General features: G+C 41.9%; 2 protein-coding genes and 2 long non-coding RNA genes across 6 annotated transcripts; 1 reads left to right on the top strand and 3 right to left on the bottom strand.

Annotated features, from left to right (window-relative positions):
- Positions 1–222: 222 nt before the first annotated feature.
- Positions 223–11384, bottom strand: LOC107396781 (tetraspanin-13). Its single transcript, XM_015976623.3, has 6 exons — positions 11134–11384; positions 9404–9571; positions 9252–9332; positions 731–844; positions 539–652; positions 223–464 (listed from the first exon to the last, which is right to left on the bottom strand). Exons 1-6 carry the CDS (start codon positions 11194–11196, stop codon positions 390–392), a joined length of 615 nt encoding a protein of 204 aa, XP_015832109.1. The 5' UTR covers positions 11197–11384; the 3' UTR covers positions 223–389.
- Positions 11385–11470: 86 nt separating this feature from the next.
- Positions 11471–20572, bottom strand: LOC107396782 (C-type lectin domain family 17, member A). The gene is made up of 7 exons (XM_015976624.3): positions 20451–20572; positions 17071–17136; positions 16868–16957; positions 14410–14604; positions 13000–13154; positions 12810–12925; positions 11471–12634 (listed from the first exon to the last, which is right to left on the bottom strand). The coding sequence occupies exons 1-7, from the start codon at positions 20509–20511 to the stop codon at positions 12487–12489; spliced, it is 831 nt and encodes a 276-aa protein (XP_015832110.1). The 5' UTR covers positions 20512–20572; the 3' UTR covers positions 11471–12486.
- Positions 20573–41859: 21287 nt separating this feature from the next.
- Positions 41860–42802, top strand: LOC139069854 (uncharacterized). 3 transcript variants are annotated; one of them, XR_011520519.1, is made up of 5 exons: positions 41860–41889; positions 42026–42189; positions 42264–42335; positions 42410–42480; positions 42576–42802. It is a non-coding gene; the product is annotated as an uncharacterized lncRNA (long non-coding RNA). The 3 variants fall into 3 exon arrangements; XR_011520518.1 differs by having other exon boundaries at positions 42264–42480; XR_011520517.1 differs by having other exon boundaries at positions 42026–42480.
- A 202-nt stretch (positions 42803–43004) lies between these two features.
- Positions 43005–44078, bottom strand: LOC139069856 (uncharacterized). The gene is made up of 2 exons (XR_011520522.1): positions 43479–44078; positions 43005–43133 (listed from the first exon to the last, which is right to left on the bottom strand). It is a non-coding gene; the product is annotated as an uncharacterized lncRNA (long non-coding RNA).
- Positions 44079–65841: the final 21763 nt, after the last annotated feature.

Consider the following 65841-nt stretch of genomic DNA (forward strand, 5'->3'; position numbering starts at 1 on the left):
GTCCAGGTGAAACCCGATCCCACAGCAGAGTCTCCAGCTCTGTCCAAGGGAACAAGCAGAGCCATTGGTGTCTGTCACCATGGCAACCAGAGTGAAAAGTAATCTTATCACTCTGACCAGGTTCTTGGTTTCTGTTCTGCTGAGCTCCATCCCCCCCCCCCCCCCCCCCCCACACACACACACCTGCTCATCATGTTTAATAAATCACAACATTCACATAAGTTACTTGAATGCAGAAATTAGTTTAATGTCAGGGTGAAACAAAAAGTTTTATATCAAAAAGATGTTTTATTAGAATAAACCGACTTAAATAAATAAAACTGAAAAATGTTTTAAATGTTTGGACTCAGACTGAAACAGGAAGAAAAAAAAAAGATTTTAAGTTTGATTCAGAGAAAGGCTCCGGGGTTCGATCGAGGATCCTTCAGGTTCCGGTACTTGTGAGTGAGCCAAACTCCCAGGATCTGCAAACAAAATTCCTGATTAGGATTTTCTGACAGGAGCTCAAAAGGATAAATGCTCAGATGTGACCTCTGACCTCTGTGAAGCTGAAGAAGAGTCCGATGCCTCCGACGAAGCGCAGCACCTCCCCGGCGTAGGTCTGCAGGATGGTGGAGCAGGTGATGCAGGAGGCCGGATTTCTGAAGCATTCCTGAGCAGGTGAGAGCAAACCTGGTTAGAATGGGGTCAGGGGTCAGAGTTCCGATCCAAACCCAGAAGTTTGACTCACAGCAGCACAGGAGCTGTTGAAGTCCACTGAAGAATATCCGCAGCAGTTCAGCGTTTTCTCCACGTCTCTCTGAGTCGACTCCGACTTGTTCCACCCGACCTCCAGTAGCTGGTTCTGGAGGTTAGAGACAGAAATCAGTGAGATCGGGTTTTGGCACCAGCAGAACACCACCAACCGCAGAACCCTGATCCAAGCCTGTAACATCACAGAACTGGGCATTGGGATCTGGTTCACTTCTTCCAATAGAGGTCTGGGATTCTGATCCATGTTTTCCTTGTTCTGGTCCAGCCCAGAGCAGTCAGCATCTCGCCTGGACAGAGTCAACACCAGGGTTCTAGATGTGGTTCTGAGGTATTGGACCTGCTCCTTGGTCCTCTAATGCTCCAGATTCCCTGAATGATTACTGATGCTCCATAAATCCCAGAAATCTGTCATTTTGATTATTTCCTATCAAACCTTTATTTTCAAATCTAATTTTCAATTGAACAAGTTTTACTCTTCTCTATGAGCTGCCATCTTACCGTTGTGGAGAGGTTTGAGTGTCCCAATGATCCTGCGAGCTAAGTTGCCTGAGGCTTTATGCCTCTTGTAGGGTCACCCATGGCAAACAGGTCCTAGGTGAGGGATCAGGAAGTGCAGCCCACAAACACCTTTTGATGAAAACAAATGGAAACCATGTTCCCTCACCCAGACGCAGGTTACCGGGCCCCCCTCTGGAGCCAGGCCTGGAGGTTGGGCCCGTCAGCAAATCCCTGGTGGCTGGGCTTTCACCCAAGGAGCCCAGCCGGTCACAGCCCGAAGAAGAATCGTGGGTCCCCCTTCCCATGGGCTCACCACTTGTGGGAGGGGCCAAAGGGATTGTGATGGGTAGTATCCAAAGGCGGGGACCTCGGCAGTCTGATCTTCAACTACAGAAGCTGGCTCTTGGTAGGTGGAATGTCATTTCTCTGGTGTGAGGTTGAGAGGTTCAGATTAGATATAGTCTGACTGACTTTGATGCATGGCTCTGGCTCCGGAACCAGTTTCCTTGAGAGAGGCTGGACATGGTGGAGGTGGCCCAACTGAGAGGAACCGATCAGGGGTGGGCATACTAGTTGCCCCCCATCTTAGTACCTGTATGTTGGGGTTTACCCCGGTTAACGAGAAGGTAGCCTCCCTCCACCTACGTGTGAGGGAATGGGTTCTGACTGTGGTCTGTGCATATGTGCCAAACTACAGTTCAGACTACCCACCCTTTTTGGAGTCCTTGGAAGAGGTGCTGGAGAGCGCTCCTTCTGGTGACTCATTCTGCTGGGGGACTTTAACACTCACATGGGCAATGACAGTGAGACCTGGAGAGGTGTGGTGGGAAGGAACTGCCCCCCGATCTGAATCTGAGTGATTGTCCATAATAAACACCATGTGTCCATGTGTACTCTTGGCACCAGGATACCTTAGGCTACAGCTCAATGATCGACTTTGTTGACGTCTCATCTGATCTGCAGCCACATGTTTTGGACACTCGGCTCAAGAGAGGGGCAGAGTTGTCAACGGACCACTACCTGCTGGTGAGTTGACTACCATGGTGGGGGAGGATGTCGGTCAGACCTGGCAGGCCCAAACGTATTGTGAGGGTCTGCTGGGAACGTCTGGCGGCGTCTCCTGTCAGAAGAAATATCAATTACCACCTCTGACAGAACTTCCAAAAGGTTCCAGGGAACGCAGAGTCTGAGTGGGCCATGTTCCATGTTTTCATTGTCAAGATGGCCAACCGGAGCTGCAGTAGCAGGGTTGCTGGTGCCCGTCATGGCAGCAAACCTCAAACCCGTTGGTGGACACTGGCGGTTAGGGATGCCGTCAAGCTGAAGGAGGAGTCCTATCAGGTCTTTTTGACCTGTGAAACTCCAGAGGCAGCTGATGGGTACTGGCAGGCCAAGCGGAATGTGGCCTAGGTGGTCAGAGGTAAAACACTGTGCGTGGGAGGAGTTTGGTAAAACCAAAGAGCATGACTTTCGTATGGCTTCAAGGAGATTCTGGTCCATCATCTGACTTCTCAAGAGGGGAAAGCAGTGTGTTACCAACACTGTTTACAGAGGGGATGGTGTGCTGCTGACCTCGACTCGGGACGTTGTGGATTGGGGGGCAGAGTACTTTGAAGACCTCCACCATTCCACTGGCACGTCTTGCACGGAGGAAGCAGAATCCAGGTTCTTTGGGTTGGGCTCTCCAATCTCTGGTACTGAGGTGATCAAAAAGCTTGGTTGCAAGGCTCCGGGGGTGGATGAAATCGTCCCAGAATTCCTTAAGGCTCTGGATGTTGTAGGGTTGTGTTGGCTGACTCGGCTCTGCAATATCGTTTGGACATCGGGAGAAGTTCCACTGGTTTGGCAGACCAGGGCGGTGGTCCCTCTTTTTAGGAAGGTGGACGGCAGGATGTGTTCCACAGCTGGACCACACTCCTGAGCCTTCCTGTTAAAGTCTATTCAGGGTTTCAGGAGAGGAGGGTCAGATGGATGTCAAACCTAGGATTAAGGAGGAACAATGTGGTTTTCGTCCTGGCCGTGGAACACTGGACCAGCTCTTTACCCTTAAGGGGGTCCTGGAAGGTGCATGGGAGTTCGCCCAACCAATCTACATGTGTTTTGTGGATTTGGAGAAGACGTTCGACTGTGTCCCTAGGGAGGCCCTTAAAAAGGGGTACTCCAGAAGTATGGGGTGCCCCCATTGTCAAGGTGTTTTTGGATCCGTTTTGGTGGTCTGAGGATCAGGTCTCTGCTTTTAGCAGATGATGTGGTCCTGTTGGCTTCATCAGACCGTGAAATCTGGCTCTCACTGGAGCGATTCACAGCAAAGTGTGAAGCAGCTGGAATATGAATCAGCTCCTCTAAACCCAAGACCATGGGCTTGAGTCGGAAAAGGGTAGAATGCCTTCTCTAGGTCAGGGACGAGGTCCTGTCCCAAGTGGAGGAGATAAAGTATCTCAGGGTCTTGTTCATGAGTGAGGGAAAGATGAAGCTTGAGATTGACAGGCGGAATGGTGTTGTGTCTGCAGGGATATGGGTGTTGTTGGCAAAGCTCTTGATTTACCAAAAGAATCCGATCATGGATACAAGCTGTCTTAATGAGTTTTCTCCACAGGGTGGCTGGGCTCTCCCTTAGAGATAGAGTGAGAAGCTTGGTCATCCGGGAGGGGCTCGGAGTAATCCCGCTGCTCCTCCACATCGAAAGGAGTCAGTGCTTGGCTTAGCTGCAGTCACCGGCCACTTTTTCAAACTTTTCTCCACTAACCTCCTCTTTTCCACCTTGCTCCTGTCTGTGATCCTCTTCAATATTGTCCTTGCTACCATCTCTTATGATCGCCAGACTCTTATCCTTCCGTTCGTTCACGATCGCCCAAGATGCACCGAGGACGTACCTCCCTGCCTCTCCTGACTCCAACCAGGCCCATCATCCTAGATAGCTTTACTCCTATTTCTTTGCCTGAGTTAACCAAACTAGTTAACTCTCTGAAGACCTCTGCATGCCCCCTCGACATCTTACCCTCATCTTTGTTTTAAAGTGCTTTTCAGGCCATCGGTCCCAGCGTGCTCTCTATAATTAATGCTTCTCTGGTTTCTGGTCATGTCCCTGCTTACTTTAAGAATGCTGTAATCCACCCGCTTCTTAAAAAACCAAGTCTCGACGCCTCTCTCCATAGCAGCTTCAGACCCATCTCTGAACTAGGGTTGTCACGGTATGAAAATTTAACCTCATGGTTATTGTGACCAAAATTATCACGGTTTTCGGTATTATCGCGGTATTTTTTAAACGGTGTTGCATATGTTCAGAAAGCATTGATAGTCCTGTTCTACACAAACTGAAATAGTTCTGAAAAGGTTTAACAGTGTTTATTAAACCTAAAATAACACAAAGCCTTAGCAAAAGTGCAACTTTTCACAAGTAAAGGAACAAATAGCTTATTTTTCTGGAACATGTTACAGTAGTCAGTGCAGGTTTAAATTATACAAATCCAAACATTCGAAACATAAACAATATGTAAACAAATCAAAGAAACACCACTTGTTTTCTCATATACTTGTTTTCTTCATTATCAAAATGAAAATCTAAAACTCCAGTCCACACTTGACTTGAGCACTGTACAAGTCAACCTTAAAAAATATGTATTTAAAATAAATAGCCACTTTAAACAAATTACTAAAATAACTACCACACTATGTAATCAAATCCAAATGTTCAAGTATAAATGGCATTGAATAAGTAAACAAATCAATGACAAGGAACTAATTGTATATTTCTCTTCATCATCAACAAATAAGATGCTTCATCCAGCAACAGGGTGTCCGTGACACGGTTTAAATGCTGGCAGAGGACGCTGCGGCTGCAGTATATAGTGACTCGTTGCGTTCTCCCTCAGCCAAAAGTCCTCACGTCATGCATTTAAGCTAAAATGCTAATGTTAACTTACCTTGCACTGGCTGTGGAGACGTGGGTGATGGTCACGCAGATGTGCCATTCGATTCGAAGTGTTGCTGCCTTTTGCAGACACTTGTTTCCTGCACGTTCTGCAAACGGGATAGCCGTCTTCTATTAACTGTCCCTCAGCATTTTTCAGAAATCCAAAATATGCCCATACTTCCGATTTAGTCTTCTTTGAGGGCTGATGGATGTCCTGGGCGCTGCCGTCTCCTCCTTCGGCCATTATTTCAGCTTCAAAGTTTTGGTGCCGTTGCAAATTAAAAAGTGCGTGTGCGCGCCGCGGGAACTTCAGCTGAAGCGACGGTGGCTGGTAAGGGTCATCGCGCCGAAACCGCGGCCACGGTAAACCCACCGAGATAATATAGTTTTTTTAAAAACTGGACGGTTATTTTTATTGTCAACTTTTTTACCGGGGTTTACCGCTATACCGGTTACCGTGACAACCCTACTCTGAACTTCCGTTCATCTCCAAGATCCTGGAAAAGGTTGTGGCTAAACAACTCACAGCTGCTCTTGATGAACGTAACATCTATGATTGCTTACAGTCAGGTTTTCGTAGAGCTCATTCTACTGAAACAGCTCTTCTTAGGGTCTATAATGACCTTCTGACTCACAGTGATGCAGGGGACTGTTCTGTTCTGGTCCTGCTGGACCTGACTGCAGCCTTTGACACTGTTGATCATCACCTGCTACTGGAGAGGCTGAGAGACTGGGTAGACCTATCAGGATCTGTTCTGGAGTGGTCCTCCTCTTTTCTCTCCGAGCGCTGCTTTTCTGTGGCCGTCTCCAAGTTTAGGTCCTCCACCACCTCTCTTACCCATGGTGTCCCACAACAGGGTATATACAGCAATCCTTAAGTAAAATTTACTACTTTTTAATACTTTTTTTTACTACCTTCAGAATTTTTTTAAAACCATCACAACACTAAATTGCAAGTGTTAATCAGCGACCTATTTACACATATTTTAACATATATAACATACAAAAAACATAGACTTAGAGACTCACTGATGTTGACAACGTATTGCGCATATTTATTTTACTTAGGAAATAAGCCAGGCACTTCTGTTCAGCGGTTCAGACAGTTGACCACGGGGCCTGAAATGATGCACAACGACCACTGAATATGACGTCATCATTATGTGACCGGATAAGCTAAAGTAGGGCTGCTCGATGATGGCAAAAACAATAATCACGATTATTGTGACTGAAATTGAGATCTCGATTATTTAAGACGATTTTTCAATTTATGTAGATTTTTTTAATTTATTTTTATTCAGTCATAAAACTGCTCAGGGCACAATCAGGGCAAAAATAAATAAACAAGATGATCACTAAAAGAACTCCTGATTCCCAGTATAAAGAGACCAATATACTTATAGCTCATAGTTTATGACCCAAGGGCTATAGACCTTGGTTTAACTCATTTAAGTCTAACCAGTACAGACCCAAATACCAATATCTTGCAAATACTGACAGCAAGAATTATACAGTGGCATTTATAACAAATACATGCAAATTGCTGTTCACTAAATGTTGCATAGCATTTATTTAGTCATGTCAAGGTGCTGTAGGAGAGTGCGCTAGCACCGTGTCCTCAGAGAGATTAGTTATTATTTATCAGCGTGAGGAACTTATTTCTACCTTATTTATAAACTATTTATTTACAAGTCCATCAGTTAATGTAATAATTGTCCCAACCACAGCTGCACCCCCCACCCCCCAACCCGGTCTCACAGCAATTGGGGCAAGCTGCACGTGTGTTTAGCACGCCGCACGCGCACATTTAGCCGTTTTTAGTGGCTCAGGAGTCCGCAGGTACGGTGTGTGTCACTCACTCTGATTACTCCAACAGGGAGCCGGCTCCGAGAGCCGTTTCTTTAGCGACTGACACATCACTACATCATTCCCTTTCCTAATGTCCTGAAGAACGGTCCGGAGCGCAGGCGGAGTGTTTAGCTAACCTGCAGCAGGAAATGTCGACGATAGTTATCCAGAAAGTAGCTAAGGGTTACCAGAGATGTTTCTGAGGTGTTCGCTAGGTACTTTTAAGATTTAAAAAGTCAAGAAGGGGGTCTGAGAAGCTGTTGGAAATAGCATCAAAGTCGCTAAGTTGGCAACGGAGCGCTTCATTTGTAACTCAGGGCAGCGCAAGTGGGAGGAGCAAATAATCGGCTTGTTTTATTTTTATAATCGTTCAAAACATTTCATTCGGAATATATTTCTATGTCGATGTTCAGAATACGACATCTGATAGTCTGAAAAAAATAATACCTAACTTGGAAAAAATAATACCTCTGAGACCAAATTTAACACTTTTAATGGCCTTAAATTTGACTATTTTTATTTATCACTTTTTAATACTTTTTAAAACCCCGCGGACACCCTGCACAATGTTCTGTGCTGGGGCCTCTGCTCTTCCTCCTCTGCTTCCTCTTCAGCACTTCCTGAGCTCCTTCAAAGGAATCTCCTACCATCTTTATGCAGATGACATCCAACTGTACATCTCCTTTAAGCGCCATGAGATGTCTAAGCTGCAGCAATCAAAACCTGGATGGCTGGGAGCTTTCTTCAGCTGAATGAAGATAAGACTGAGATCCTCATCTGTGCCCCAGACAAGCTGGTTCCCAAGGTTCTCACACCAAACCTTCTGTCAGGAATCTTGGCGTGACCTTTGACCCAGCTCTCACCCTGGATTCTCATGTCAGTTCTCTTGTTCGCTCTTCCTTCTTCCATCTCAGGAACATTGCTAAGCTGAGTCCCATTCTGCCCCGCTCTGAACTTGACTTATCCACACCTTCATCTCCTCACGCTTAGACTACTATAACTCTCTTTTCATGTGTCTGAGCAGAACCTCCCTGAACTGTCTGCAGGTGGTTCAGAATGTCTCTGCTCGGTTTCTGACTAAGTCCTCCAAACACACCCACATCTCCCCGCTTCTCCTCCAGCTTCATTGGCTGCTAGTCAACTTCGGGATTCATTTCAAGATCCTGGTTCTGGTCTATAGGACCTTACATGGACAAGCACCATCTTACATTGGTGATCTTCGTAGTCCCTACACCCCCAGCAGGTCCCTGAGGTCCAGTGATCAAAGCCTACTGGTTGTGCAGCACCAGACTAAAGACCAAAGGTGACAGATCATTTGCTGCTGTGGCCCCCAGACTCTGGAACTCTCTCCCCCTGAGCCTGAGATCAGTGGACTCAGTGGTCTCCTTTAAAAAGCAGCTGAAGACTCACCTGTTCAAAGTGGCTTTTGTATGACCTTCTTCACCACTCTCTTTATTCTGCTCTCCCCACCTATTCTACCTTCCTCAGGATCCACTGATTTCCCTCTTTCCTATTCACTCACTCTTAACATTTTTTAATCACAATTGTCTATTTTGTGCTCATTTGAAATATATTTTTAATCATTTTCTAAATTCTTTTTTAGATTTTTACATTTGTATTTGTGAAGCGCCTCGTGATTTTTATCTTGAGAGGCGCTATAGAAATGATATTTTCTTCTTCCTTTTCTTGAGGTGGCTCTGGCATTTGGTAAGGATGCCTCCTGGACGACTCCCTGGTGAGGTTTTCCGGGCACGCCCAACTGGGAGAAGACCTAAAGGAAGACCCAGGAGACGTCGGAGACACTATGTCTCTAGGCTGGCCAGAGAAGGCCTGCTTCCCCCGGAGGAGCTGGCCCAAGTGGCTGAGGGAAGTCTGGGCCTCTCTGCTTAGGCTGTCGCCCCCGCGACCCGACTCCGGATAAGCGGCCAAAAATGGATGGATGTTTTTTTATTTTTCAAACATTTAAATCTTAATTTGCTGCATTTTTAATAACTTTAAATCATAAACATAAACTTATGAAAATGTTGCAAATCAACCAACTAGAAGCTGATTCGCCGCCAGAAAGAAAATCTAAAACTTGCTAAGAAAATAATCTCACAGTTTGAAATAATATACAATGGAAAAGGGGATATTTTCCTAATATTTAGGAGCCTAATATTTCATTTAGGCTCCTATTGTCTTAAGAGATGATGGATGTTTAAACCTGGTTCTGAGTGAGGAGAAGCAGAAGTGAGCCCACCTGCTGGTCTTTGTTCAGAGCCAAACAGGCACAGGAGATGGAAAACTGCAGCACGAACACCAGGAACAGGATGATCATGTACTGACTCACGTTAAGGAACTTCACCACCCTGGAACTGATGATGATAATGATGTAACAGATCAGAAGGATACGAAGAATAGCAGGATCTGCTGGTGTTTCAGGGCCCCACAGAGACCCACAAAGGCCACGAGCAGCAGAAAGGCCCCCACACTAATGACTCCTGCCACCACACTGATGCTTGAGACCAGACCAAACCACTTCCCCCAGGCTGCCACACCGATCAGCAGCAGGCTCACCATCTGGGGGTGGGGAATTAAAAAAAAAACAACTAATTAAAGATATTTTCTTCATCTGTAATCTAATGAAAACTAATGAAAGAAGCTGCTAATCCAGCATCCATCCGCTGTGAGGTCATGTTGCCATGATGAAGATCCACTAAAACTTCAGTGATTTTCTGAAATCCTGCAAATGATATTAAATCCTGGTTTTGCTGTCCTGACGTGAATCTGATCCTGGCTGCAGGTCAAAATCCGATCAATTCATTTTTCAGGGATTTTTTAGCTTCTGTCTCCAGATTTTTAAACTTTGACCTTTTATTTTAACACTTAAAATCTAATTTGTTACAGAAACAAGATATCACATCGAATGTAGTTTAGAAATATTTTATTAAGCTGTTTTTTTCTTAAACCCGTTTTTATCTATGTGCTTCTTCAAGTTTATTATTTCCTTTGAAGGTTTGTGTGGCCTGCTGTTCTCTGAGGATCTGAGACCATGCTGCAGCTTTCAGATGCTCCTCTGCACCAGCAGATGGCTGATCTGAGGAGGTTCATTCATCCATTCATCTGAGCAAAGACACTTGAACAGGACCTCAGTTTAACTCTTTCATGCCCAAATAAGAGAAGAAAAGCTATTAAGTTTATTTTCAGCATTTTTCTTCATGGAGTGTGATATAAAAATACTAAAGTTAATATTTGAGGTTTTTTCCCCCAAGTTGACATGTTTTAACTCTAAAATATGGACCGAATCTGTTATTCTGGCCTAAAAACAGATTTTATTTTCATTCTGAGCTCTTGTTTTATTTTCTTTCATTTTCTGAACGAAGATTTAACCGAGGAATGTTTTACATCCTTCTGACGTCAAAAAGCCCTTTATAGGATGAGATTAGACTCCGATGAAGGCAAAACAAAACACCCAGGAGGAAACCGGAAGTGGTGAAACATCCTAGGGAAGCTCCTGGATGTTTCTGATAAAAAAAAGGTATTCTGCTTTTTAAATGTAAAGAGACTAAAAACAACATTTCACGAGTTTATTTTGCAGATGAACAATAATACAAGTTTAATTAAAAGGTTTAATTAATAATCCTTATTAAACAAGTTTCAGCTGATGAAGCAAAAGGTCAGACATATTTATTCACGCTAAAATCAGTTTAAAATGTTTTCTCCTGATTTTACCAACCTTTTTGTTCCTGTTCTAAGACAGAACGTTCACTCGCCTGAATCCTAATTGTTACATTAATTAGAGCCTTTAGGACCAAGTTCAGATTAAATTTACAATATTTAACATTCGTAGAAAATCTGAAGTTCTGGTTATTTAAAGTTGGTGAATTTAGTAAAAGCTGAAAAAGTCCTGAACTGCTTTAAAGTTAAACAATCCCAGAAAACCGGAAAAGACCTCGTGGAAGCAGCAGCTAATCAGTTAATCAAAGTCACCGGTTCTTTACAACAGTTTTTATAATTTATATAATAATAATAATAATATAAAATAAAACAGACAACTCAAACAGATCTGAAGTCAGGTTTCTGTTCTCCATGTGATATTCTCACTCCTTTCAGATAGATAAAATCTGGATTATTTGACTTACAACATAAATGATGTTGAGCGCAGAAAGTGCGTTCTTGGTGCAAATGAATCCTCCGCAAACCATCGCTGCTGTGCGGGAAGTTTTCTCTCAGAAAGGCTGAAAAACCGAGTTCGAGTTCCGCAGCAGTTCGGGTTCCTTCTGAATCCTGGAGGAGACCCGGACCGCATTTCCTGGAGCTCAAACTGCGCGCTGATTGGTCGGTTGAGTATCAGGATGACTCACCTGTTGGTCACGTTGGTAATTAGCTGCTGCAGCCAGCGTCACATGAACTCTGATCAGTTAATGGTTAAACCAACAGAGAGCGGAACCAGACTCAAAGATTGAAAGAATCAATAAGATTTTCAAATTAAAAATGTTTTTATCGGGAGCATAGTACTACTACTACTACTACTACTACTACTACTACTACTACTACTAATAATAATAATAATAATAATAATTTGAATGAGAATAAACATTTATTCAAGTTGCAGGTTTGATAAGTTTGAATGATCTTAATCTTTGTTTTGTTTAATGTTTTTATATTTTCTGTGTTGTTTTCATGAGTTAAATCATTAAAATTAGTTTTTGCTGCCAGTTTTGATTGCTGATCTAAAGGTAATTAAGCCTAAAATAAAACTGTCCTGCAGGGGACGCTGATCACAGTCTAGTCTAAGAGGGTAAGGAATGTGTTTGGCATCATCTGGTGGGCACAACTGGAATAGAAAAATGAGAAATGCAGAACCCAACACACAAATCTGAATTTATTCTTGTTTATAAGACAGAAATAAGGAAATAAAAACTTGTGATAATATAGCTGATAATATATGAATGTAAAGCAAAAAACAAATTATGAATTACATAATATATGATTCTATACTGCACAATATACTACTATTAAATACTATACATATAACTAAATTATTCAAAAATTATAGATAGATAGATAGATAGATAGATAGATAGATAGATAGATAGATAGATAGATAGATAGATAGATAGATAGATAGATAGATAGATAGATAGATAGATAGATAGATGGATAGGTTTAGGGGTTTAAAGTGACATGAGAGAAAAAAGAGCAGAAAATTGTGAGGAAACAAAAACACATATGGAGAAACTCTGGAGTTTTTAAAGGAAGGTCAGAGGTTCAGTTTGTTCATCACAGATGAGAGAGGATCATTATCGTAACGTTGTCGTTTTGAAATGACATCATGTCGCTTTTTAAGGTGGTTTTTAACCTCCTTTTGACTGAAAATGTTCAGTTTCATAAGGAGGAAACAGATAAAACGGAAGTAAAATCCAGAAAGAGATGAAATGCAAACATTATTTAGTCTCTTCTAACAGAGATCTGTTTTGATCACTGTTCTCTGCCTAACTGGAGCTGATCAGAACATCTCGCTCACAGATAAATTTGTTCAGAAACACAGGATCTGATGGTGTCCAGTTTTCTTTGGGGTCCCTGCCAGGGATCAGTAGAACATGTAGACCCATTGGATCAAAGTTCTCTTCCATCCAGAACCTTCAAAACATGAACATCAAGAGAACAAGTGAACTGCTGCTGAGATTTTATAATAATATAAATAATAAACTGATTTTGTACAGGAAATTAGTTCATATAAAAATAGATCTAAATGCATTCTGGGTAAAGAGGTGATTTAAAATGTCACAATATGTCACTAAACATGATCTTTTACCTGAGAGTATCGTTCCGCCCATCAACCCAGACCCAGTCGTTGTTGACTTTCTCTAATCCCAACCAGAATCCATGATAACTGTCAAAGTAGAACCTGGCTTTGTTACTGATGAATTCCTGTAAATCAGAGGTCTTCATGAACATGTTACATGTCGACTCTTCAAGGTTAAAGTTATAATCCCGGACTTTACCTGCTCCTGCAGATTATCAACAACCACCAGATCAGCAGCTTTATTCTGGCAGAACTTCCTGCTCTGATCCCAGCTCTTCCAGGGAGGATTTTCATCATAAAACAGGAAGCACTTTGTCTCAAACTGAACCCAGCCGGTTGGACACGGCTGACACTCTGAGTTCATCAGACAGACAAGAAAAGTCGGGATCTTTAGTTCTGTTGTAGTTTAGAGACCAGCTCCACCTATTAAAACTTTTAAAGCTAAGAAACTGTGTACCACAGGGATCCATCTCTGGTCCTCCTAAAACATTCCCCGTCATTTTCCATTATCAACTTTAAAGACCAAATTCACTCATTTCTTTCCCTACACATTTTAAGTGGCCTCTAGTATAAATGAATGCCTTTTCACTGAATCTTTGTGGGAATAACACTTAGCGGTTTAGTGAGAGAAAGCAGGCTTTGGAGTCTTATTTCCTGTTATTCTGATATCTTACCACTGATTGGCTGACATCAATTAATCTCTACCACTGACTCTGTTTACTTTGCAACATTGATTTTTTTATCTCCACAAATAACACAAGTCTGAAGTAGTTTTGCTGTGTGGTGGAGTTGCTAATGCTAAAAGTTAGCTTCTACAAGTCAAGATGTTCTCTGAGAAGTACAAATAGAGTACAGAGCAGTACATTGTTGAGTTAATGATACCATCAATGAAATGCAGCTTCCCAACAACAGCAGCATTCATGCAGTCCCACATAAGGACACCACCACCACCATGCTTCACTGTAGACATTTTGCATTTCTCTTAGAAAACCTTGAATCACTTTTGCTACAGTATTTAGACTGATGTGTAAAGCTTTGCTGGTCTTCTTGTAGCCCTCACCTTTTTCTGTAAACAAATGATTTCCTTTCTCAGAGTTAGTGACATTTCTCTTCCATGTGGAGCCATTGCTGACAGCATGAAATGGGAAGGGCTCTTCCTTGTTAAGTAATGCCTTTTGCTGACACCTCTTAAATGAACCATTAGACTCACCTGTGGTTGAATGCCTGTTAATTCAAAATTTGTAGTCTTAAGTGTGGTTTTTCTGCTAAGACTATAATTGGGGTGTACTCATTTTTGCAACATGGGCTTGAATGGATATTTTCGGAAAATCACTTTTTTGTGTACAAATGAACAAATCAATGACCCACATTTGTGGGAGTATTTTGTAGCATGGTATATCATAGAAAATGTTGATTCTGAAAGGAAACTAAAGGTTTTCTGACAAATGTAGCGGGGTGTACTCATTTCTGCAGAGCACTGTATATATTCAGCCTTGCCAGGCCTAGCTTTTGCCTGCGTCATCAGAGTGTAGTAACTGAGGATGCAGCATCTCTGTGACTAAACTTTGATGTTATGTTCTGTACTGGATCCAAAAGAAGCAGAGCTCACTCTTGTTGGGACAGAAGTCTTTCACTGGGAAGTTGTCGAAGGTCAGGATGACTCCCAGCATTCGATTCAGATTCTCTCTGGTTCTGTTCAGTTCCTGGGTCTGGTTCTGCAGGGTTCTCTTCTCCACCATCAGCTGCTGGTTCACTGCAGTGAGGGTTCTCAGGTCGGCCTGCTGTTTCTTCATCTCCACGCCAACTAGAAAAAGAACAGAGGAGTTTGTTATTCGCTCCGTCGTTAAGAACATTTAAAAATATTAGATCAGACAAGCCAAGATTCTTAATTTAGAAAACAAAGCTCAAGATTTTTATTTGTAAAAGGAATTCATGCCACAATTGATTATTTTCTAAAAGTTGTACATTTTTATTTTATTGTATTCAAACACAAATATACAGGTGCTGGCCAGTAAAGTAGAATATCATCAAAAGGTTGAAAATATTTCAGTAATTCCATTCAAAACGTGAAACTTGTACATTATATTCATGCAATGCACACAGACCAATGTATTTCCAATGTTCATTACATTTAAATTTGATATTCATAAGTGACAACTAATGAAAACTCCAAATTTGGTATCTCAAAAAATTAGAATATTCTGAAAAGGCTGAATATAGAAGACACCTGCTGCCACTCTAATCAGCTGATTTACTCAAAACACCTGCAAAGGCCTTTAAAAGGTCCCTCAGTCTTGTTTTGAAGGCACCACAATCATGGGGAAGACTTCTGACTTAACAGCTGTCCAAAAGACAATCATTGACACCTTGCACAAGGAGGGCAAGACACAAAAGGTGATTGCTAAAGAAGCTGGCTGTTCGCAGAGCTCTGTGTCCAAGCACATTAACAGACAGGCGAAGGGACGGAAAAAATGTGGTAGAAAAAAGTGTACAAGCTCTAGGGATAACCGCACCCTGCAGAGAATTGTGACGACAAACCCATTCAAAAATGTGGGGGAGATCCACAAAGAGTGGACTGCAGCTGGAGTCAGCGCTTCAAGAACCACCACGAGGAGACTCATGAAAGACATGGGATTCAGGTGTCGCATTCCGTGTGTCAAGCCACTCTTGAACATGAAACAGCGCAAGAAGCGTCTCGCCTGGGCCAAGGACAAAAAGGACTGGACTGATGCTGAGTGGTCCAAAGTTATGTTTTCTGATGAAAGCAAGTTCTGCATTTCCTTTGGAAATCAAGGACCCAGAGTCTGGAGGAAGAGCGGAGAAGCACAGAATCCACGTTGCACGAGGTCCAGTGTAAAGTTTCCACCGTCAGTGATGGTGTGGGGTGCCATGTCATCTGCCGGTGTTGGCCCACTCTGTTTCCTGAGGTCCAGGGTCAATGCAGCCGTCTACCAGGAAGTTTTAGAGCACTTCATGCTTCCTGCTGCTGACCAACTTTATGGGGATGCAGACTTCACCTTTCAACAGGACTTGGCACCTGCACACAGTGCCAAAACCACCAGCACCTGGTTCAAGGACCATGGTATCCCTGTCCTTGATTGGCCAGCAAACTCGCCTGACCTTAACCCCATAGAAAATCTATGGGGTATTGTGAAGCGGAGGATGCAATACGCTAGACCCAACAATGCAGAGGAGCTGAAGACGACTATCAGAGCAACCTGGGCTCTCATAACACCTGAGCAGTGCCACAGACTGATCGAGTCCATGCCACGCCGCATTACTGCAGTTATTGAGGCAAAAGGAGCCCCGACTAAGTATTGAGTGCTATACATGCACATTCTTTTCATGTTCATCCTTTTCAGTTGGCCAACATTAGAGAAACAAACATTTTTTCATTGGCCTTTAGAATATTCTAATTTTCTGAGATACCAGATTTGATGTTTTCATTGGTTGTCACCTATAAATATCAAAATTAAACGTAATAAACATCGGAAATACATTGGTCTGTGTGCATTGCATGAATATAATGTACAAGTTTCACGTTTTGAATGGAATTACTGAAATATTTTCAACCTTTTGATGATATTCTAATTTACTGGCCAGCACCTGTATAAAATGTACCAAACTTCAAATCATTTATAAAAAGTCTCTAGAGTCACCAACTTGCAGAACAGTTTTTTACAAATAAGAAATGTTCAACAAAAGGTAATCATTTAAATTTTACAACCACATTTAATTATTATTAAACATTTCTATTGGAATTAACAAATACATTTTGAATTTAACTAGATTTAATATAAGCATGTCTTATTGAAAACGAATACTACAACTACTAATTATAATAATAATAATACCTATTAACTATTTAAAATGCCCTAAATTATTTTATTGTATTACTATTACCATATATAAATGAGCAAATAAAATTTTCTCTAATGAATTTATAAAAAGGAGTATCCATCTTTCTACATTTTCAATAAATTAAACACAAAATACTTTTTGTGTGAAAATGATTGTAAAAACATTTGTTATTGTTCAATATTCCATGTTGCTGTGATGAAACTCACTGTAAATGATGGCGGCAATGCTGCCGACCAAGAGGAAGAAGAGGATCATCAAACACACCCGTAACAGGTGAGGCCGGAGCACTGCTTCAGCTTCAACACCAAACAGCATCATGTTATAACACATCCTTGATTTTCATCTCTTCCTTCAGAAAAATGGAAAATCCTTTTATAATTTAAAATTTCAATAATATTTAATAACTCACTTGGTTCAGTCAGAACGACCTCCGTTTTTCCACGTTTCACTTCGGAATAAATTGTTTCTTCTTTCTCTAAACGACAGAAAACATATTAGATTAATGAATGAATATATGTACAGAGTCATGTGATAAACGAGAATCAGGATTTAAAAAACTCACAACTGAGAGAACATCTAACAGCTGCACTGTAAAAAATAGCTGTATATTTAACAAGATTCCAGATCAAAATCATTCTATCGTCATTGCACAGGTGTACAACGAAACTGACCTTACGCTCTCTCTCTCTCTCTCTCTCTCTCTCTCTCTCTCTCTCTCTCTCTCTCTCTCTCTCTCTCTCTCTCTCACACACACACACACACACACACACACACACACACACACACACACGCTCACATGCACACACACATATATACGCACACACATATCTTCCACACACACACACATCCAGTTTAAGGTATAAAAAATGTAAAGGTAAAAATGTAAACACGGTAATAGGCAAGACTAAATCTTTAAACTGAAAGTAAACATAATATAAATGTAAACAACCACATGTTGAGGTATCAGGATTAACTAGCTTAATGTAAAGGTGCAGTAGTGCACTAACTGTCCAGCAGAATCACTCTTAGTGTGACCTCCTAGCAGCAACATTCAGTTCAGTGATGGCTCTTGCATAGAGGCTGACAACAGCCTGGTGGCATGTTTGTATTGCCCTGTATCGTTTACCAGATGGAAGAAGTTTGAAGATATGGTTAGAAGGGTGGGTTGAGTCCTTCAGGATGTTTGTGCCTTCTCGAAGGCTGGGAGTGGTGAAGATGTCATCCAGGGCAGGCAGGTGTGTGTTTGTTATCTTCTCTGCAGTTTTGATTACTTTCTGCAGGGTCTTTCTGTCAGCTGCAGAGCGGCTGCTGTACCACACCATGATGCTGTTGGTCAGGACTCTCTCTATGGAGCAGCGATAAAACCACACCAGCAGTTTTTGTGCAGGTTGATCTTCGTTGAAGCCCTCAGGAAGTATAGCTGTTGTTGTGCCTTCTTTATCTGACATTTGGTGTTGTGTGTCCATGTGAGGTCCTCTGACATGGTTGTGCCCAGGAACTTGAACTGTGACACCATCTCCACCTGCTCTCTATTTATTGACAGTGACGGGTGCTCTACCTTTTCTTTCTTGGGTCAGTGATGATTTCTTTGGCTTTGCTGGTGTTCAGGGTCAGGTTGTTATCTGTACACCAGTCCACCAGCTGCTGCACTTCTTCCCTGTACGGTGGCTCATTTCCCTGGCTGATTAGGCCCACCACGTCATCAAACCTGATGATAGCGTTAGCGTTGTGGGTGGATGCACGTGTGTGTACAGGGAGTACAGAAAGGGCTTCAGACAGGCAGCTGGAGGACTCAGACAGATGTGATGTGCTGCAGCACTAGTCTTTTCATCCACTTCATAATGAGAGGTTTTAAAGCTACATGCCTGTAGTCGTTGTGGCATGTTATTGCAGAATTTTTGGGTATCTGTACTATTGTGGAGGTTTTTAGACAGGTGGGGACAGAGCACTGGGACAGCGACATGTTGAAGATGTCAGTGAGGACGTAACACCCTTCCTGGAATGCCATCTGGACCTGTTGCTTTCCTTGTGTTGACACCTCTGAGTATACGCTGTACCTCAGCGGTCGGCAGGATTAGCACCTGGCTGTTGCTTGTTGGTGTTGAAGCAGGAGTCATAGTTCCAGCAGTCGTCACCTCATGGTGGCCAAATAAACTGTTGAGCTCTTCAGTCAGTATGGCATAGTTGTTGGATGTTGAGTTGGTGCTGGTCTGATCTGTGGTGTGCCAAATCCCTTGCCATGCATATTGTGGGTCTGAGTTGTCAAAGTGGCTCTAGATCCTTCTCCTGTAAGCCACCTTGGCTTCTCTGATGTCCTTCTTCAGCTCTGACCAGGCAGTGCTGTATTGTTGAGCATCGCCAGACCTGAAAGCCTTGAGCAGGAACCTGACGTCTTTGGTCATCCATAGCTTGCTGTTGGGGAAGGTGCAGATTGTTTTTGTTGTTGTAACAGTATCTGTGCAATGTATTATATAAGAAAGAACCGTAGAAGTGTACGTCTCTATGTTTTCATCTTTAAAAATGGACCAGATGGTACCATCAAAGCAGTCTTGTAACTGTTCTGATGGTCCTTCTGGCCACAGCTGAATCACTCTGGTCTCTGGTTTCCCTTTTCTAAAGAGTGGTCTGTATGCTGGAGTTAAAAAAAGGGAGATGTGGTCGGACTAGGTGGGGGAGGGATGTTGCTTTAAAACCTTGCTGCTGTAAACATGATGAAGTCCATTTCACATCTTGTGGGGAACTGCACATGCTGATATAATTTGGGGAGTACAGTTTTGAGATTTGCCTTGTTAAAATCACCAGCAACTACAAACTGTGATAAACCGTAAAACCATGACAGGAAAAACTTGTCAACTATAAAAAAAAAATTGATTGGACATGAAGTGGCCACAAACAATTTAATTGGTGAAAAGAGTAATTTGTACATATTTTCTTTGTACAAAATACAAAATTCTACTGTAAAGCACTTTTGCATAATTTTTTTAATGGAAAATTCCTTAAAGTTTATAACAGTAAAACGCCACGATTTTTACATTTATTTATTGAAAAAAATAACACAGCTTTTAATTGCTGGTAATGGTGTAAGGCGTTTACTTCCTTTTTCCCATTGCGCTTAGCGACATTTAGGTGAGGTCTGTTCAGGCACCTGCTGTACCCATCGAAGAAGAAGTGAAGGCTGTTCAACATAACACTTTTGACTGCTACAATTTCACACACAAGCACAGTTGAAAGACATGAACAGCATTTAAGCGGGCAAAGCTATTATGACCTTAATGGCAGTTTTTTTGGTTTTTCATTCTATCAATTGAACAGTGAAAGGTGATTGAGAAAAACCCTTTAATTTTGCTTTTAGTGGGAAAAATGTTGTTTTTAGTGGCACAAATTTTATTTGATAGATTATTTACATGTTCATTTTATGGTAAAACAATGTTTTTTTTTCCTTAAGTAAAAACAGTTTCTTCTACAGTAAAATACTGACTTCAGTACCATTTTTAACCATAAAAACAACAATAAAAGTACCTTCTTACAGTAAAAGGGGAAAAAAAGAGTTTTGCCCAAAATTTGGCGGTACCATTCTGGCAACCCCGGCTGCTGGATTTTTATAGTAAAATTTGTTTATTTTTTATTTTTTTACAGTGTAGATAATGAAACATCTGCATACACAAATAGAATCAATTTCCCAAACAGAATTTTACAACAGTTTTAATTAGTTTTTCTGACCTGAAATAACATCAGGGGTTTTATTTTACTCATTAAAGACGATAAATAGTCTCTGCAGGACTCACCTACCTTCTGAACAAGGTTTTCCTTTTTTAATAACAACAGCAGAATAACATATTTCTTCCTCCATCCTGGTATCCGTGTCTGTGAGCTGAGGCTCCACTAGTTCCTCTGTGATTTTTTTTACTCAAACCGTCTGTTTCTGCTGCTTCTGTCACAAACTCATGGTGACACAACAAACCACCAAGCCAGACCAAGGCGTTGTCTCAATAAAGGAAACACATTTAGTGGCTCAACCAAAAAAGAAAAAAAAAATGCTGTTATTTCTAGTATCCAGTAATGGCAATAATTCTTTGATTTTATACTGTATTTATGTAATTTTTCCAGTTTATAGTTTATTTTGTGAAGTGCTAATTTATTTCAGTTATTTAGTTATATTTATAAATTATTAGACACACATTTAATTATGTTCAAGTCTATTTAAGAATTTTGTATTCTAGTAATTTATAGAATATTTAGTAAGTTCCTTTTAGAGGGGGACCACGTTTTCTTGAATGTTTTTCATTTAAAAGAGTAACACAATAGTTAATTTTCCTGGTAATTAGTTACTTTTATAATATTGTGACTCAGTTACAATTTTGAAGATGTCATTAGTGACTAGAACTAATACATTTTTTAAGTAACTTGCCCAACACTGCCAAGCACACACTGATGGTCTTGTCTGTCAGCAGAAAAGACTAAATAAAGCACAGATTTAAAGCTTTTCCTGGCACAGACTTTACCAGGAAACTAAATGAAAAACAAAAACATATTGTTAGGTCTCACATGGGTCGCACTTAGGAAACCCTAGCTAAGGTGTATATCACTCTTGCTGATCTGAATACTTGGTTTTCATACTGTTTTACATAATGAGGAAGTCAAGTGGGATTATTCCTGAAGAACTGGAGCAGATAGAAGAATCTGCTCAGAGACAGCCTGGCGAAGGAAGAACTGGACAAAAGTTTGGATCTGTGAATAATCTAATAAGATCCTACAAACATCAAGTAAGTTTTTGGATTTCTTTCATCACCTTGGTTTTTAAATGTTCTAAATGATGCAATGATCCATTTTTACTCCTCAAAAACTTCAGCTGGATGATATGAATCAGGATTATCTAATTGACACAGAAGATGCAGTGATGTTTATAAATCTTCTTTTCACTTCTAAGGAATTTTGTTGGATCGCTCATGAAACATCAAGCAATCATGAAAAGCATCCTAAAACTCTTGTTTCTAACAGGTCAGTGTCTCTCCAAACCTACCTTAAGTGTCAAAAATCAACCCCTTACCCTCTCATTTGACCAATTCTGAATACTTTACCCACACAAATATGTTTGAATACAGTTATAAAAATAAAGGCTGAAACTGTTGTGCTGCAGGATTGTGCTCCCTGTCTCTCTTTGTGCACGGGCATCCGTACATCTTATTCCAAACTCCAAAAACCTGGACAGAAGCACAGAGCTACTGCAGAGAGAAATGCATCGACTTAGCCACCATGGAGGACATGAATGTGGTTCTTAACTATGTTGGAGACAGTTACAGTGAAGCTGTATGGATCGGGCTGCAGAAAGGGAGCAACCCAAGGTGGATCTGGTCTCTGGCAGACAAGGATCTCTACAAGGAGGGAGAAAAAACTTATTTTAAATGGGGCTTAGAATCTTCCAGTTACTGTGTAACTTTAAGAGACGGCCTTCTCTACGTGGACATCTGTATAAATAACATGGAGTCAGTCTGCTTTGATCGTGAGTTACTTGCTGTTTCTTATGTTTTTATTTTAGGTGGCAGACAGTTTTTGCATGTTCCAAAAACTTAATATTAACTTTTTGGTTTTGACCAAATTACAGTTTGATATAACAACACGTTTCTATGTAGCTTTGGACAGGATCTTCCCGCAGTGATATAAACTGTGATTTTTTCCTTCTTAGAAACCAAACAAGGAGTAGATCAGTACAGCCTCTCGGAGAAAATGGTTTGGACCGCTGCTCGGGATTTCTGCAGACAAAACCAAACAGATCTGGCCAGTTTAAGGAATGATGCAGAATACCAGATGGTCCAGGGGGTAACCAATGGGGTGACAGCATATGTGGGGCTCTTCAGAGACATCTGGGTGTGGTTAGATCTGTCAGACTCTTGGTTTAGGTTCTGGAGACGAAGCCAACCGGTTAATATTCAAAATGCTCTAAACTGCGTTGCAATGCTGAAAAAGGAATCTGGTAAATGGGGAGACAGGAATTGTACAGAAACTCATCCGTTCCTCTGCAAATGCAGTGAGTAACGATTAGAACCAGTTAATGTTCATGTTAATGTGCATCATGAAGATGGAGTCTTTATTTATGGCTTTATTTTGGTTCCTAGATAAAAGTCAACAACATTATATCAAACTGAGGATCAGCTCATTGGACTCAACGTTGGATCTAAACGACCCGAAAACGAAAAACAGTATTCTGGAACAGGTGAGGCCATAAGATTTAGTTTTTGCTCACAAGGTAACATTTTTCTTCTCGTAATAAAAACCTGAATTCTGTCTTCATTGCAGATGCAGAATAAGCTGAGTGAGAAAATTTCTGGAGTTGTTCGTCTGCAGTGGAGAAACCACTCTGATGGTCAAGTTTTCAGCAGGGACTCTGATGGGAACGACCCGTGAGAGGAAAACAGGACTCGTGCTTTTCACAAAACACAAATTTTAGTCTGACATCATTTAAAATTTATATTTAGAACAGAAATGTTCGCTGGTTACATTCTAGCTAAATGACGCATGGCTCAATGGGAAACAAAAAAATTATTAAATAATATGTTTCAGCTTATGTAATGATGTCACTGAATGCTCATTATTAGTAGAAATCTGTCAATCAGGACTAAACCAGGTATTGTTAACTAAATTTTGTGGTGCATGAATAGTTTTCATAGAAAGGAAAGCTAATGTGTTTTAAGTTTTCTTTATTACAGTCATCTGAACTTGTTAAATTCATGATCACATGAATTTAATGGTTTTTAAGTGTCTTAATGGTCTTGAGCCTTCTTATCTCTCAGAACTGCTTTTACCATATGAACCCTCACGTCCTCTGCAGTCCTCTGGCAGGCGTCTCCTGGTCATCCCTAAAGTCGGGACACATAATCACGGCGAGGCATCCTTCCATTATGGCCCTCGCCTCTGGAACGAGCTGCCGAAGAACCTTAGGGCCGCAGAGAAGGTTCATGATTTTAAGAACAGGCTCAAGACCCACCTATTTAGGTTAGCTTTTATCTAATTATTTATTATAGTTTTATTTCTTGTTTTACGTGATTACATTTTATTGTTTGCTGTGCATGTTTTACACAATAATATTTTAGCATTGTTTCATCATTTAATTGTATTATTATTTTACTGTCTCTATGATTTAAATCATTATTTATTTTCTTACTGTTATCTTTTATATTAGCTCTTTTATTTTATATTTTTACTCATTTTAGTCCAGTGTTTGCTCTGTGGGGGCCCTCTGCCCTGGAAGCTGTGGTTGACTGTTACTGCCTGGGCGCTCTACAGGTAGTGCTTGAGTGGTGGTGGGGTCTGTGCTCTCCCTCCTCTGGGGCGCCCTGGCTTGGTTGCTGTGGTTGACCTGATGCTGTCGGGGCAGACGGCTCCTTTGATGGCATTTCCTTGCCTACCTTACTTGACTCATCTGAACTCAGCAAAATATAAAAATATAATTTTTACTGATGTTATTGGGTGTGTGGGTGTGTGTGTGTGTGTGTGTGTGTGTGTGTGTGTGTGTATGACTTATTACTTTTAAACTGTAAAGGGAATTTGGGGTCATTTTAATTCTGTAAAGCTTTTTGAGTCACACATTTGTTTGTAAAGCACTTGAAAAATAAAGTCTGATTGATTTAAAATTTTCTTGAAATGAAATGTTCGTCATTGCCTCATAATGATGTTTAATTTTCTTATGTTGTGCATTTGTCTATAATTTATTTACAATACACCACAAACCAGTTTGAACTTGTTTGCGAATTGTACCGGAGATGAACAAAGCTGCTTTGTATTCTGGGGGAGAAATCTTTTCATAATTAGGAGGAAAAACAAATTGCTTCGGTGGTTGTAACGTCGCTCTGACGGTCAACAATAATAAGTAAAAAACCCACGGAGTTCGGAAACAGAATCTTTATTCAGCCATGTTCTGAATATGACGCTAGCCAGTTTTGTGGTGCGTTCAAGCGCTCCCACTACATAGGAAATCTCATACAGAACATCTCCCCTTTTTACAAAACACAGTAGTATTTATTCCAACAACATCCTTCTGGTTATCATTTAACTTACTACTTGGGAACCTTTAACAAACACATTTTCAATAAAATGTTACCATACTCCGAACCAAAGTCGCCTGAGTGCATTCTTTATACATAGTGCAACCTTTACAGAACCATTTTGATGAACCGAATTAACATTTACACTCCTCTCATTTAGATCTCCAACAGCGTAGACAATGACATTCACATTTTCTTTGAACCTTTCACAGACCAAGTTTAGTCGATGGTGTGATCACTCTGCCTGAATGAGTAACTGTTTGATGATATAGATCTTCGCCCCCCCTCCCCCTGCCACACCTGGTGTGAGGGGTTGTGCCTTGGTCTGCCTGAGTGTTCGTGGCAACTGGGTCTGGGGGTTTAAGATTTTGGCATCTGCCTGATAGATCCCGGTGGCTGCCTGGTGGGGTCTGGGTCCCTGGGCTCTGCTGGGTCCCCGGCGGGGGTGGTCGCCCCTGGGTCCCGGGTCGCTGGGTCCCGGGCTCGGCCGGCTAGGGGGTGGGAGGCTGCGGGCGGGCCTGTGGGCTTGCCGCTGATGTCTCCCGGGACTCTGCCGGCTGCTGGTTGTGGCCCCCCCGGGCGATCCTCTGTGCCTCTCGAGGGGGGCGGGGGCCTTTCTGATTGCAGTCTCCTTGGGGTTCCTGTGTTCTGGGGCAGCGCCTGGATCTCTGGGACTTGGAGCTCCCCCCGTCTCCTGCACATCTTTGGGGGGCAGATCTGTGGTCCCTCACACTCGCTATTGGACGCTCCTATAGAGAAACCTTACATAAACAAGCGCGTGTACACACACAGGTGCTCACATGGTGCTCGCAAAAGTATGGGCTTGGGCACGTTCAACACAGGTCTTAAGACTATGGTGGGCACTTAATGCACTGTGATTTATTATCGTGATTCTTCAGTTAAGCAATGTTGATTATATATTTCTTCATCAAGTTGACGCAGTGATAGCTTGATCTTGTTGTATTGTTGTTGTGTCCCATTTTTTGTCCTTTTGCTTTTTTTTGGTCTTTTTCTGCAGGTCTAGAAGCAGACTCTTGTTCATTATTGTTTATTTTTGTGGAACCCCCCCTCCTCTGTCCCCACCTTTTCTTTTCCTTTCTCTTTCACCTCTGACTCCGTGTCTGGTCGGAATTACAAAGCATTCAAAAACAATAACAATAAAGTTTTAAGTATCAGGCGTGACATTAAAAGCAGATGCTTTGATGCTCCACCTGAGAGTAAATCTGTAAGGCTTGTCACCAGCATTCAGACATCAATTCTGTTTGCTTCACAGCCAGACAGGATACGGTAAAAAAAAAAAAAAAAAGGAAAGTGAGAATCACGGAAGCAAAATGGGTGTGATCAACTTTCACACTTGAGGATCAGGACACCCTATGCACTCGCACCCCTTGAAACGCAATTGAAAGGTAGCCGAGTATTTCCCAAAACGAAGATATTTTTCTACGATTCGGCCTGCCATCCACACAAAAGCCCTGATTTACACAACGAAATCACACCTTTTTAACAAAGTGAAGATTTGAGTTTTCTCCGTTTTAAGCATTTGTTTGTGGACAGAAATAACCGGAGTCTTAGGTTACACAACATCACTGTCTGGGACCAAAATGCTGACAGCCCAACTGCGACCTGTGTTAACACAACAACATGGATGCCCTTAGAGGTGTGCTCGAGTTATCAATCGTCCAAGCGCTTTTTGTCTTTTAGCATTTCTACCTCCTTATCGGTCCATACAAACAAGCTAGGCGCCATGTTTCATGTTTTGTTGAAGTTGAGCAGGAAGACGAAATGGATATGATTCTGGGAAACATACTGCCCTACAGCTCTGGCATGCCTATGAATGTGCTTAACAATGCTCTCATGCTGTTACATGTGGATGGAGTGTTTTCTAAAATCAAGGTGGTGGGCACCGTTTATTGGGAGGGCTGATATTCGTTTTTAAAAGAACGTGGACAAGGCCTCAGTTGTTGCTAAGAAATGAAAAATGTTCTTTTGTCTTCGCTGCAGATGGAGAATAAGCTACAGAACATTTCTGGAGTTGTTCGTCTGCAGTGGAAAAACCGCTCTGATGGTCGAGTTTTCATCAGGGACTCTGATGGAAACGCTCCGTGAGAGGAAAACAGGAGGCGTGCTTTGATGAGGAGATCATTTAGGATTTACGTGTAGAACAGAAATGTTCACTGGTTACATTCTAGCTTAATAATGAACAGCTCAGAGGTAAATAAAGAGTTCTGAAATGTCATTGGCCAATGTGTTTCAGCTGATGCATTGATGCCACTGAATAGTTAGATAATAATTAGTAGAAAGGTGTCAGTCGGGACTTAATGAGGTGTTGTTAATAACTATATTCTGTTGTGCCTGAATAGTTTTTATAGAGGGGAGAGCTGATGTGTTTTTCAACTAGTTAAATTTTGTGTTTTTTCATCATAGCCTCATAATAATTGTTAATTTTCCTTCTTTTGTGCGTTTATTATTTGTTTGCAATAAAGTTAATCACCACGAACCAGTTTGAACTTGTTTGTGACTTCCACCAGAGACAAACAGATCTGCTTTGCATTCTGGGGAAGAAACATTTACATAATTAGGAGGAAAAGCAAACCTAAGGTGTTTGAATGAAAGGCGAATAAAGACGATAAATCGCTGATAAATGAGAATGAATTCAGACCAAGTTCAGTTTGACTTCACATTTCTCTGTTTACTGAAACAGCAACATTTCTTTCAGGATCTCACTAGGATTTAGTCAGAAATCATAAGTGATCATTTTGATTTTGCAGATAACTGACATGGTTTTAGACCTGAATGTGACATGTAATAAAATGAGAGCTCTAAGAAGGCAGTAGCAGTTTGTGTCTGACTCTACAGAAAAGAGTCCTCACAGGTCTGCCCTTGAAACAGATCAGTACAAACTTTGCATAAGGATTTGAACATGTGGCATCCATTTAGTTCACAATATGTCCAAAAAACAAACAAACAAAAGACATTTTCTTAGTGAAACAAACACAAACTTTAGAAAATAGACTTGAAAGAAAAAGTAATGAAATTAAAGAAGTTTAGCAAATGCTCACCTAAGAAACTGTGTATTCGTTTTTCCAGTTTATTGCTTTCATCATAACATCGATACTCCTTCCTTCTTTCTTTAACTCAGAACTTCCTAAAGTGTTTAAAATCAATCAGACATAGTTGATAATTGTTTTTTGTGTGGAAGAGATTTCTGTTATTAGTCTTTTCTTTCATTTTTTTGGTCCCATGTAACAGATTTTTGCACCACTTGGCTTTCCATAACTTTGACCAGAAGATTGAGCTCTAATTTAAAAATCTTCTGTTGTCTAAAAAGCTTCACTCCATTATTATTAGATCAAATTAATATAACTAATAAAGCTGGTTAATATCTGGAAGCTTCCGGAACTCGGTGTTGCCCCCTACTGGTCAGTAAGCTTAAGATAAAATAAACTAAATATTTAATAAGAGGAAAAGATGCAACTGTGGATGGAATTATTAAAAGTTAGCTGCTGTTGCAACTCATATTTTGTTTCATCAGCCTGTTAAACCATGTAACCTTGATGCAAATCAATGAGGCAAACTTCAGATTAACCAGTAGGGGGCGCATGCCCACGATGTTCAGCTTAGAGAGACATAATAAGATACCTTTCGTCAAACATTTTGACAGGTCTATTGTTCTTTGACCTTTTTGACCTTTCAGTCCTATTGTTCATTTTGACCCTTGACCTTGCCCCCCTTTCCTATCATTAATCAAATGGACAGGTGTATTGTTCAATCCATGCCCCCCCTTCCCTATCATTAATCAAATGGACATGTGTATTGTTGATCGTCCAGCTGGCTTAGACCCCCCACGCCGCATCATCAATGGCGTATTGTTGAACGTCCAGATGTCCATGATCCCCCACGTCATAGGCTAATGTGTGTAATGGCGCGTGAAGTTTCTTATTGTGTTACCCCAGTGGTTCACACAGCCCCCTCCCTTCTGAGTGTAATCCTATAGTGGATAACTCTTTAAAAGCTCAGATCGTGTCCGAATGGTGAAAAGCCGAGCTCTAAGAAAAAATGATGAACCATGAGGAGATGCATGAAGCACCAAGCCGCGATGAAGAGGTGTCTACTACATCCGACGCTTCAACTTCAACTCAAAAAGTGAAAGAAGAGAGCGTGGATACGCCGCTGTCAAAAATCATGCTTTGTGAAAAATCCATCGCTATACATCAGATGCCGGCTGGAATTGGAGCTCCCCGCAAATCTACATTCTACATCTGCAGAGTGCAGGTTCCTCCTTTCGGCGGTAAAGAGATCTTGGAGCAAATATGGCAGTTGGAACCTTACGGCTATTCCGGTAGTTTTGGGAACCGGTTCAGCTATGACACCAAGGAACTGTGTCTAATCCAAGATGTAGCTGAGGGCGAACCTCTTAAATCCTATTTATCAAACTCACCAGCGGTTCTCTCCTACAACGATTGGGCTGTGCTCAGGCTGGCTGTTCCACGCAAGGTGCACAGAGATGATGATGAGAGACCTCGTCCGTCAGTCAATCGCAGCGGGCCGCAAGCTCTTCCAACGTTGGATGAAATCCAGAACGCTGTGACAGCATTCAGCGCTTCATGGGAGGGGGAAGAGGATGCGGATGGAGAGTGGATGTTCAAGGCCTCGGTCCGTGTGAGAGGATTTGAGCTCTTTTTTGTGCTGGAAAATGTGCATTCTGTATGCGGAATTTACCGCCTTCTACAGGTTGTACCTTTCGAAGCCTGGTGTGAAAAAATAAATGAAGTGGAGGATCGTATTACTTCACTTTTTCGTACCAGCCGCTGTTGGAACGACATTCTGACAGTGCGAAAAAAGCTGGAGTTCTAAGACCTGCCTTAGGAGGAGGAGGAGGATGTCGCATCATACCACGCCCCCCCACCCAGCACTAGTTATAAAGAGCTTACAGTTAGAAACCATTTCATCCAGACGATCTAAGGCATCAGCATGACGGGGTTCTACAATCAGACGACCCTTAAATACCTTTGGAGCCCACCACCGAGCTGGGTACTAACGGATTCATCACCACCGAGATACAACACCAGTCCGAGGTCCAGATCGCTACCATCACCACCACCGCCGAGATACAACGGCAGTCCGAGGCCCGCATCGGCACCACCGTGTTTTCCAGAGGATAACCTACCACGACTCCCCACCATCATGGAGGTTCTGGAGAACGTACCATTCAGGCCCTGGGTCGACGGGGCTGATCCACCTTTGGTGACATCAAACCCTGAGCCGCCGCCAGGTCATGAGGAGGAGGAGGATGTGCAACCCCTCGACATCCAGAGCACCGATGAGGAGCCTCACCGTCTGCCTGACTGGGTGTTTTCAGAAGACAAAGTAGACCGTGTGAAAATGGGTCTTCTTCACTTGGTCAACATGGCGATCAAAGCTCACTTACCAACCATCTGCCACGGATGCAAGATCGATCACCCCAGTCAACGGCAACACGAATGTCTTTACGTAGCTGAAAATGAATTATTTTACGATTTTCACTTTACGGACATTATTCGCAGGGTTTTAACACCTAAAATGATTCCAGCTCTTCAAAGTTTTCTCAGTCTGCACGGCTTCCAGCCTCTGGACACTGAGATTCTGTTCACCATGGCTGTGACGCAGCTGCACGGATTCAGGGCTGTGATGCCCATTCACAAAGACATTTTTCCGGTGTACGATCGCCTGTCCAAAGCTGACCTGGACGCACTGTCCGGGGTGGTGATGGAGTGAGCAAGCTGCGGAGGGTCTCTTCTACAACTTTATTATTATTATATTTGACGACAGTATGATTAGATTTTAGTTCTGACTAGTGTTTAGATTTTATTTCTGACGTTAGCGTCAATAGATTTTAGTTCTGATTAGATTGTGTGATTTTATTCATTATATTTGATGGCTGTTTTTAGTTCTGACTAGTGTTTAGATTATATTTGACGGCTGTTTTTTACAGTATGATTAGACTGTGTGATTTTATTCATTATATTTGACGACTGTTTTTAGTTCTGACTAGTGTTTAGATTTTATTTCTGACGTTAGCGTCAAGAGATTTTAGTTCTGATTAGATTGTGTGATTTTATTCATTATATTTGATGGCTGTTGTTTTTACAGTATGATTAGAATTTATTTCTGACGGTAGCGTCAATAGATTTTAGTTCTGATTAGATTGTGTGATTTTATGAAATAAAAAGAACTAATGAAAACAAATATGCATCATTTTTGCCAACCATTCATCAGAGATGGAGGAGGTAATGAAAAAGGTTTATTTTACACCAGAACATCAGGGTAGTTACGGTGGTGTGGAAAGGTTTAGAACCGGTTTACAACAAGATATTGGGGAGAAAGTTTCATCGGATAAGGCTCGCGATTTTCTCTCAGAACAAGATGCCTATACACTTCACAAACCTGCAAGAGTTCATTTTCCGAGAAATAAGGTTTTTGTCTCAGGGCCGCTAAAACAGTTTCAAGCTCACTTATGCGACATGCAGGCCTTGTCAAAATCAAACGACGGCTTTAATTACCTATTAACCGTCATAGATGTATTTTCAAAGAAAGCCTATGTACGAGCCCTGAAAAACAAATCGGGAAAAGATGTTACAGAAGCTTTTGCTTCAGTTTTGAAAGACAGCGGTGTCCCTAAAAAATTGCAAACGGATTCTGGTAAAGAATTTTTTAATAAGAAATTTGAAGCCCTCATGAAGAAACACGAAATTGTGCATTTTGCCACAGCCAGCAGCGTAAAGGCCAGCGTTGTGGAGAGATTTAACAGGACTCTAAAAGATAGAATGTGGAGATATTTCACAGCCAAAAACACCCATCGCTACATAGATGTGATTCAAGATTTGGTGAAAGGTTATAATCATAGCTACCACACTTCTATCAAAATGGCCCCCTTTGAAGTTAACACGGAAAATCAATGGCAAGTGTTTCGCAACCTTTACGGGACCACCGCACCGAAGCCTGCAAAGAAAATGAAGTTTAACAGGGGTGACGTTGTGAGAATTTCCAAACTCAGAGGTGTTTTTGATAAAAAATATGAGCAGAGTTTCACGCACGAGCTGTTCACAGTGGACGAGTGTCTTCATCGAGCGCCGCCGGTTTATAAACTCAAAGATTTTGATGGGGAAAAAAATTGAAGGGTCATTTTATGAACCCGAATTGCATAAAGTAAACTTATCGACCGAACGATCCTTCCACGTTGAAAAAATTTTAAAGCGCAGAACTTACAGAGGCCAGAAGCAAGTTTTTGTTAAATGGCTTGGCTGGCCTCAAAAATTTTCCAGTTGGATTAAAGCCTCAGACCTGTACGACGTTTAAAAACAGATACAATAAAAAAATGGATCTGAGACAAGAGGAGGGTTTTTATATCACATTACCCTCTAATGCCAGTAACGAAGTGTTTAAAAATAACACGATTGCCAGTTACAGAACCGATCTAGCCCGTCACATCAATCTCAATGGCAGGTGGCAAGTGGGACTGTCTGAAATCACTTACGTGCACTCGTGGTTTAATTTACCGAACGATCGTGTGTTTGTTGAATGGCGACGAGTGAAAGAACCTAAGAAAATCAACAGAGCTCCGATTACTCCCGGATATTATAAAGCTATCCAAACACTTAGAATGGAATGTGAGACTGCTATGAGAAAGATTGATCCTGATTTCTATCTCATTCACAGATTCCCCGACCCCATTCTCAAATATCAGATCGGTGATGAAATAGAATTTAGATTTTTAGCGCCTCTGGCCTATCTGTTAGGTTTCAACGCGGGTGAGTGGTTGACGCCTGAAGGTACTTCCGGCCTCGATGAACCGATCAAATCGGCGCCTCACCCCCCCCCCCCCCCCCCCCCCCCGATTTAACAGGCGGTCTATATCAATTTTACTGCTACACGGATGTCGTGACCGAGCAGTTGGTCGGCGACGTCTTTGCGCCTTTATTACGTACGGTGAAAGTTGAAGGGACCTTCGGTCACACGGTCACTCATGTGTTTAACCCTGTGGATTACATTAGCGTTTTTACGAATCATATAGAAAGCATTCATATCGAGATAAAATCTGATCAGAATGAGCCGATTCACTTCTTATACGGAAAAACAACGGTGAGGCTTCATTTCAGGCCCGCACATCAGAGAAATTCAATAATATAACGCTCGTGAAACAGGGTGAGAGAGTCAGTTACGCTCGTACATCTTGCAAACATGATTTATCACCTGCAGAGAAACGATCCCAACCGTTTTATCAATTATTACGTCACTCAGGCCGGTCATGGTTTACCAGGTTTTAGCGGTGTTCCTTATATGTACGGACGTGGCTTTGGATCGATATTTTCAAGACTGTTTCGATTCATATCACCTTTTGTTAAAAAAGGATTTGCTCTGGCTAAACCGCATCTCAAAAAGGCCGCTACAGGAATCGTGTCAGATGTGTTGACGAGAGCCGTCGGTAAAATCAATGACTCTAATGCCCAAGAGGGGTCAGACCTCATGGTTCTGTCGAGGCGTGTTCGCAAAAGACCCCCCGGCAGGCGTTTAAAGACATCTACATCACGAAGCGACCGGCGCATCAAAGCTCCATTTACAAAACGCAAGCAAAAGAGGAAGAAGTCTCGTCAGACGGGCTCTGATATTTTTTAATCATGTCACTGCTCCACAACAAATCGTCAGAATGTACGCTGAGTGAACTGGATCTCTTCACCGTACCCATGACTCAGTTGTCTATCGAAGATAAGATCTACAGCGAAATTTTACCCATAGCGGCCCTGACAGACGGCGGGCCTGTAGAATTTTTTGTCCCCGGAGATGGAGAAAAATATTTGGATTTAAACGACACTCTTCTATTTTTGCGGGTGAAAATTACAAACGATGATGGCAGCCCGCTAGATGATGGTGCTGCCACCGGTCTGATTAATTACCCGATAAACACGATTTTCTCACAATGTGACGTGGTTCTCGGCGATCGTCTGATTTCACAGTCCAGCGCCACGCACCCTTACAGGGCGATCATCGAAACCCTGCTGAACTTTTCTGAAGCGAGTTTGAATTCTCAATTCAGCGCGGGATTGTTCTTCAAAGACACCGCAGGTGCGCACGATTCCACCGTTGTAATTAACGGACGCAATTTAGGCCTTAATTATCGAGCGACTTTTACAGAAAACTCCAGAGAAGTGGATCTGATAGGACCCCTGCATTCTGATATATTTTTCTGTGAAAGACTTCTTTTAAATTCTGTCGATCTCAGAATTAAACTGACACGAGCGTGTGATGCTTTTTGCCTGATGGGGGCGCGTGATTCCACCTACAAGCTGAAACTGATGGGTGCATCGCTTTTTGTGAAGAAAGTTAATATTTCACCCGCCGTACGTATGGGTCACGAGTCTGCTTTACTAAAAGCAAACGCCATGTATCCGCTCTCACGCGTGACCGTCAAAACTTATTCCATTCCACAAAATTCGAGGATATGTAATCTGGAGAACCTCTTTCTCGGCGCCATTCCTAAATATATCGTCTTGGGATTGGTGGATCACGAGGCTTACACAGGACGTAGAGACCTTTCACCATTTAATTTTCGCCACATGAATGTGGAATATCTGGCGTTGTCCAGAGACGGAAAACAGATTCCTTCGAAAGCCTTTCAACCTACTTTTTACCAGGGAACATCGGTCAGAGAATTTTATAATCTGTTTACAGCTACCTCCAGACAATTGAAAGATTTGCCTCTATCGATTAATAGGTTGGAATATCAACAGGGGTATACACTCTTTGCCTTTAATCTGAACACAGCGGATGACTCGGAGGCGCTTTCAACCGTTTCCACCGGCAACCTGAGGATGGAGATGCACTTTGGGGAACTTCTGAGAGCCACGGCTACACTCATTGTGTATGCGTGTTACGACTCCATTCTGGAGATAAACTCAAAGAGAGAGGTATTGGTGGATTATTATTAATGGATAATCACGAATTGGACGGTATATTATCGAACCTGCTGGGAGAATATTTTGGTGGCGTGTACGCATCTGATCAGCTGTCTATCGTCCCAAAAAACATTCGACTACCGGCCTACTTTGTGGTAAACACTCATCCTGTCCATTTACCCGGTGAACACTGGTTGGCGCTAGCTGTGGAACAAAATGGCCTCGGGACATTTTTTGACTCTTACGGTCTATCGCCTGAATTTAAATATTACCCTGAAAACATTCTGAATTTTCTAACAGAACGTTGTTCACGAATACAATATCAGGATCATCAGCTACAGACATGGACGTAATTTTTGGGGGGGACAGGGGGGACATGTCCCCCCCACTTTTTCCAAAGTCAAGTTTTGACCCCTGCAATTTTTACCATCCAAAAACAATAGTATGCTATATTAAATTGACACTGGTTGAGCTCTAGGACCAAGCGGAAAACAACCGTTTGTGTTGAAGCCGGTTTCCCATCAGAGCATGCTGTCAAGATCCCCCCCCCCCCCCCCCCCGTGTCCCCCCTACTTCTAAAGTGAAAATTACGTCCTTGGCTACAGAGTTTTGCATCCGACCGTTGTGGCCATCATTGTGTTTTTTTCCTGTGTCATAAGGCTTGTGGACTTTCTCTGAAACAAATTCTGTCTAAATATCATAAAAATGTAGATAAGAATGATGCTATGGTTTATCATTTTGTTAAAACATTTTCAAATTGTATCAAACGTCATGATGTATACTTCACACAGGTGAATTGTACTTTTGAAATGTTTAAAGAATGTCACGGACTGTGAAATTTGTTTTGAATAAAGTTTTATTGAACAAACAAGAGAGTTAAGGTGAAAAGCTGATCCATTTCTTCAAAGTGGGGGGGTCGGCCCATCTTGGTGATAAAATGATATCTCTCCTCGGTTTCTTCTTCTTCTTCTTCTTCAAAACACCGTCTTCAGAATCCGGAAGCACACCCCCTTCGTTCCTGAGTTGCGTAATCTGACGTTTCGCTAGCGGATTGGACACGATAGATAAGGGTACATTTTTTTCTACCAGAGTTTTTAGGAAATGAGTCCAACCCGTCGGTTCTGATTGTGGATGTTTTTTTAACGGGTTGCTGATGCTTTTAATCAAGTCAAGGATGTGTGATCCTTTCTGCACATCGCCTTTATATTTAAATTCCCCCGTCGGAGTCCAGTTTAATCGTGTCATTTTCAGCAAGTACTCGGCGTTTTTTCTTCCGCGTACAGGAAGATTCTGTAGCGTTTCATTAATGAGTGTGTCAGCTGCTGTTTCTACAGCTGACGTAGGCTCAGCCGTCACAGGTTCAGGGGGAGGTGCACTTTCGTGTAAACCGCTTCTCAACAACTTTAAATAACGCTGTAGCAGCGCATTGTATTTTTTAATTTTCTCATACGGCGTTAATCCCGTCTCCTGCATAATTAATTTCATTTCAGAGTCAAGATTCTCTTCAGCCACGTCCCGTATCGTAGGTTTAACAAGCTGACGTAATTGCTGGGGGGTCACCATAAACATTTTTTGAGAAGCCATCGTTTATTTCCTTATTAACCCACCTATCAGTTCGCCGATCAGAGGCGCAGCGGCAGCTAGTAGTATGGGTAGAAATCCGCCTTTCTGGCCGACTAAAAGCTTCTTTTTTTTAAAAAGGCTAGTTTTGTTATGAGTCAACTGTCTGAGCAATGCTTTGCTTCTAGACAACTTTTGAAATTGATGCGGCGACAGACGAATATTTCCTTTGATCACGTTTAAAGCTATCTCGCACAAAGCCTTGAGAACGTCCTCGGAGCACCCTTTTAAAAACTCCTGACGTTGGCGAGGCTTCATACGTGACAAAGCACGTAGAATCTTGGCATTGCGTTTTATCCGGGCTGACATGGCTCTGTTTTAGGCACATACACCGCAGTGAGCTGATCCGGAAGTAAACCCGTACGAAGACGAAAAGATTCTGGCGTTTCCGCTTTTAAATCCACAATTAAATAACCGTACGGTTCCGACGTAGCGTCTTGGAAACTCTCCATAAAATATCTTTTTTGGGTAGGATATATTTGATTTGCTAAAACATTGATTTGCAATTTATCTCGAGGGTTTTTAAACAAAATCAAATAATTGGTGTTTAAGCTGATGGAACGACTATGTTTTCCTTTGTTGGTCTTTTCTTCTGTTAGACCAAGCACGGGTACGGAGAAGATGGAGTTAAACACCTTTTGAGTTGGTAGAATGAGGAGACAAATGATCAGAGGAATCCAGTCACTGTTTCACCGCTCGAGAGGGGGAGAGCCCTTTTGCAGCAGGTCCCGCGACCTGCTCTTGCCAGTTGCTTTGGACAGACTCTCCGCCGTTCTACTGAAAACGGCTGATTTTTATTGAAGATTACAGGAATGTTACATACGCAGTTTGCCATGTACATACGTCATTGGTCATGACAGGTGAAAATAACAGCCTTGTTAGTGGACAGTTAATACATCACTAGAACATGCATCCTTGAGATTACTAGGAGCATCCTGATACATGAAGATACATTTCACCGGTGCCGAGAGGAAAGTGAGAGGAGCTGTAACGTGCTCACTCCCTTCAAGGTTGCAGAACAGAACATGCTGCTGTAAATCTTTGTGTAGAGGCCTTGAGTATCTGAGCAAGTGTACATATCACAGAGTAATACAAATGAGCTTAAAAGGTAAATATATAAAAGAAGCTTATAAGGTGGATACGTGAAGCTTATAAGGTAGATACGTATATTTTCAATCCCCCTTTTGAACTCTTTTAAGAGTTCAACAAAGATGTAGGAAATCAAAACAACAACAACACCAAATTTCATCAAAAAGAATCTAATAAGCAAAGTTTTAAAATGCCAATAAAGACAATCAATCAGATTAAAATACCAATACAATCAAACAATCAGATTAAAATACCATTAGAAACAAACAATCAGACTACAGCTTCTCATATTTCTAGCAGTAAACTAATACAAAAAACATGATCATATGTGGAACTGAACATGTTACATATGAATGGATCGCATGCACACCCGTATGAGGGCGAAAAACCCTAATTATCGTACGTCAAATAGGGAAAATTCCCCCATGTCCTCCCATTTTTCATATCACAATTTTGGGACGAACGCCTTTTGGCACAGAGTGGGCATGCCTAGGACATCAAAGATCAAAAAATAAAAACAACAAAACAATCAAAAAACACATAGAAATGAACTGGTGAAGGGATTGTTACATAAATCACTGAACATTCTCACACTCTAACAACATCTTCTTCATCATGAGAGTCATCACTATCATCAGAGGGTTCCCCTCCCAAATAGATGTTAGGATTGGCTAGTAACAAGGGCATCTGGATAATTGGGTCAGCAGGTGGAGGAGAGATGGCAATGGTAATCAATCTCTGGACTAAGTGCCTAAGACAGGGGATACAGCAACAGCCGCAAGTAACAAGAATGGCAGCGAAGACAGACATGGACACCAGGACGGAGGAAACGAGAGATTTGTATTTACCAAATACATCAAGCCAAGAGTCCCACATGGAGGTGTCTACACCAGAGTGGGATTTCATTTTTTCTGTCAAAGAGCGGAGGCCGTCTAAGGCCTTAGTTAAGCTACCGTCCGAGGCCGTATTGTTGGGGATAAAAACACAGCAATCGTGAGAAAACATGGCACACACGCCCCCTTTTTCAGCTAACAGCATGTCTACAGCAATTCTGTTTTGGAAAGCCATCAAGGAAGTAGCCGATAGTTGTTGGTGAACTGCCTCAAGAGCAGTACGAGTGTAATTACTTAAGAGTTGAACATTGAAATGGATGTAGTTAATGCGGTCGACATTTTTATTGGGAGTTATCCAGACAAAAATAGATTCCCATCCGGCGGCTATTTGGTCAACTAATTTGTATTCGTCTGGAACGCCTCTGGGAACGCCAATTGCATCTATATAAGTGGGATTGTGAAATGCAGGTAAAGCTGGTAAAGATCGCTTTCGTCGGGTGCTAGAGTAAGAGCTGGAAATAGGGGCATCATGAAGGGTTACAGGAGTAACAGTGACAGGTAACAGTAAAGTAATAAGGGCACACAAACCTGAAGATTTCCTGGGAAAACCATTATAGAGCTGAGGTGCACCACACCACCACCATAGATTGGCACGCTTTTTGGGTTTGAATTGTGAAGAAACTGACACGGTTGTATTAACGCACCAATTTGTGGTGACATTCCCTAGAAAAGGACCGCCTCGTCCAAGTAGATGAACACAACTGAAGTTATTAGGGGCCACAATGTTTGAAAAGAAGGGCGTACCAATGTCATCACCTGGTTTTTGCTTTGGAAAGATTTGTCCAAACATAGTACAATTAGAATTTAGGGAAGTGCCGTTCATCAAATGAAGGAAACATTCTGGAGGGATCGGAGGTGGTACAATACGGAGAGTAGGACGAGCTGAGAGGCAAACAAGACAATCCTGATCAGAAGCATTAGCTGCTTGTTCAGCCAGGAGTAACCAATTATTAGTGCTAGCGGAAATGCCGGTAACCGTCTGAAATGTCTCATCAACCGAAGGGTTTTTAGTCTCAATAGTTATCGCTGGAGAGGGTTTATTCACTTCAGCAATGTCAAGTAACACAGGAGAGGGGGGAGATTTACTTAGCCCGACAATATCAAAGACGGTAGAGGTAGGTGAAGTAATATTACGGACACAGAGGTGCACTGTCCAGTAGTAGCTCCCACTAATCCAAGGAGCAAGTACAAATAGGGTACATCCAAGGGAGTTTATTGGACTAATTATGAAAGTCAAAGGGCCTGTTTTAGATCCGCCTTGTTTTATCAATTTGATTCTGGTACGCCAAGTTGTAGCTACTCCTTTGGAGTAGGATGACCAATCATCGCCTGTTTCAGCAACAAGACTGCTCCACTTCCATTGAGAGTAAGATCCCCACGTTAAGTACCAAACATGCTCTTTCAGATCAGATGACGTGTAATGACCATGTGCAGGGTTCGAGGGCAAAATGTCGTAGGGGAGTGTAACCGTGGTGGCTGTGGATAATGGGATACACAGAGTGATTGCTTGGGTTAAATAGAGAAAATCAGAGTTACAAGGAGGTGAGGGGGATGGAAGAGGTAGGGATCGCTTGTGCCAGTCAATAGGTGGTGGAGGATGGGCCGTTGGTGTTAGCGGGGTAGGCTTAGGGGATGAGGGTGGCAAGAGTGGTAAGGGGAGATCATTGCAGAGGAACAAAATAGCCAATGGGATACATAGCAGGATAACAGTGAGAAGTAGGATCAGGAGACGCTGCCTGCACGTGAGGATGGGAGGGATTGGCCAGGACATAATTAGGCTTATTCAGGAGTTAATTTAAGAAATTGTAAGGGTTATAGCTGCTGTAATCAGTGCCAGAGAACGCACTATATGCTAAAATTGCTATTGTTACCAAATCTTCTAGGTCAGTGAAATCGCGAAAGTATCTGTCGTTCCACAACCCCAACCTGCTGTCCCTGTATGCCAACCGGTTTAGTTTACTTGGATACCAGACTATTGGAAAGGATTCTCGTTGAATTATGTTACCCTCAGAATCTTCTTCCGGCCAGGACAAATGAGTGATCAGAATGTACATTAAGTTTGTAGAAATGCAATGAGCGCAAACATATATCTAATACTAAACAGGTAAATGAGTAATAATAAAAATGAGTAGTGAGTATAAAATATAATCCTTGTAAAATAAATGAGGGTGTGAAATAGAACCCAGATAAAATAAATGGAGGGTGTTAAATATAACCCTTGTAAGATAAATGAGGGTGTTAAATAGAACCCTTGTAAGATAAATGAGGGTGTTAAAGAGCAAGTAACGTCTAAATTAACTTTTTTTTGCTGATGAACTGTATAAATGAGTGTCTAATAGTGTTTTAAATGTGTGTATTCATTATTTTAGCATTTTGGTGCATTTTCTTAAAAAATTAAAAATTCTGCCTAAATACCACAGTATAGCTCCACCTTCAGCTTAAAACATAGAATTTGACTCATTTTGAATAAATTTTAGCCAATGGCTAAAGAGTAAGATACTACGTAATCCAGTAGAGTACTACGTAGCAGCTCTGTGTCAACGTTATAAAAGCATCGGGAGTCTCGGCCACGCCTTGTGGCGAGTTGGGAGTTGGATTTGCATGAGAGTGTAGGAGGCTAGCCGTAGTTCAGCATTAGCATATAGCATTAGCATATCCTAGTCTTTAGCATAGCTTTTAGTGTTATACATACTTATTTAGTGTTAGCTTGGCTGTTGGATATTGTAGTTTAGTTACTGTTTGGCTGTTAGTGTAATTAGGAAAGTAGTTCGGGTTTAGTGCTCCATATCGTGTTAGCATGGTGAGATGGTGTAGTGTAGTATGGTTGCGGAGCTCTGTCGGGTTGCACTCCTTTCCGCTGGACTTAGAAATTAGGCGCCAGTGGTTGCGTGTCTGGAAAAGATTCAGCTCCCGCCTGGTGCTGTAGTTTGCAACCAGCATTTTACCCGCGATTCTGCACGTCTCCGTTCCAAGAGGGAGGCTGTGCCCACCGTGGCTCTTCCGCGATTTAGATACAGCCCACCGACTCTGCTCCCCCACCATGACGGGCTCCAGTCTGAGGTGAGTAAGCTAAATAAAAGTTTTAACATCTTCTAAAGACAATTTCCTACCTAAATGCAAAGTTTGAGAGACGTGGTTCACTCCATTTAGCTAATATCAGTCTGCACTGCCTTCGGGCTATTTTGTCAAGTTCACAAAATGTGGAACGGGATGTAAGGTTAGAATCAGCGGCGAATCGGAACATATCTCGAAGCCCTGGCCGACAAAACGGTCCACATGACTGTCAGGCTCAGAGAAAATTCGGGTTGTTTTTGTCAGTCGGTAATTCAGCAACAGTGACTCTAAACTGACGCAGCACTAGTTGACAGACATCATTACAGCGTGAAATCCAGCACAGCGTGACCCGGTTCCGTGAGGAATTCTGTTCAGGAGGTCGCATTTCAGGGTCTCCACATCATATGTGACTGACTTTTACTTTATAATAACATCACACACTAGGAATGTTATAAAGCGCCTATATGGGACAGTTTCTTTTGTATTTTATCTGACTTTATAAACATCAATGTGCTTCTATTTTTTTTCAGGCTAAATCTACCCAAGACACTGGCTGTCAGACTGATTTAGTAATCTGGCTGACGTGGTGTTACCCGTAGCAAAGGTGAATTATTATTTTTAATAATCTTCTATGTAAACATTTTATTACCTTCTAGTTTTAATTTGTTTTACAGATTGTTACACGTGATTTTATGCTCTTTTAAACGTTCATAAATGTGCTGCTTCTTTGTTTTTTATAGAGCTCACAGCCTCAGTGTCTTGTGACACAGGGACCATGACAGAAATTCATCTTCCAGAAGGTCCCAGAGCATCCACACCTCCTGAAAAGACCACGGTGTGAGGTGTCTGCTGTTGATTCCAGCTTCCACCTCAGTGACAGTGCAAGCTCAGTGAACTGTTCAAGGTAAAAAAAAATTAAAACATTTCTGAATTTTTAAGATATTAACAATTAAATAAGTATGTGATTACATCATGAAGGAGGCTACTGATTCTGGCCCTGTGACACTTGGTGGTCACCACCAGGTGGTGACGTGTGAGCTGATTCACCTGGTAAATAACTTTTAAATTAAATATTTTGTTTTTGCTATCAAAAGTAAATTAACTAATAACCTGCATTACTGCAGGACACTCAGCAAAATATGGACTCTACACCATGAGGCAGGCACACGTTAATAACTCTATAAGAGCACATAAGGTAAGCAACACCACATATTATTTTTATTACTGTACACTGTCCTGGATTTGTTTTCTTTCTGCATGATTTGTTTTCTTTCTGCATCTCATCATTAGCCTGGCTGATCACCTGATAACTCCTGTCATCTGGTTATGACAGCATGAGGATGTCCTCACACACCTGTAACCTACCAGCTCATCTGGCAGAATAGAGAGAGAAGAGACAACACCACATCTCCTGTTCCTGGAAAGCCTTCAGCCATCCTTCGATGACTGAGAACCTCCATCAGCTCTGTCTCCTGTCTGCCTACAATTATTATAATAAATATTGTGTTTGACAAGTTTTTTGTGCTGCCAAATATCTCATTTTGATTCCAGTTTTGATATTTTAATGGATATTTATAAATTACATTAATTGAATTATCACATTGTCGCATGTTTAACTAGCTCTATTGTGATGAACTAAACTAGCACCTCACTGTTAAAAGCTCGTTTTAATTTCAAGCATGTTTAAGTATTTATGGACATGAACAAAAACAGGAAATATATAAATTGAGATTTATTTAATTAATATAACAAATAAGGGGGAAAGAGTCATTGAAAGGCACATTCTTCTGGAAGTTCCTGATCCCGACGACATCAGCAGGAGACCAGCTGCAGACACCAGAGGATCACCTGCAACCAAGAGCAGCTAGTATCAGTAAATAAATAATGAAATCAGGGCAGTTTTAATGGGCTGAACACATTACAGAATAATTTTCTCATGGTATATTTTCATAACTTTATGCAGCAGACTAGCTTGAGCCCAGATCTCCTGGAGAGCTGCTATCCAGCACGTTTCAGTGGATTTTCCTGCTTTAACAGGTTAGATAAGCTGTTAAGCAGCTCAGCTGTTTGTTGCTGATTAAAACCAGGTGTGTTGATGCAGATAAATCTCTAAAACATGCTGAATACTAGCTTTTTGGGGCCATGGAGACAAACCCTGCAGCTAATCCAATGCTATGGCTAACGGCTACTTACGTTCAGAGATGGGTCTGTTGGGTCGGTTCCAGTAATTTCAGGCAACTCACAAGCTCAAAACAATAAGGCTCATGTCCGCTTGTCTCCTCCAAATAGACTTGGTCCCTTTCTTCTCGAGTGTCTGGGTAAGGAGGGGGAGAAACGTCCTCCACTTCTAATGACTGCTCAGAGTGAAGGGAGCTAGCTTCGTCTAGTTAGCCGTCTCTTCGTCACTGCCACGGCTCCGCCCTCTCGGTCCTCCAGGCAACGCCTACTAATGTTGCAGTTTTCAAAATTGATACGTGGGTGGGGTAAGACTCTGAGGCACACTTGACATGCACTTTAAATAGAACCCTTGTAGAATGTTCATAGGGTGGTTACTTCTTCCCCCTGTTGAGGTCCCTCCACTGGCTCCAGGCAGCTGCAGGGGGATATGATATCAATATTCTCGTCCCGCAGGATGTGGTGGCAGCTTGGCATGCTACCTCGTCCCGCAGAATTAGTAGCTTGGCACGCTACTGTAGTCAGCTACTTCTCTTCCTGGTTTTTTTTTTTTTTTTTTTTGAATCCTTTTTATGGTTAGGCAGATGTCAGCTGCTTCTCGTCCTGGTCCTTAGGTACTTTTCTGGTCAGGCAGATGTCGGCTGCTTCTCTTCCAGGTTAGGCTCCTCCCTCTGTGACAGGTTCTCTTGGACCTCTGTCAGGGTGCGGTGTGGCTCCTCCGCAGCAGCACACTGGGTCCAATGGTACCAGGAGTCTCCTTTGCCGTCCAGCCGGACAGCGTGTGACGTCCTCTCCGTGATCCTGTAGGGTCCGGTCCACCTCGATTCCGTCCACTTCCTTTTGGTGACTTTCAGCAGGACCCAGTCTGTCCCAGGTTGTGGAGATGGGGCATCTGTGGTGGTACGATCAGCCTTAACCTGTAACGAGAACTGAGAGACAAGACTATGCAACAGATTATAATATGACCTTGAGTCGAGGGAGTCAGTCAAGTCAGCAGTCAGAGGTAGTTTTGTGGTGGGTCCTGGAAACGGCCGTCCAGTCTGTAGTTCAAAGGGAGTGAACCTTGTGGTTTTGTTAACTGAGCTCCGTGTGGACATCAGAGCAAGGGGCAAAGCATCTAACCAAGTTAATTTGGTCTGTGCACAGATTTTAGCCAATTTGACCTTTAGCGTTTGATTCATCCTTTCCACCTTTCCCTGGGACTGAGGATGATACACTGAACCAAACTTGTGTTTCAGTCCCAGCATGGTTTCAACCTCTTGTAGATCTTTGTTCTTAAAATGTGTCCCATTGTCCGATCTGATTTTTTCCGGAAACCCGTGTTGGGGAATGTAATGATTGATCAGACATTTGATGACTGTTTTGCTGTCTTCATTTTTCGCAGGCCAAGCCTCCGGCCATCCAGTGTAGGCATCTACACACACTAGGAGATACCTGTAGCCTTTTACCCTGTCAATCATATCTGTGAAATCTATGATTATCTCTTTTCCAGGGCATGTTGGTATTGGAAATTGACCTTGGATTGGTTTCAGGGTAGGTTTAATGCCAAACTGAGTACACTCTGTACAAGTTTTAACCAAATATCTGGCCATGTCTGTTAGGTATGGATGCCACCAGGGGGACAAATTTCTCATCATCTGTGCTACACCAACATGTCCAACACCATGTGCTTCTTCCATTGCTGTTTGCCTGATGCCAGGTGGTAGTATGGGTCTACCATCTGGACTTCTCCAAACATCTGTGTTAGTGGCACCTCTTGCCAACCATAAAGTTTTTTCCTGTGCTGAAGCTTGATCTTGCATGTCTTTCAGTGTTTCTTTTGTGATGGATATTCTAGGATCAATGCTTTTTTCAACAGTTACTGTTTCAACCACTAGGTTATATACAGGAAGATATTCAGCTGTTATCTTGGCAGCCCTATCTGCCTCCTGATTTCCCTTAGATACAAAGTCAGAGCCCTGACTATGTCCTTTGCATTTTATCACTGCCACTTCTGCTGGAAGGAATAAAGCTTCTGCTAGTTCCCTCATCTCAGACTCATGTTTTATGGGTTTCACCCCAGCAGTCACAAAGCCAGCTCTCAACCACTGTTTCAATTCAACATGCACGGCTCCTACAGCATAAGCTGAGTCACTGTAAATATTTACTTTCTTCCCTGTGCTCATTTTGAGAGCGGCAATAATAGCTAACACTTCTGCTCTCTGTGCTGACTGTTGTCCTTTCAGCTTTTCCGCTCCTGCAGTGAACCACTCGCCTGTAGGGAGTTGCTCTACTACTGCCCAGGCAGCTTTTAATCCATCATTGTCATCTCTGTAACAACAGCCATCTGTGAACCAGTTCTTATCAGGATTTTGTAGTGGGGTTGCACTTAAATCTGGTCTGACTTTTTCTTCTATTGCTGTTCTTTGTTCGCACGAATGAGGCTCCCCATTACCCATGCGGTCTGCCATGTTTATCCCTTCGTGTGTGTAGGTGATGTGTGGGGCCTCTAGGATCTTACTGATTTTTCTTTGTCTTAGTGGGGTCATGGTGAAAGCTTGTGATGTAATGTAAGCCACTACACTGTGTGTTGTTAGTACTTTCAGAGGATAGCCCATTACAATGTGTGCTGTTTTTTGTAAAATTTTTGCAAGGCCTGCTACATGCTGTGTGCAAGGTGGGTGTCTTTTTTCCATGTTGTCTAGCATGACACTTATGTACATCAAGACTTGTCTCTGACCTCCACCTTTTTTCTGGAACAGAACTCCATTCACATGAGTTTCTGATCCAGAAACATCAAGAAAAAATGTGAATTTGTAGTCTGCAGTAGCTAAATCACTAGCAGTGGAGAGTTGTTGTTTGAGTTTTATGAAAGCTTCTTCTGCTGGAATAGTCCAGTTCAGGTGAGCTGTGAGTTGACGCATCCCAAAAGGTGCTATAAGAGCACGTAGTGGGGCAGTGAGACCAACATAGTTAGGGATGAAGTGTCTACTGTAGCCTGTCAGGCCTAGGAAAGATAACATGTCTTTGACTGTTTCAGGTTTAGAGTGATGGAGAATGGAGTTTCTGTGATCTGGTGACAATGACACACCAACTTGTGAAACCATCCTGCCCAAAAATGACACTTGTTTCCTGGCTATCTGAAGTTTGGACCGGCTGACCTTAAATCCAAGCCTGGCCAAATGAGTTAGTAATGTTTGAGTAGCTTGCAGACAGGAGCCCGCAGAGGGCGCTGACAGAAGCAAATCGTCAACATACTGCACTAAAACACAGTCATCAGGTAGGGGGCATGTGTCTAGGAGCTGACGCAAACATTGGTTGAACAAACCCGGTGACAGGGTGAACCCTTGTGGCAACCTCGTGTATCTGAATTGCTGCCCTCTGAATGTGAAAGAGAAAATGTCCCTCAGAGACTCATGAAGTGGGAGACAAAAGAATGCATTTGCTAAATCTATGCAGGAAAACCATGCATGTGAAGGTGGTAAGTTTGTCAGAGCCACATATGGGTTAGGGACGGGAAGTGAGTCTGTGTTAAGTAGGGCGTTTATACGACGCAGGTCATGAACCATTCGATATTTACCAGTATTTTTCTTTTCTACAGGTAAAATCGGAGTGTTCCATTCTGACATGGATGGTTCCAACACCCCTGCCTGCAACAGGCCATTGATGGTGTCTGCTATCCCCTCTTCAGCATATGGTTTGTGTGGGTATTGTGGAACCCACAGGGGAGCATGATCTTTTAGGTGAAAGGTCACAGGTGGGATGGACACCAACCCAACATCAGTGGGGCCTGTTGACCACAGGGAGGTGGGAAGCGAGTCTAACATTGTTAGAGCATCAGGGTGATCGGTTCGTTCGCGGCCATGAGATCTGCTAATTGTTTCCTGTTGTAAATGTGTTGAATTAGTACAAACCGCAGTGATTTTAAATGTCTGAGTCGAGTCTGAATACGACACTTGTGGAAGAGGAGTTGAACGCCAATCAGTGGTTGCTAGGGAACGTTTAACCATTCCTCCTAGTTCTTTTGCCTGATGGGCTGGATGTAAAGCAAGAGAGACATGAGGTACTGCCTCATCTTCCATCATGTACCATGCCAATTGTTCTTGGGTTAGGTTGGCTGCAGCAGCCACACCTTCTGGTGCAGCATAAATATCTGTTGTTTGTACACACCATTGCTGTCCCTCTAAATGATTTTGGAAGGCTTCTTTGTACCAAACTGAATCATGTCTGTCATAGAATAATGTTAGGTGAGGAGGGTCAGGGGGAGAAACATAAGGATGGACCTGAGTCAGCCAGGGTTTCCACTGCTGGTACAGAGTCATTAAGCCAGGAGTGTCCTTGGTTTCTGTGTCCAACAGAGCCCAATAAATCTCAGCACAGTCTGATATGTCAGGCAGTTTTTGGGCCAAGTACATGCCATCACTGGCTTCTCCGGTGCAGGGCAAAATAGTCCCTTCTGGCAGAGTGACAGTAAGTCCCGTAGGTCCACACAAAATGGTGGCTCCTAGCTTGATGAGGAGATCTCTTCCTAGTAAGTTGACTGGAACTGTTGGTGAACAGACGAAGCTGTGCAGTACTGTCTGGTTTCCCACCGTAGTTGGGAGTGGCAGGGAGAAAGGCAGAGTTTGTTGTTCCCCAGAGAAGCCCGTAACTGAGATAGTGCGCGTAGATGTTTTAGAGGGCGGCACAGTTTGTATGGTGGAGCAGGTGGCACCAGTGTCAACCAAAAAAGGTTGATGTTGTCCATCTACAGTTATTGACAGCAGGGGGTCTGCCGTGGCTCCCTGACCGTCGGAGTTTCTCTGTGGGGCGTCCTATTGTCTTGGACCACCCTCCCACTGTTCCCAGCCCATCATTGGCATCTGGGTGTGGGGTCCTGTAGGCCCTCCTCGTCCTGAAAAGGTGCCTCTGCCTCGACCTTCCTTTTGTGGGCTGTATGGCAAAGGGCAGTTCCTGTACCAATGTCCTGGTTGACCACAGTTAAAGCAAATGTCTTGAGCACGTGGTCCCCCTTTGCTGCCCACCGGCCTCCACTGTCCCCTTCCCCTGAAACCGCCTCTGGTTCGACCAGCAAAAGGTGGTCGCTGGGCAGCGTATGGGTTGGGTGTGTTTACATATGGCCCTGAATATTGTGGCTGTGGCTGCCCTGAATATGGTGGCTGCGGCTGCCAAGCTATAGGTGAAACCTGATCAGGAAGTGTCTGCTGTGGTGGGGGTGTGGCTGTGGACACAACCATTTGTTTCTTAACCTTGTCCCCCTTTTCACCTAAAGTCTTTTTTGCGGCTTGTAATTGGACCCTGAGCAATTGTTTCTGTAAATCTTCTAAGTTATCAGAGTCTTTTTCTTCCTTTACCTGCATTTTATTAAGGTTAAAAATAAGATGTTTTTTCCATTTGCTAAAATCACAATCCTGCAAATCAGGGTTGTCTTCCATTTTATGAGTCACCGAATCAGGGACTCCTTTCAGGACTGCATTTTTAAACCACATGCTGCTCGTGCCCCGTTTGGATGGGTGTTGGCCAGTTTGGGCCACCCAGGTGTCAATGGCTTGGTTCAGGTAAATTGAAGGATTTTGTTTAGCATCCCATTTAAATTTGCACATTGAGCTGCTATCTTTTAGTGGAAACATCTTTCTGACTGCTGGGCCTAATTGGGCTATCACTCTACCGAGAGGTACAGAATTAGAATCACGAGTTGTGCCAGCATCCTTTTCTAAGGCCTCCGCCTGTGAGCGTGACGTGCATCTAGTGATTACTGCTCTGAAGTCTCCCAATGCAAGATCCTGTCCAGCAGTGAGGGTGTCAAAGTCCGAGAGCCAAGTGTTTCCACCCTCCTGTATGTCTGGTAATTTATCTATTAAAGCCTGTATGTCCCCAAGGGAATACGGCTGATAGACTTTCTGGGCGTTGGGTTTGTTCTGCACCAGGGGTAATTGGTAAGTGGGTGGTCCCATGGACCTAGTGTGTCTTCTTTCTGGCTCTGGGGATGGAGGGTGGGAAAGCAAATCCCCTTCTCCCCCACACTCTTCCTTAGAGGGCGGCTTCTGCCATTCCTCCTCTAGGAGAGATTCATGACTCTGACTGGCTGCTGGAGGGAGATCAGATGATTCATGTCCCACCAGAACCATCTTAACCACTACACTTCTGTTAGGGTCTTCCTGCTCTTCACCCTTTAACTGAGAGGATGCAAAAATTGGTGTTGGCTTTTGTTCAGGTGCTTTAGGCCATACTTGTGGGCAGTTTCCCCAAGGCGCTGGAGGGGGAGCATGGGAGCTCATCCCCGTGCTGTAGTCAGGAGCGACCAGGCCCTGACTGAAGTAGGGAGTAGTGAACTGTTTCTGTGAGTTATCTATTTCCTGACGTTTAGCTCTTAATTCGAACGGCGCAGCTGGGTTGTTCGCAGACGGAATGCTGTTTAATGTTTCATTGCTTCTCAGATAAGGTTTGTGTGTCTCAGGGGCTGTGGGACTGACTTTAACGTCTGATCCTGAGGTCATAGTTACACTTGACCACTCACTCTCATTATCAAGTGGGACTTCAGGCTGAATGTCCAATGTACCGCTTGTAACTTTAATTAATGGATACATTCCAGCTGTCGGAGCAGTAGAAGAGTAAGGAGGTGGAGATTTATGTTCCTTTTTTACGCGCTTCATATTAGGTCTGGCGGTGTTCCATAACATTATCCACTGCATGTATTTACTCACACGAGCTGCCTGCCTGTCAACCTCACTTTTTGCTTTCTTCCTTGTCAACATTCCAGCTTCCCTCAGAGTCTCTGCAGCCTCCTGCCTTTTCTCTCTCGCTTCTGCAGCTTTTACTTCCCAGATCCTGCTCCAATTACCTCTGCTGTTAACATCTACTCCTTTTTCCTTCATCGCCTTTTCTGCTGACTTTCTCAATAAAACCTTATTTCTCGTAGCTTCAACCGGGCTGCTTGTCAAATTTATTACAGTCTCCATACAAGCTAATTGTTCTCCCAGTGTACTCAGAATGTCATCAGGTCCCCATCCATCATCCTCCGTTGCACAAACATGTTCTTTTTCCATCATTCTGTTAGTATGTTGTATGTTGCTGATTTTTGGTGACAATTTGGACTGACGAGGGGTTTAGCCCATAGGGGGCTCTAGCTCACCAGTATTGATTAGTGAGACAGCGCCAATGACCTCTGTGGTATTTCCTTCTTCAACCTTTGTTTCAGGTGAGGAAATCTTGCCTAGAGCATCCACAAGGGCGCGCTGTATTTCTCTCACTTACACATACAATTTGTTAGTACAGTTCATTCATTCGTTACCCGTCTTCACTGCGGAGGGTGTGGTGGTCTCCGCTTATTCAACTAATCCCTATTAGTTGTGATATGAAAAAATCTATGTGTTTTTACACTTATCCTTACTATCTGCGCTGTGAGTGCAGATGATATGTTCGCTAAGCCTAAAGAGACTTATTCACTCTCATTTGGAGTTTATTCTGTCTCTTTTATTATGTAATTCAAGTTAATCAGTCAGCTCCATCTGTTTTACCGACAAAGCTGATTGAGACTTGACATTCATACAGCGTGTTTTCTAACTATAACGTGTGTTTTGTGTCAAAAAAATACAGTTTCATATCCACATTGCTTATTTCATGCAGAAACAGCCAAAAACATTGCTCATTTTTACGCAGAAACAGCCAAAAGCACTACTCACTTCACGCAGAAACAGCCAAAAACATAGCGCATTTTATGCAAAAACGATCAAAAACATTTTTCTCATCTCATACAAAAGGTCCTTGACCTTTAAAATCTAGGGAGCTCTCTTTAGCCTCCCCTGCTCTTAACCCGAACCAGGTCCTCGACCTGTACTTTAGGGAGCTCTCTTTAGCCTCCCAGGGCCTCAACACAAACCAGGTCCTCGACCTGTGGACTTTTAGGGTTCCCACACCTATGGACTCTTCGCCAAGCTCTTATATAACCTCGTTATATTTCTATTCACTCGTCAGCAAATAGTGTGGTCAGCCACGACCTGGAAACGGAACTTTAGGGCTCTTCTAATAACCCTGGGCCACCATCCCTTCTTCTGTACTATTTCCTTATCTCATTTACCATTAAACCATTAGAAAAATCCTCATTTCATTTCACCATTAAACCATTACAAAAAATCTCTTATTCTTCTGCACTTGTCTCCACTTTCTTCTCCAACTATTATTTTAGGACCACAGCTACTATGATTCTGGACACAAAGGCTTTGGATAAATCCAATGAGCAGATTTTAGAAAATAAGGCCTGCTTACCTTAGTTTTTCACCGCGGTGTTTTTGTGCCAAGATCGTTCGCTGGGTCAGCTGGTCGAATCGTCCTCCAAAAACTCCTTTTTCTTCAAAAAGAAAAAATCCTGTTCGTGACGCCAAATTTTGTTGGTCTTTTCTTCTGTTAGACCAAGCACGGGTACGGAGAAGATGGAGTTAAACACCTTTTGAGTTGGTAGAATGAGGAGACAAATGATCAGAGGAGTCCAGTCACTGTTTCACCGCTCGAGAGGGGGAGAGCCCTTTTGCAGCAGGTCCCGCGACCTGCTCTTGCCAGTTGCTTTGGACAGACTCTCCGCCGTTCTACTGAAAACGGCTGATTTTTATTGAAGATTACAGGAATGTTACATACGCAGTTTGCCATGTACATACGTCATTGGTCATGACAGGTGAAAATAACAGCCTTGTTAGTGGACAGTTAATACATCACTAGAACATGCATCCTTGAGATTACTAGGAGCATCCTGATACATGAAGATACATTTCACCGGTGCCGAGAGGAAAGTGAGAGGAGCTGTAACGTGCTCACTCCCTTCAAGGTTGCAGAACAGAACATGCTGCTGTAAATCTTTGTGTAGAGGCCTTGAGTATCTGAGCAAGTGTACATATCACAGAGTAATACAAATGAGCTTAAAAGGTAAATATATAAAAGAAGCTTATAAGGTGGATACGTGAAGCTTATAAGGTAGATACGTATATTTTCACCTTGATGAAAAACATTTTGAGTGATTAAAATGACGCTCATATTTCTGTGATGTCTCAGCTGCGTAAATAATTTTAACACTCCAGTATGGCTGGACGTTTGAGACATCATGTCATCCAAGATCACCAAGTGGTTTTGACCCGATGGAAATAAATCATCATCGTCGAATGAAAGCAGGAGACCTTGAATGAATCTAATACTTTTATTACAAAGATCATCATACATAGGTTGATAAGATGTAAAAAAACACGATGTTTTTTGGCATTTCAGTTAAACATTGCATACAATTTTCCAAAATACTTTTTACAAAAAAGGTTTTTCCACAGCCTGACGGACCAGCAATTTGTACACTGAATGGAGATTTCAGTCTAGCGTCAAAATCAGTTTCCATTTTTAATACCCAAATGGTTCTGTACTGCCGTCAGCAAATAACCTCCGCTTATCAAAAATCACACGAAACCTTTTCACAAATGAAACATTCGAGAGAGTGAGGCCTTTTTTATCCCTCTTGACGATCTCCTGCTGAGTTTGCAAAAATCTCCCCCTTTCTCCAGCGATGTAGCCCTCAACCAGCTGCACCAAGCTGTCAAAATTGATGTGATCAGATGAAATGAATGACTGTGTGATACCCTTAGCCTTTATCACCACCTGCTGGCGGTCCCGGGTTTTGTAAGCATACGTTTTAGGACCAGCTGAAACAAAATCCACGATGTAATCGCCGTGCAGTTCATCGGTTAAATCCCCCAGCAGCGGTCCTGTTGGTAAAACACACTCATTCTCTTTGACAGAATAAATTATATAATCTGTATCGTAATAAATGACGCGATTTCCCAGTTTGTTCAACGCATTTAATAATTTCAATCTGGCATAAGTTGTGGTGAAAGCGGCGATAAATATGTTGTTGCTTCTGCCAGGAGTCGTTAGGCATTTTTCTGTCAAACTGTGCTGCACCAGAACAGCTCCTGAAGTGACAAAGCTGAAGAATTTAACTTTGTATTTTCCTGAAAACAGAATGTCAAAAAATTCATCAGGTTTTTGAACAAATGTGGTTTGTACAAGATCATCTCTTTGGCCAAACTTTCCCCAGAGTGAATTGAGACATAATTTTGAAATGGCACGCTTAGCAGGATTGTGTTGAATCTTAGACTCATCTAATTGTATCCCCTGATGATGTTGGTAGTCCTGAATGTATTTTCTTTTAGACTCATCGTCAATCAATCCTTCAGGAAAACCAGACGCTTGTTGCTTTTGCTTCAGAAACGTGTTAATGTAACCTGCAAACACGTCTTTACTGCTTTTCTCAAAATCCCAGACTTCAATCATTTTCACCAGACGGTAACCTGACTCCAAAGCGTAATTGAACTCTACACTCACCCAAACGCCCGTCAAAGCACGTTGAGACATGCTGTGTGAACAAGAATCAGATTGATTATTCATTTCAGCACATGTACGACATAGTGTAAAAACAAGTTTACCTTTGGATGTTTTAAAAGGCAGAACAGGGAAAAACAGTTTTCTGGGTGGCAAAACGACAGCTTTAATCAAGCCAAAATAGTGACTTGGATCTCTGAAATTTTTAACATGAATTTTGGGATGGCCTATGGGATAAGTCTGTGTGGCGTTTACATAAGGGTACAGACTCGTAAAATCCACATAGTGGATTTTTTCACCGCTCTGAGCCGAATGCCTCAGCCGAACCGGACAAGTTCTGCCTCCATACAGGGCTTCACGAGGTAAAAGAGGAGCTGGCGGGGGGTCAAATCTTGAGACAAACTGTTTCACGTCCGGATCAGTTTTTACCATCTCATGCCAATCATGTTCCCAAATGACATTCATTTTTAATCGATGCACAGTTTCCAACGACTGAAGCTTTTCGACGGTTTTGTCATAAATTTCACCAAAAGTGATTTTTCTCAGAGGACATATGGATGACTGTAGGAAACATTTTGGACAGCCGTGGAAAAAACAACCCATAAACTCAAACCCTTGTTCAACGCCTGAAATCACAGCATATCCGTCGAGATAAAAATCTCCCACTTTATACTCCCCCAAAGGCGTTAAAGCGTGTTGAATGTCTACATTTTGACTGCGTGAAACCCATTCCAGCCACACGATGCTTGAACTTGAAAATGGTTTTTGTTGCGGTCGATAGCCGAGCGGACAAGGGATGGCTAATGTGTCTGGTTTTAGGAATTTTGATCTAAACACGCGCATGCAAGCTGAAGCGATCGTGACAGATTTCAGCGGGTCGATACCTGTTTCATTAAAAAACTCCTCTCTGAAAATACCGCATGCTTTACGCAGAATTTCCACATCGTTTCTACAATAAAACACGGCCTCCTGCCTGAAATCAAACAGCTGCTGTTTAGACACATCGGTGTACCATTCTAAAAATATTTTTTTATGCTCCGGAGACATTTGTTCAAACCCATAATGGCTGACTTCTGGATAAGGTCCTTTATAATTCAGATGTTCAAGCGATGAAAATCTGTGAGGAAAATAACCTTTAGTTTTATCTGTAAAGCCCATAGCAGCTGGAAGGTTGGCTAATTTCATCATGAGAAAGCTTAAGGAATCTATGAATCTCAACCCGAAATCTGGATCGTGAAAACTCAAGATTTTACAGCCTTGCATGAGTATATTTTTGGGAACAATTTTTAATTGACACATAGCTCTCAAAATTATATAAGCATCAAATCCACGCGCATTGTGTGCAACAAATGTATAATTGCTGAATTTAGGACGACGCATCTGCATAATAAAATCTTTAATGCAATCTAAACCAAATTTCTCCCAAACGTCGCCTGAATCAGATTTTGCACAGATTAAAAAAGGTGTATGCACACCGTTCTGATCCGTAAACGTTTCAGTGTCGTAATAAATAACCTTTTCCGTCAAACCGTCATCTTTTTTTTCAAGCTGAATAAAACAGCGATGATCATCCGTGACCACCGACTGATTGCAAACGATGCATTTGGTCGCTGAGCAAACGTGCTGTGAGCCATTTCCACCCATAGCGATGTAATAAGTTTGTTTACAAATGGTGCATTTTTTAAACATTTCGCAAGGAGAAACTGCCCTGTCTGCTTGAGGCCTAAAAACAGGTGTTTTGTGAGTTTGAAAACATATTACATTTTGGCATATTCGATTACAATCAGAACATGTGATGAGAGATGTTTCTGTCCGTTTGCATAAATCGGTATTACACACGCGACAGAACCAATTACAATGATGTCCGTTCATGTTATTATAAGGGGAAAAGCACCATGAACAAAAATATTTGGCTCCTAAGAAACCTTTAATATTTTTTATGCCGTAATAATGTTGATTCAGTAGCAAAATGAACAACGGATTTGACCGATCGCTAAAATCTGTTTCAAATTTAGAAATGATTCTGTCGGATCTGTAAAAAATGATTATTTTTCTTTGAACAATATTTTCAAATCGAATCACGTCGCTAAATGAAACGGTTGATTGCTCCTGAAGCCCTGCCTGTTGATGAATATTTTTAGCCACATTCAATAATTCTGTATCTCTCGCTGAGGGATTTAACAGTCCGGCTATGCTTAGCGCAAAACACAATGGCTGATTGGCCTCTGGAGGGCAAATGAGATGGTTTCATTTTTTATTGACTAATTCGTGATCCAGAATGGTTTCGATTTTTCGTTTCCCGCCGCCAGAAGGATTATTTATCACCTGCAGTTTGAAATTAAATTCGTTGTCGGCCTCTAATGCTTCATTTGATTGGACTAATAGATCCAGTAAATACTGAAGCTGATTTAACATATTTGATCCGTCATAATTAAAATTAACGTGGTGCGTCGTGTGCAAAGTATTAATTTCAAACTGTACCCTATCATTGGGACGCGCGATATGGCTTCCTCTTTCAGCAAACCTGCTTAATATTTCCATCAGATTAATATAAAACTCGGCTGGGTCGTTGATTGCTTGAAAAGACACTCTCTCTCTAATTTCACGCTGGTTCAAAGCTGCGTTTACGCTCCCTCCGATCTGCCGGTGTTGTATTTGTCTCGAAATTTCATCTACAGCTTGTGGAGATGGTTCATCTGAATTTGCTAGTATTTGATCGATCTCGTTTACGCGCTGCTGGTGTTCTATTTGTCTGAAAATTTCGTTTATTGCTTCTGATGAAGGCGGATCTGAATTTGCTAGAATTTGATCGACCTCGTTTGAAACGGCTTGGGATGCTAAAATATCGTCTAAAATCTCACTATCTGAAGCTAATTCATCTACTTCACTCAGTCCGCTTAAATCAAACCAATCCGGTAACAGATTTTCGCCGGATGGATGAAGAGGGGGGGTTTCATTATCTAAAATTCGATCTAACAATTCATCATCATCTACGTTTAATTCACCATCTACTTCAAACAAATCTGAAAGGTCATCAAACCAATTTTCACTCATGATACAAAAGACAGTAAAAACCTACTAAAAATGAAGAAAAAAAATCTGCGTCCTCCTCCTTACAAAGTGAGCACTTGCTGGACCACTTCCACCAGGCCGGAGTTCACTTGCAGGAGCAGGTAGCCCAGCTTCATACGATTCAATCGCTGAAGTGGCGTAAATCTACCCCGCTTCTTCTTCTTCAACCGTTTTTCTGATGAAAAAATAAATAAAAATAAATAAAATGAACGAGCTTTTAATAAATTATATATATAAATATTTAACTTACTCTGTACGGGTGCAGGAGGTGGGGCGTTCTCTTCATCTTCATCTGAAAGGATAAAAAGCATCATCTTTTTTACTTCAAAATTTAATATACGCTGCTGAGCGGTTTTGTGAAACAGCTTACCGGCTGGCTGCTCAGGAGCACGGTCAGCGGTTTCAGAGTCGCTGTCCGATTGTTCTGAAAGAATAAAAACAAGGAAAAATATGAACGAATCATCTTTGAAGTAAATAACCACCTTTTTATATATATCTTACCCTGTGCAGGAGAAGGGGGAGGAGGAGGAGGAGGTGTGGGCGGAGATATTGAAGCGGCTGTCGGATGTTGTTCTGAAAGGATAAAAACAACAGTAAATGTGAACGAGTCATCTTTGACTTATTAATCAGTTGTTTTTTTTTATCGTTACCATCCGTCTGCGCAGGAGAAGGGGGAGGTGGTGGGGGTGCGTAGGCCGTCGGCCGTTGCTCTGGAGAATAAAAACGATAAATATGAACGACACATCTTTGACTTATTAATCACTATTTTGTAATCACTTACCAGCTTCAAGGATCGTCTGTGGTGTGATGGTCCTGTAACGAACAGCTTTCGCGTTCGCTTGTGATCTGACGGTCTGGCTGGGCTGATTCGAATGTAAGACGGTTCGGCTGGTGGATGGAGGCGTGGTTGGATAAAAGTTATCACTTCCGGGGTAAGGTTGAACCCCCTCCTTTTCTGTAAAATGAGATATTTCTCAGCTGAAGAAAAGAATGTTACGTATATATTTATAAAATCCACTCACTCAGATTGTCGACCGCACGGTTAATTTTAGACAAATCATCCAGGTGAAAAGGTACCGGTGTTTTACAAGTTAATTCCTCTATAGGAATTTCTTCCCACTCGCCGTCCGATATGACAATAGCGTCTGAAAAATAAAGATGTTAAACCAGAAAGAGAAAAAAAAAGATTTGCGTCTTAAGTTAAAAACTTACCCGTCATCTTAGCTTGTTACACCTCAAATCACGACTCCGAAAATGCGCTTTACATTTTATACCGCTGTTTAAAAAAATCTTGAATAGAAAACGGTTGCGACTGGTCGGAAAAAAAATGTTTATAAACAATACAGTCATTTGCTTTGTTGTATAAGTAGACAAATGATTGAATGGCTGATTAGAGTTGGTAACCCATAGAGAGTCAGACATTTTCTGATAGGGGGAAGTGCTTTAAATGTGTGTGTGTGTGTGTGTGTGTGTGTGTGTGTGTGTGTTTAACTCGTATCCATTGCTTCTTCAAAACTCCCCAGAGCATAAATAAAAAAACCTTTACGATCCAAAAAATAATACCGGAATGGTTTTGTACCGGACATTTCTTCCTGAAATCAGTTATGTTTCCTTAATAATGGATAAAATGTAGCAGCTCCTTCACTCGTGTGTAAATCCATTTACGACATGCATGTGCCTTATTTTAACTATTCTGAGAGGTAAGACATTAAAGGTTTGATAAAGAAGGTACGTCTGCTCTGAGACTTTACTAATCCACCCCTCCCAAAAAAACAAACCTCATAAACAGCTTTTTATTTAATTCAGCTGTTATAGGTCCTACAAAAAGGATCAAACCTTTCTCTAAGGCAGGAAGCAATGTGTGTGTGTGTGTGTGTGTGTGTGTGTGTGTGTGTGTGTGTGTGTGTGTGTGTGTGTGTGTGACAGTGAAAATAAAAAGTCACACAATGTGACACTAAAGGTAGGAGGCGAGGGGTTTAAGCTTTCAGTGATGATGAGGAACCAAAGGATGCTGTTTACCTAAATAGCTCTTTGAAACAATAGCATGTCATTTGCTTTTGTGAGTGCCGGTTCAGCCAGTTCTTTGTTTTACAACTTTCCCGCCACCTGCAAAAAAAGGAAGTCAATTGCTTTGTGAGAAGTCGCCGGCCGTGCAAAACTTGTTTAGAATGAGCTTTAAGAAAGCTCAACCAGTTCTTTGTTTTACAACTTTCCCGCCACCTGCAAAAAAGGAAGTCAATTGCTTTGTGAGAAGTCGCCGTGCCAACTTATTTAGAATGAGCTTTAAGAAAGCTCAACCCGTTCTTTGTTGACCAACTTCCTGGCACTCTTTCAAACAAGCCCACCTGCAGAACAATAAGTAAGTCAAATGCTTTGTGGCTGAGATGGGGTGATTTTGTTGTAAAGTATAAGGAGAGGTGTGGTGCGTGCGTGTGTGTGTGTGTGTGTGTGTGTGTGTGTGTGTGTGTGTGTGTGTGTGTGTGTGTGTGTGTGTGACAGTGAAAATAAAAAGTCACAAAATGTGACACTAAAGGCAGGAGGCGAGGGGTTTAAGCTTTCAGTGATGATGAGGAACCAAAGGATGCTGTTTACCTAAATAGCTCTTTGAAACAATAGCATGTCATTTGCTTTTGTGAGTGCCGGTTCAGCCAGTTCTTTGTTTTACAACTTTCCCGCCACCTGCAAAAAAAGGAAGTCAATTGCTTTGTGAGAAGTCGCCGGCCGTGCAAAACTTGTTTAGAATGAGCTTTAAGAAAGCTCAACCAGTTCTTTGTTTTACAACTTTCCCGCCACCTGCAAAAAAGGAAGTCAATTGCTTTGTGAGAAGTCGCCGTGCCAACTTATTTAGAATGAGCTTTAAGAAAGCTCAACCCGTTCTTTGTTGACCAACTTCCTGGCACTCTTTCAAACAAGCCCACCTGCAGAACAATAAGTAAGTCAAATGCTTTGTGGCTGAGATGGGGTGATTTTGTTGTAAAGTATAAGGAGAGGTGTGGTGCGTGCGTGTGTGTGTGTGTGTGTGTGTGTGTGTGTGTGTGTGTGTGTGTGTGTTTACAACCTCTGATGTGCTGCTGGACAGAGAGTTTTACACAATAGTTTTAGTTCTGGTCAAAAAGTGTCAGTGAGCTGCATATAAATATTTACACATTTAAACACAAAGTTTAAGACTGAACATACGAAATCCAAATATCTAATATTTGGGAGAAAAGCACTTTGTGAACATCTGTCAGATGGCTGAGTAAATCAAAGAGAGCATGGGGTATTAATGACATAGACAATGTGTCACTCTGAAGAGTTTGTGTGTGTTCAGCAAAAGGCTGCAAAAGTTCTTGCATTGACTTCAGCTTCTGCCACTCACTTGAGAGCAAGCAGACCATCCCATCTTGTCTGCTACTCCAAAAACAGATTCTTTAACTTTGAGGAGACGTACAACCATTTCATAAGTACTTGACAGTGTGTGGGGCTGTCATTCACAGCAGTTAGGCCGCACTCATCCACTGTCAGTGAGCCATGTCATGTTAGATATACACCTCTTCCTCGTGGCTTGGTGCTTCATGCATCTCCTCGTGGTTCATCATTTTTTCTTAGAGCTCGGCTTTTCACCATTCGGACACGATCTGAGCTTTTAAAGAGTTATCCACTATAGGATTACACTCAGAAGGGAGGGGGCTGTGTGAACCACTGGGGTAACACAATAAGAAACTTCACGCGCCATTACACACATTAGCCTATGACGTGGGTGATCATGGACATCTGGACGCTCAACAATACGCCATTGATGATGCGGCGTGGGGGGTCTAAGCCATCTGGATGTTCAACAATACACATGTCCATTTGATTAATGATACGGAAGGGGGGGCATGGATTGAACAATACACCTGTCCATTTGATTAATGATAGGAAAGGGGGGCAAGGTCAAGGGTCAAAATGAACAATAGGACTGAAAGGTCAAAAAGGTCAAAGAACAATAGACCTGTCAAAATGTTTGACGAAAGGTATCTTATTATGTCTCTCTCAGCTTCATTCACGTGATTCTGTCAATAATAATGAATGACTATCAACATGGCGGACTCAATGTCTTGGACTTCACTACGTTAAACAACAAGTTTAAAATTAACTGGGCAAAACATTTTCTTAAAAATCCTGTCTCCATTTGGAATTTTATTCCTCACTATATCTTCTCTAAATTTGGTGGTCTAACTTTTATCCTGGGTTGTGACTGCAATGTAGGAAAGCTTCCAGAAAAACTTTCAATGTTTCACAAACTAGTTCTATTAGCCTGGTCACTGATTTATAAACATAATTTTACTCCCCATACCTACTTGATTTGGAATAACAGGAACATAGTGTATAAAATAAGTCATTATTTTTCTCTAATTGGGTTGAGAAACAGATCATTTTTGTGAATCAGTTGTATAATACTAATGGACAGCTTATGTCTTATACAGAACTCCTAAAATAAATTTCCAGCAACTCCCAAAGAAAATGCCATGCTGTTTGCTGCAATAACTATGGGTGTCAGAATGCTTTTTAAAGGTGTTCTACCAGTTGTACCACCTATTTCTCCTCCCGACCCTGTGAACACATACGTAGGAAAAGTTTGTCTTACCGAGCATAAAAACAGTAATAGGAATATTCGTGCTTTATTTCAGAGAGAATCCTTATCTGCTCCGTATGTGATTTTTTTTATTGGAATTCCTTTGTCACAGACATTAGTTGGAAAATAGTATGGACCATTCCTAATAAGTATTTTGTGACAAATAAGGTCAAAGAAGTTTAATTCAAAATACTTCATAAGTGTTACCCAGCTAATCACTGTATGACAAAGTTTAAGAGGGACATTGATGTGAATTGCTGGTTTTGTGGAAGCCACCCTGAGACCGTTCAGCACCTCTTCTGGATCTGTTCACATGCTACAACGTTTTGGAAAGTCTTTAGCAGATTTATTATCGGACAGCTCTACAAGGTCTTCATTTTAAAATAGGAAAATGTTGTATTTTGTGTTTTATTCGCAAGCACAGAAAGGAAGACGTATACTTTGTTGTAAAATTTGTTAATTATTCTAAATAAATTATATCTCCTCAAATGCAAGTGTAGTAACCAAAAACCTAATTTCAAACACTATTATAGTGACACTTACAGAAAATTGATTAGTGGATCACTAAATAAAAAGCTTTAAAAACTATAACTATTTGCACTACCTACAATTTATTTGGATGTGTGTAACATTTGTGTAGTGCACCCCCTGGCATATGTTTCATGTTCTTTGTTCAATTTTGTATGCAATTTGTTTGTATACTTATCACCTTGTTCAATAAAGTTTTTGGGAAAAAATTAAAAATAAATAACGTGACTCTGTCAAAACACATCCACCCTGATCTGAGCATCAGAGTTTTGGCCCATCAGGATCTTGGTGGGAAACACTCGGTTTCAGCTCCTTGGCTGATTTTGGTGATTTGGGGAAATTTAAAAATCTTAAATTCCTGGAGTAGGAAATCCTTTTAACTGCACCCCACAAAAAAAGCAGCAAGGCGTTATGTTTTCATGTATCTGAGTCAGTGAGAATCATAATATGCCTTAAGTGAAAGAAAAAAATTAATAAAATCACGATAGGTTGCAGCGACTTGCACAGTAGAGCACAAAAGAACATTTGAAAGACAAATAAGATGAGATGAGCTGTAGTCAGCCAACAGAAATCAGCTGCTGATAGGAAAAATAAAAACGGTTTAAGACTGGATTTAGCAGATTTCTAATGATGGTACTAATCCTGATGCTCCATCGCGTTAAGACCAGAAGGGGTTTGGCGAGAACTTACAGAGAAATAAAAAACACAAATTGTGCTTTAAATGTTAATTGATTAATGTAATTCGGTCAAAGCTGCAGCTTCACTCACAGAAGAACGTTACTTGGAACTTCCTGTGATTCTGACGACTAAAAAACATGAAAGCCTGCTTCATGTTGAGGAGCCAAAGAACCGGAGGAACCACCCGTCCTCCACCTGATGACACACTGACATGTTGTAACGTTTACTTCTGGATCGAATGGCCTCAGAAAGGAATCTCCTACCATTTTTATGCAGATGACATCCAACTGTACATCTCCTTTAAGCGCCATGAGATGTCTAAGCTGCAGCTGTCAAAACCTGGATGGCCGGGAGCTTTCTACAGCTGAATGAAGATAAGACTGAGATCCTCATCTGTGCCCCAGACAAGCTGGTTCCCAAAGTCAGACTCTCTTGGTCAGCTTGCTTCTCACACCAAACTTTCCATCAGGAATCTTGGCGTGACCTTTGACCCAGCTCTCACCCTGGACTCTCATGCCAGTTCTCTTGTTCGCTCTTCCTTCTTCCATGTCAGGAACATTGCTAAGCTGAGTCCCATTCTGTCCCGCTCTGAACTTGAGACAGTTATCCACACCTTAATCTCACGCTTAGACTACTGTAACTCTCTTTTCACGTGTCTGAGCAGAACCTCCCTGAACCGTCTACAGGTGGTTCAGAATGCCTGTGCTCGGCTTCTGACCAAGTCCTCCAAACACATCCACATCACCCCGCTTCTCCTCCAGCTTCATTGGCTGCCAGTCAACTTCAGGGTTCATTTCAAGATCCTGGTTCTGGTCTATAGGGCCTTACATGGACAAGCATCACCTTACATTGGTGATCTTCTTAGTCCCTACACCCCCAGCAGGTCCCTGAGGTCCAGTGATCAAAAAGCCTACTGGTTGTGCAGCACCAGGCTAAAGACCAAAGGTGACAGATCATTTGCTGCTGTGGCCCCCAGACTCTGGAACTCTCTCCCCCTGAGCCTGAGATCAGTGGACTCAGTGGACTCCTTTAAGAAGCAGCTGAAAACTCCCTTGTTCAAGCTGGCTTTTGTATGACCTTCTTCACCACTCTCTCTTTGTTCTGCTCTCCCCACCTATTCCACCTTCCTCAGGATCCACTGATTTCCCTCTTTCCTATTCACTCTCTCTCTTTCTTAACATTTTTTTAACCACAATTCTCTATTTTTTGCTCATTTTAAATATATTTTTAATCATTTTCTAAATTCTTTTTTATCTTTTTACATTTGTTTTTGTGAAGCGCCTCGTGATTTTTATCTTGAGAGGCGCTATAGAAATGATATTCTCTTCTTTTTCTTGAGGTGGCTCTGGCATTTGGTAAGGATGCCTCCTGGACGACTCCCTGGTGAGGTTTCCGGGCACGTCCAACTGGGAGAAGACCTAAAGGAAGACCCAGGAGATGCCGGAGACACTTTGTCTCTAGGCTGGCCAGAGAATGCCTGTTTCCCCCGGAGGAGCTGGCCCAAGTGGCCGAGGGAAGTCTGGGCCTCTCTGCTTAGGCTGTTGCCCCCGCGACCCGACTCCGGATAATCGGCCGAAAATGGATGGATGTTTTGGTCAAAATCCAATCAATTTATTTTTCAGGGATTTTTTAGCTTCTGTCCCCAAATTTTAAAACTTTGACCTTTTAGTTCAACACTTAAAATCTAATTTGTTACAGAAACAAGACAAGATATCACATCTAATGTAGATTAAATATTTTACCAAGCAGTTTTTCTCTTAAACCCGTTTTTATCTATGTGCTTCTTCAAGTTTATTATTTCCTTTGAAGGTTTGTGTGACCTGCTGCTCTCTGAGGATCTGAGACCATGCTGCAGCTTTCAGATGCTCCTCTGCACCAGCAGACAGCTGATCTGAGGAGGTTCATTCATCCATTCATCTGAGCAAAGACACTTGAACAGGACCTCAGTTTAACTCTTTCATGCCCAAATAAGAGAAGAAAAGCTATTAAGTTTATTTTCAGCATTTTTCTTCATGTAGTGTGATATAAAAATACTAAAGTTAATATTTCAGGGATGTTGAGTGCAGAAAGTGCGTTCTTGGTGCAAATGAATCCTCCGCAAACCATCGCTGCTGTGCGGGAAGTTTTCTCTCAGAAAGGCTGAAAAACCGAGTTCGAGTTCCGCAGCAGTTCGGGTTCCTTCTGAATCCTGGAGGAGACCCGGACCGCATTTCCTGGAGCTCAAACTGCGCGCTGATTGGTCGGTTGAGTATCAGGATGACTCACCTGTTGGTCACGTTGGTAATTAGCTGCTGCAGCCAGCGTTCCATGAACTCTGATCAGTTAATGGTTAAACCAACAGAGCGGAACCAGACTCAAAGACTGAACCAATAAGTCAAAGTCAATAAGATTTTCAAATTAAAAATGTTTTTATCGGGAGCATACTACTACTACTACTACTACTACTACTACTACTACTACTACTACTACTACTACTACTACTAATAATAATAATAATAACAATAATAATAATAATAATAAGAACAACAAGAAGAAGAAACATTTATTCAAGTTGCAGGTTTGATAAGTTTGAATGATCTTAATCTTTGTTTTGTTTAATGTTTTTATATTTTCTGTGTTGTTTTCATGAGTTAAAGCATTAAAATTAGTTTTTGCTGCCAGTTTTGATCGCTGATCTAAAGGTAATTAAGCCTAAAATAAAACTGTCCTGCAGGGAATGCTGATCACAGTCTAGTCTAAGAAAGAGGGTAAGGAATGTGTTTGGCATCATCTGGTGGGCACAGCTGGAATAGAAAAATGAGAAATGCAGAACCCAACACACAAATCTGAATTTATTCTTGTTTATAAGACAGAAATAAGGAAATAAAAACTTGTGATAATATAGCTGATAATATATGAATGTAAAGCAAACAAAAAAAAACTATAAATTACATAATATATAATTATATACTGCACAATATACTACTATTAAATACTATACATATAATTAAATTATTCAAAAATTATATATATATATATATATATATATATATATATATATATATATATATATATATATATATATATATAGATAGATAGATAGATAGATAGATAGATAGATAGATAGATAGATGATAGATAGATAGATAGATAGATAGATGATAGATAGATAGATAGATAGATAGATAGATAGAT

The sequence above is a fragment of the Nothobranchius furzeri genome, chromosome 5, assembly GCF_043380555.1.
Source record: "Nothobranchius furzeri strain GRZ-AD chromosome 5, NfurGRZ-RIMD1, whole genome shotgun sequence".
Lineage (NCBI taxonomy): Eukaryota > Metazoa > Chordata > Actinopteri > Cyprinodontiformes > Nothobranchiidae > Nothobranchius > Nothobranchius furzeri.

Excerpts from the sequence above, each read along its gene's own strand:
- LOC107396781 (XM_015976623.3), bottom strand. The coding sequence starts at position 11,196 with ATGGTTTGCGGAGGATTCATTTGCACCAAGAACGCACTTTCTGCGCTC. Across the intron at positions 9,572-11,133 it reads CGCTCAACATCATTTATGTT|ATGGTGAGCCTGCTGCTGAT; the intron begins GTAAGTCAAATA and ends CCCCACCCCCAG. Across the intron at positions 845-9,251 it reads CTCTGAACAAAGACCAGCAG|AACCAGCTACTGGAGGTCGG; the intron begins GTGGGCTCACTT and ends TCTAACCTCCAG.
- LOC107396782 (XM_015976624.3), bottom strand. The coding sequence starts at position 20,511 with ATGGAGGAAGAAATATGTTATTCTGCTGTTGTTATTAAAAAAGGAAAA. Across the intron at positions 16,958-17,070 it reads GGTCGTTCTGACTGAACCAA|CTGAAGCAGTGCTCCGGCCT; the intron begins GTGAGTTATTAA and ends TTGGTGTTGAAG. Across the intron at positions 12,635-12,809 it reads GGGCGGAACGATACTCTCAG|GTTCTGGATGGAAGAGAACT; the intron begins GTAAAAGATCAT and ends CATGTTTTGAAG.